At 37.7% G+C, this 66,931-nt stretch overlaps 1 pseudogene; it reads left to right on the top strand.

Annotated features, from left to right (window-relative positions):
- The first annotated feature begins 19,274 nt into the window (after window positions 1-19,274).
- On the top strand, window positions 19,275-35,002 carry LOC123245967 (annotated as a pseudogene).
- The last annotated feature ends 31,929 nt before the right edge of the window (window positions 35,003-66,931 follow it).

The following is a 66,931-nucleotide window of genomic DNA, read 5'->3' as shown; positions in this document are numbered from 1 at the left end:
GATCTAAATTAACTGCCTCTTTCTCCATATCCTGTTTTTGCTTATCTACTTTCTCTTTTTCATATTTTTCTTTTTCTTTCCTCTCACTGTCTACAAAATATACACTGCTGTTCTCTATTTTCACACTGCTTGCTGGTTCTAAGAGATACAGGCAGATCTCTTTTAATATTTCTTGAAATTTGGTTTCTGGGCCCCTTTTTTGGTGATTGCATTTGGTGGTCCAGTGATTCTTCATTTTCTTCTCTTCAATAGGTTTTCCAGGTATATTCATCTGACAGTCTTACACTTATTTTGTCTTCTTGGCTCCATTTCTCACTGTTCTCCTTTCTTTTAGTCTTTTTCCAGACTTGACAGTTGATATTTTCTCCAAAATAACACAAATTGCCATTCTCAACAGTAACCTCTTCCTTCTGAAAGACATATAAAAGGAAGGGGAAAAGGAAAAATCAATTATTAAGCACTTGATATGTGCCAAGTAGTTCATAAATATTAGCTTATTTTATCCTTTCAACAGTTCTGTGAATAAATTACTATTATCTATTTTAATAGAAAGTTTAATAAACTGAGGCTTACAAAGGTAAAATCACTTGTCCAGGACCAGACAGTGAATATTATGCTGGCTGTGAATTCAGATCTCCCTGACTCCAAACTCAGCCTTCTATCTGCACTGTCACTTGGCTGTCCATGGAAGTGGCTGTAAAACAGTGGTTACCTAGAAAATAAGCTAACTTTTGTTGTCCAAAACCTCTGGAGTTCTCAGTTAAGATGTGTATTCCCCTCTCCTGTTACTGTCTTAGGTTCCCTGTGGAGTTTGCAGTAACAGTTGTGTTCCTGGATTCAGGAAGACCCCTTTGGAGGGAGAGGCTACTTGCTGCTTTGAATGCTTCCCATGCCCAGAGGAGGAGATATCTAGTCAGATGAGTGAGTTTCTGCAGGGAACTCCCTTCTCATGGCCATTGACATAGAAAAGAACTTAACAGTTTATTCTTTTTTTTTTTAATTTTTTTGAAAAAAATTCCCATGTTTATGTATTTCATTTTCTTTCCTCCCCTTTCCCTCCTGGATCCAATAAGCATTCCCAATGGGTTATACAAATGTTATCACTTATACCTATTTCCATATTATTTAGAGCAATATTTAAAAACCATAACCCCAAGTCATATATCCATATATACAGATGATAAGCCATTTGCTTTTCTTCTGTGTTTTTACTCCTGCAGTTCTCTCTCTTGATGTGGATAGCATTATTTCTCTTAAGTCCCATGGGATTGTCTTGTATTATCAAGGTCCATTACATTGTATTGTTCAACAAGGTTTCACTTTCTGTGTATAATGTTCTCTTGGTTCTGCTCATTTCACTCTGCATCAGTTCTTGGAGATCTTTCCAGGTCATATAGAAATCCTCCAGTTCATCATTCTTTACAGCACAGTAGTATCCCATCATTGTCATATACCATAATTCATTCAGTCATTCCCAAATTGAGGGACACCCCCTCATTTTCCAATTTTTTTCCACCACAAAGAGCCATGAATATTTTTATGCAAGTATTTTCCTTATTATCTCTTTGGGGTACAAACCTAGTAGAGATATTACTGGATCAAAGGGTATGCATTCTTTTAAAGTCCTTTGGGCATAGTTCCAAATTGTTTTCCAGAATGCTTCAATCAATTCACAACTCCACCAGCAATGCACTAATATCCCAATTTTGCCACAACCCTTCCAACATTTATTATTTTCCTTTACTGTCATATTGGCAAATCTGCTAAGTATGAGGTGGTACCTCAGCCTAACAGTTTATTCTTGTACAGTCATCTCCAACTCTTAGGAACATCACTTTCTGAGTAACAGATCATATGAGACCAAGGAGAATCAGATGAATATCCTGAAATAACTATCCAAGAAATGGTGCCTTTGATCTCACAACACAATGAAAAGTGTAGACTACAGAAAAAATGCTATCATTTCATTGATGAATTCAAATCCTTTAGTCTTAGATTGTAAAAATGATTATATGATCCTAGGAAAAAGCATTCTAGTTAGGCTGAATATCAAAGGTGGAAATAGAAATGAAGGAGTCTAGATATTGGATAGGGTACAGTAATGCTATGTTTAAATTATTTAAGTGAGTGAAAGTGCAATTTCTGGTGTCAGATATATATGCAAAGGCCATTAGAACAAATTGTTTTTGGTTCAAATACAAGGAACCTATTGAACTTGTTTCAAATGGAATGTTATGTTCTCTTCATTATAATACCATTCAGGACTGTGATGTGAGAATCCCAGATTACCCAGAACAGTAGATTTGTGCTGGAGGACACCAAATTGTATGGAATTCAGTGGTTAGCTTAGGGCAGTAATGGACAACCTTTTAGAACCTTTTAGACACCTTGTACCATGTCCCCCACTGGGTGCCATGCCATGCCCCCCCCCAGAGACTGAGTGCTCTTCTTCCCACTGCTGCCTTACCCCAGAAAAAAAGTGGGCAAAAGAGAGGGTAACAGCCTGAGAGCTCCATTCAGGGTAGGGAGTAAATGGTTCCATTGGTCTGCTGGGCAGAGAGGCAGTGAGACCCAGAAGAGGGGGAAAGGGGCAGCTCCATCCAAGTCCCACTGCCTTTCTAGTAACTAACTGTGGTGGGTGCTGGCATGAAGCACCCATGCCCACAGAGAGGTTCCTGTATGTCATCTTTGGCATGCATGCTGCAGGTTCACCAATACAGGCTTAAATTTACAATCTCTCATATCTATTAGATACAAAAGGGGAGAGCACAGTTACATCTTCCCTGCAATCTTTCTTATCTAAAAGAAGTGATGTCACCTGGCAGCTTTAGTGGATTAGAGTTATCCAAATCAAGTGTTCATTCCTTTTCCTGTCCCTCATTGTGTGTGTCTTTCTCTGCCTCTGTATCTACCATTTTGTCTTTCCCTCTCTATTTTTCTCTTTCTGCTTGTCTCACTTTCCATTTATTGCCTTCATTTTCTTTCCCCTTTGTCTCTCTGTCTCTGTCTGATTTTCTCCCCTATTTATGTCTCTCTCCTCTCTCTCTTTCTCTCTCTCTCTCTTTCTCTCTCTTTCTCCCTCCCCCTTTATTTCTTTATGTCACTGTCTTTTTCTCTCTCCCACCCATCTTCTTCCTATTATTATTAAAAATAATAAGGGCTGGTATAATAATATATATTAGTAGTTTAATTAAAGCCATGCTGATAGATAAAGTCATTAGACCACGTGCTTGAAAGAATTCAAAACTGCTGCCCAACCATTAGTGTTACCTCCCGTCTCTTCCTGAGTCTGCTAGCCAACAGAGCTTCCTTTTGGATACTCCTCCCATTTAAACAGTCCTCTGTCTGGTGACGCAGGCATCCCCACACCCAAAGAACCAAACCGGAAACCTGTTGGACCACGGGAAATGTAGTTTTAAGGTCCCCATGTGTGCATAGAAAATATATATATACTTTTAGATGGCATCTCCCAAATTCCAATTTTACATTCCTTTAGCTTCTGCCATGCATGAGCCACTCAAAAATTGAACTCTTACCTTTCCATGTTGTCTTAAGTGAGCTTCTTTAATATGACTTCTCAACCCACAACTTACCAAATCTCTATATCGGAAGAAGAGATAAAATAAATCATTTTTCAGCACCACACTTCCAATAATTCACATTTTACAAGTAAAAGATGAAAAGGGAGACCTCACCTCTAATGAAGGGGAAATTAAGGCAATCATTAAAAACTATTTTGCCCAATTATATGGCAATAAATATAGCAATCTAGGTGATATGGATGAATATTTACAAAAATATAAATTGCCTAGATTAACAGGAAAAGAAGTAGAATACCTAAATAATCCCATATCAGAAAAAGAAATTGAACAAGCCATCAAAGAACTCCCCAAGAAAAAATCCCCAGGGCCTGAAGGATTCACAAGTGAATTCTATCAAATATTCAAAGAACAACTAATCCCAATACTATACAAATTATTTGATATAAGCAAAGAAGGAGTCTTACCAAATTCCTTTTATGACACAAATATGGTACTGATTCCAAAGCCAGGTAGATCAAAAACAGAGAAAGAAAACTACAGACCAATCTCCCTATTGAACATAGATGCAAAAATCTTAAATAGAATACTAGCAAAGAGACTCCAGCAAGTGATCAAGAGGATTATCCACCATGATCAGGTGGGATTTATACCAGGAATGCAAGGATGGTTCAACATTAGGAAAACCATCCACATAATTGACCATATCAACAGTCTAACAAACAAAAATCACATGATCATCTCAATAGATGCTGAAAAAGCCTTTGACAAAATACAGCACCCATTCCTATTGAAAACACTGGAAAGTATAGGAATAGAAGAACCTTTCCTAAAAATAATAAACAGTATATACCTAAAATCATCCATAAGCATCATATGCAATGGGGATAAATTAGAAGCCTTCCCAATAAGATCAGGAGTGAAACAAGGATGCCCATTATCACCTCTATTATTTAATATTGTACTAGAAACACTAGCATTAGCAATTAGAGAAGAAAAAGAAATTGAAGGTATCAAAATAGGCAATGAGAAAACTAAGCTATCACTCTGCAGATGATATGATGGTCTACTTAAAAAATCCTAGAGAATCAACTAAGAAGCTTGTAGAAATAATCAACAACTTTAGCAAAGTGGCAGGATACAAAATAAATGCACATAAATCATCAGCATTTCTATATATTTCCAACACATTAGAGCAGCAAGAGGTAGAAAGAGAAACACCATTTTAAATCACCGTAGACAATATAAAATACTTAGGAATCTATCTACCAAAACAAACACAGGAATTATACAAAAACAACTACAAAACACTTTCCAAACAATTAAAACTAGATCTAAACAATTAGAAAAACATTGATTGCTCATGGGTAGGATGAGCTAACATAATAAAAATGACCATTCTACCCAAATTAACTTACCTATTTAGAGCCATACCTATCAAACTACCAAAAATTTTTTTTACTGAATTAGAAAAAACTATAACAAGTTCATTTGGAATAACAAAAGATCAAGGATATCAAGGGAAATGAAATAAAAATGTGAAGGAAGGTGGCCTAGCAGTATCAGATATTAAACTATACTATAAAGCAGGGGTCAGTAACCTTTTTGGCTGTGAGAGCCATAACACCATGTTTTTTAAAATGTAATTTTGTAAGAGCCATACAGTGCTCAGAGTGCTCACTCCTGTAACAGTGCGAGCTCCTGTAACAGCGACTGAAAAAAAACTGACTTTATGCCTCCTGCAGAAAGAGCCATACGTTGCTGACCCCTGCTATAAAGCATCAAAACGGTATGGTACTGGCTAAGAGACAGAAGGGAGGATCAGTGGAATAGACTTGGCGTAAGTCACGTCAGCAAGACAGTGTATGATAAACCCAAATACCCCAACTTTTGGGACAAAAAACCACTATTTGACAAAAAATGCTGGGAAATTTGGAAAACAATATGGGAGACATTAGGTTTAGATCAACATCTCACACCCTACACCAAGATAACTTCAGAATGGGTGAATGACTTGATTATAAAGAGGAAAACTATAAATAAGTTAAGCAAACACAGAATAGTATACTTGTAAGATCTCTGGGAAAGGAAAGATTTTAAAACCAAGCAAGAGTTAGAGAAAATTACAAAATGTAAATTAAATGGTTTTGATTATATTAAATTAAAAAGCTTTTGTACAAACAAAAACAATGCAGCCAAAATCAGAAGGGAAGCAACAAATTGGGAAAAAATTTTTATAACAAAAAACTCTGACGGGGTCTAAATACTCAAATATATAAGGAGTTAAATCAATTGTATAAAAAATCAGGCCATTCCCCAATTTGTAAGTGGGCAAGGGATATGAATAGGCAATTTTCAGATAAAGAAATCAAAACTATCAACAAGCACATGAGAAAGTGTTGTAAATCTCTAATAATTAGAGAAATTCAAATCAAAACAACTCTGAGGTATCACCTAGCTGATTGGCTAAAATGAAAGAAGGGGAGAGTAATGAATGCTGGAGGGGATGTGGCTAAACTGGGACATTAATGCATTGCTGGTGGAGTTGTGAACTGATCCAACCATTCTGGATGGCAGTCTGGAACTATGCTCAAAGGGCTATAAAAGAATGCCTGCCCGTTCATCCAGCCATACCATTGTTGGGTTTGTACCCCAAAGAGATCATAGTTAAACAGATTTGTACAAAAATATTTATAGCTATGCTTTTTGTGGTGGAAAAAACCTGGAAAAGGAGCGTATGCCCTTCAATTGGGGAATGGCTGAACAAATTGTGGTATATGCTGGTGATGGAATACTATTTCACTCAAAGGAATAATAAACTGGAGGAATCCCATGTGAACTGGAAAGACCTCCAGGAATTGATGCAGAGGGAAAGAAGCAGAGCCAAGAAGAACATTGTACACAGAGACCAATACACTGTGGTAAAATAGAATGTAGTGGACTTCTATACTAGCAGCAATGCAATGACCCAGGACAATTCTGAGGGATTTATGGAAAAGAACACTACCCACATTCAGAGGAAGATCTGCAGGAATGGAAACACAGAAGAAAAGCAACTGCTTGAACACATGGGTTGAGGTGGACATAATCGGGGATGTAGACTCAAAACTACCACACCAATGCAACTATCAACAATTTGGAAATAGATCTTGATCAAAGACACATGTGAAAACCAGTGGAAATGCACATTGACTATGGGGGGGAGGAGTCAGGGGTGAAGGGGAAAGTAAGAGCATGAATCATGTAACCATGCTAACTTTTCTAAAAAATAAATATTATTAAATATTTTTTAAAAACAACATATAGGGGTAAACAGCCTTAGCAACCTAGTATTTGATAAACCCAAAGACCACAGCTTTTGGAATAAGAACTTATTATTTAATAAAAACTCTTGGAAAAATTGTAAGACAAAAAAATTTTAAAAAATAAAGTATTTATTAGGATTATACTTTACTAATCATTTACTATATAGAGAAAGATTTTGCATACATTCCATAGGAACTTACTCACAGGAAGCCTAGTCCCTCTGCTATATTTCAAAGACATCTTTTGGAGCTAGGAAGGTCCTTGAGATGCACCTGTTTGTGCATAACACTGGGCTGTTTGCATTTAGCCCTGAAATATTACAGAACTTTCTAATATGGATATATAATCTTGACAGGAAGTTTAGCTTAATTGTGCTCACATTTTAGGTAAAGGAAATAAAGACTGTTTTTGAACCAGAATGTGATATTTATTTAGAAAGGCAACCTACACAGTTTATTCATGAATATGCATCTGTTCCAGTTTTCACCTCTGATGTCATAGAGGTAATTTTGGGACTTGGAAGTTTCAAGTGGTTGAAGGCAACAGAAAAAAAGGAGGAAACAACAAAAAGTAGGAAAGTGAATATTTAGGGAAGGGATAACCAGGTAATAGCAAGTATAAATCTAGAGTGCCAGAGAAATTTTTTGTCCTTTTGGGGGTAAAATTAAAGAAAATCTCATGATTCTGAATTAGAAGTATAAAATATAGTTAATCCACTATTCCAAGAGCATGTGAAAATAATTCACTCTATGACTGAGAATGAGAATTTGGCTTTAAGCTGTCTGGTAAAACATTCATATTAAAGGGCTCTGGAATCCTCAACTGAATAATCATGGAGTTACCTACTATTCAACAAATCATTAATCACTCAATAGTGTTGTGAGGAAGATTAGGTAGTTATTGATTAAGAATTAAGGTTGACCTAGCAGGAAGGAGCTGGAGCTGGGAATTCTAGGATAGAATGAAGGAGGAGGAAGAGTGTGTGCCCTGGGAGAGGACTCCATTAGTGGTGGGCAAAACCTGTTGCCAGCCTGGGAGATCTCAGAGCAAAGGACACCCTGCATCCTGATTTTCCCCTGGGATCCTGTGTGGTGGTAGCATCTAGCAGAGAGAGAAGATCAACAGTGCTATGCCAAGGGAAGAGGAAAAGTTTGAGATCTGGTGGACAGAATTTCAAGCAAACCCTCCCTACTTGGTACCTGAGACCACCTTGGCTCTTGGCATCTGGATATCATCAGTGGATTGCAGTGAGAATCCCAAAGCCACAAAGCCCTAGCTGTGCTGCTCAAGTCTGGCAGGTCCAGACTGAGACAGTCACTCAAAGACTCCATTACAGCAACTTGGGCCCTGTCAGTTTAGATTACTAAGTTAGTGTAGAAATAAGTCTTTCCTTTCCCTGTGGGTTTTGTCATTAGGTATTAAGGTTTTAGAGTAGACATCCCTCTCCCATCTTTTAGTTGTTTATTATTAAAACCAGTTATATCTTGTTACCTTGCCTGTGGGACTCAAAGCTTCTGGCCCAGGGAGACAGTTGGTCAATGGTCCCTTTGTCAGTTAGGAGCAGCTTGGCTGTTCTGATCTTCATGTCCAAGTCTAGTCTCTCATAATCCCCAGTGTGTGTACCCACAATTCACTTAGTTTTATTACAATATCCCTGGTGTCCCCGTTACCCTTACTTATCTTTCCTACAATAGCCATTTAGTATATGATTCTTTTGTTGACAAATGGTAAGAATACAAAGACAAAAAAGAAATTATTTCCTGCATTCAGGGGAATTTCCATTCCAATAGAGGAGTCAACAAAACATACACAGTACAGGCACCTACAAAATATGGGAAATATTCATAAACAAATAAATGTAGGAATGCTTATATTGACAACTAGGAAGAATGTGGAAAGATTAATTCATGAAATCTATAGAGTTGTTGTAGTATAATACAAGAGACACAGAAGCAAACTTTGCATTTGGTAGTGAGTCTGCAAATACTAGGGTTATTACATTAAGAGAATAAATTTTAAGCAACAGGTATCATCAGTTAAGGAAAGGGAATATAGAGAATCCATGTGATCCAAGCCTAATTATGAATGAAGGGCATGATCAGAGTGGGCCTACTATTGGGTAGTCTATTATTTGCCAGTGACATTGTTACTCAGGAAAAATGGAAAAGGGTTTTTTTTTCCTTTTGGGAGAGAACCTATTGTTGCATCTATCATGCCTATTTCCTAAATGTGGGCATAGACATAATTCTTTAAATCTAAACATTGAGCCTTTATTTCTCTCCTGCAGATGCAGAGCATTGTATAAAGTGTCCAGAGCTTGAATATCCAAATAAGAAGAGAGATCGCTGCCTACCCAAGATTGTGACCTTCCTGAATGTGAAAGATCCTTTGGGGTTGACTTTGGTTCTATTAGCTGTTTCCTCTTCTTTACTGACAGCTCTGGTTCTGTGGGTCTTTGTGAAATTCCATAACACTCCCATAGTCAAAGCCAATAACAGGACTCTCAGCTATATTCTCCTCATCTCTCTTATCTTCTGTTTCCTCTGTTCCTTGCTCTTCATTGGCCATCCTACAACTGCCACCTGTCTCCTCCNAGCTTCTTAGCTGGAAAAGAAAATATGAGAAATCTTTAACCAAATTCTCAAAAGCAACTGATGTACATTTTGGGTATTTGCTTATGTGCATATCTAAGAATAAATATGCCATCAGTCACCAGAAGCACTTACTATTTCAAACTAATTGAAATGTTTTGATGGTCAAAAAAATTATTTGATATTGGTTCTTAGAATGATAGTGGAATTTAACCTCATTGATAGCTTTTAACACATTTCTACTAAAATCTGCTTGTAGCATGGAGTTATCTCTGTCACAGGAGCTAGAAAAAATAATAATTTTCCTAATAATACCATAATAGTTGCATAGCAAAAGCAACATTTGAAAAATAGATACAGACTTTGTGTTGTAAAAACACAAAGCTAAAAGAAACACAACATTGGTTTATCAAGGATTTTTAAACTAATAATGAAACAAATCATTATTAACTAAAAGAAAGAAAAAAGAAAAATAGTTCAAAATTCTAATTAAGTATTCTATTATAAAATAAAAGAATTAAAAAATTCTCATGCACATAACCAATAACCTCTGCAATAGGTGAATGCTAAAAGCACTTAAAGAAAAAATCCATTTTGAACACATAAAAATTAAATTAAAAAATTCTGAAAATAAAAAATTAATTCAAAATCTTTTTCTCCCTCCACAGAAAGAGATAATATAATTTAAATATAATATCATTTAAGTCACAAAGATTAACTTCTTCTTAGATTCTTTTAACTGCATATTTTAATAGTCATAATCATTCTCAAATGGATTGGACATTTAATTCATTATAGTCACTTTTTAAAGATTTATTTCAGATCACAATGAATTCTTGTGCATGGTTAGAGTACACTCTACATACAAGAATTAATCCCAAATTAACAACAACTTCTAGATGATCTTTTTGAGGTAACAAGATCATATGTCATTATTCTCCACTGATAACTAAATTAACGAAACCAAATAAACCTCCCTAATCTCACTAAAGAGATTTATACATAACTAATCCCATATTTTCCAATTATCCTTATAATCTCATATATTCTCAAGTACCTCATAACTAGTAACATGGAGTTGATAAAATCAATATTATTCCATTTGATTGACTAAAACCCTACATACTTGCATTTGTAATTCCTAATTTTTTCAGCATTAGCCTGTCTATTGACTGTGTCCCTTCTCATGATTATTGAAGAACTGTTCTCAAAGGAGAAAAGAGGGACATAATTAAAATAAGGGAGAAATACTCTCCTGATTGGCTGCAGTAATTAATGCCAGGTACAAGGTGGCAATGATGCACAGCCTTGCATAAAAACAGCCATGTGTAAAACTGAAGTTTCATTCTAGGGATGCCAGATGTGAAAGTCCTGAATCAGCTCAAGCCACAATCACCATCTCAGCTCTCCTTTGAGATAGAAGTATGGCTGTACTGCACAAAAGGCATCCCAGAGGGCTGCTAGCATCATAGGCTAATTTGTTGCTTCAGCATTTCTTTCCCATCAATTTTAACCTCCAATGGCAAATTTCTCTATTCATGGTTAGGGTTAAATGTAGCTGCCTCATGTTGTTACAACCATACTTATTTACACATTACTAGGCTCCACTATTCTTCCCTAAAATCTCCTGACATCAGAATGAGAAAATAATTACATTCTTCAATTCCATATGATTAGTGAATATGTGATCATGTACACAAAAGAGGAAAAACATTCTGAACAAATTATTGTAAATCTCCACAATAGAAGATATTATACGATTTCTCTTAATGGAATAAAACATCACTGATTTGTAACTTTCATACTCTAGTTAGGTATGAAGATGAGCTTGAACTATCATCCTCTTCTGACTTTTTTAAGTTCTCAGGTAGAAGTAATGGATAATCTTAAGAAGGGACCTCTCTCAGAACTGATAGATGAAGGGGCATCTGGGTGGCTCAGTAGATTGAAAACCAGGCTCAGAGATGGGATATCCTGGGTTCAAATTTGATCTCAGATACTTCCTAGCTGTGTGACCCTGGGCAAGTCACATGGCCCCCATTGCCTAGCCCTTACCACTCTTCTGCCATGGAAATGATACTTAGAACCAATTCTAAGACAGAAGGTAAGGGTTTAAAAAAAAGAAGCGACAGATGAGATGCAAGATGATTAAGGACTACTCATGCTCTTAGGGGCCATAGTGTCAGCAGATGTCAGCAGTGGTGGGTGGGCATGACTAATGCTGGCAATGTAGGCATAGAGGCAAAAAAGAAGTTATTCTTTTTTTTGCTTTTTTTTATTTGTTAGAAAAAAATTTTTCATGGTTACATGATTCATGTTCTTGCTCTCAACCCCCCCCCACCCTTGTAGCCAACACACATTTCCACTGGTTTCTTCATGTGTCATCAATCAAGACCTATTTCCATATTATTGATAATTGCACTAGGGTTGTCCTTAAGAGTCTACATCCCAAATCATGTCTGCATCAACCCATGTGTTCAAGCAATTGTTTTTCTTCTGTGTTTCCACTCCTGTCGTTCTTCCTCTGAATGTGGGTAGCGTTCTTTTCCATAAATCCCTCAGAGTTGTCTTGAGTCATTGCATGGCTGCTAGTACAGAAGTCCCTTACATTCAATTTTACCACAGTTTATCCGTCTCTGTGTATAATGTTCTCCTGCTTCTGCTCCTTTCACTCTGCATCAATTCCTGGAGTTCATTCCAGTTCACATGGAATTCCTCCAGTTTATTATTCCTTTGAACACAATAGTATAAGGAAAATTAGGTGAACACAGAATAGTATACTTGTCAGGTCTCTGGAAAAGGAAAGATTTTAAAACCAAAAAAGAGTTAGAAAAAAAATTACAAAATGTAAAATAAATAATTTTGATTACATTAAATTAAAAAGGTTTTGTACAAACAAAAACAATGCAACTAAAATGAAAAGGGAAACAACAAACTGGGGGAAAATTTATAACAAAAAATTCTGACAAAGGTCTTATTACTCAAATATACAAGGAGGTAAATTAATTGTACAAAAAAATCAAGCCTTTTTCCAATCGATAAATGGGCAAGGGACATGAATAGGCAATTTTCAGATAAAGAAATCAAAACTATCAATAAGCACATGAGAAAGTGTTCTAAATCTCTAATAATTAGAGGAATGAAAATCAAAACAACTCTGAGGTATCACCTCACACCCAGAAGACTGACTAAAATAACAACAGGGGAGAGTAATGAATGTTGGAGGGGATGTGGCAAAATTGGGACATTAATGCACTGCTGGTGGAGTTGTGAATTGATCCAAACATTCTGAATGGCAATTTGGAACTATGCCCAAAGAGCGCTAAAAAACTGTCTGCCCTTTGATCCAGTCATATCATTGCTGGGTTTGTACCCCAAAGAGATCATAGGAAAAAAGACATATACAAAAATATTTATAGCCATGCTCTATGTGGTGGCAAAAAACTGAAAAACAAGGGTATGCCCTTCAATTGGGGAATGTCTGAACACATTGAATTACCAAGCTTACCTATGGAAAGGTACTGTGCTTGACTATTATAAGACTTAACTTCACAGGGGAAGTTATTCTTGGATGTCATTTGCTGCACATCTCAACAATGGCCAAAATCCCTGACCTTCATATAACCACGTATAATCAGGATTCCATTCTTGCTTCCAAATCTGCAACAGGAGAACATTTTTCCTTATCTGGACAGGAATCAGACCTCTCTTCCAGGTCCTATTGTCTCCCCTTCTCTGTTTTCCAATACCTTTAATATCCATTATAATCTTCTATTATGATGTAAGTTCCTCATGTGCAGTTTATATTGTATCCCTAGTCCTTAACACTGTTATAAATAAAAATGAATCTTAGAGGCTTATAACTAGATTTATGAATATTTATTAGTGAAGAGAGACTATGAGCCTATATAACTTAAGGTAAAAACCTGATTCTCTATTGCAGCCAACACTCCATGCTACAACTTGCCAGAGATGGAAAGATAAGATGAAAGAGAGACAGGCCAGAGGGAGACACACCAAAGACCAATAGGGAAGCAAAGAGATCTATTAAGCTTCCTCCACTGGCTTTCTGAACCTAAGCTCCTCCCCCTAATCCTTTCCCTAGCCAACTGCTTTCAAATGTCATCCCCTGTGTCTTCCATGATACAATCATGCTGTCATTCTAGAATCAGGCCATCAAGACACATGACTCTGTGATGCCTCTGACCCTCTACTGGAGTAAGTTGTTCAATATTGATATTTAATTCACATAACTCAGAAGTTAGCCATCACAAGAACTTATTAAATACCTTTTTCTATTCATTTGTGTCTATCTATCTGTCTATCTAACTATCTGTCTGTCTGTCTTTTCCTATTTTTCTCTCTACTTGTGTATCCACTTAGCTAGCCATCTGTTATACCTCATTCTCCTTTAGCCAGTAAAATTATGTCCATCCTTGTACATCACCCCAGGTACAGCTACATTGATGAAGTAGAAAAATCACAGGCTGGAACTACTGAGTCAAGTATATGCTATCAGAGTCAATATAAATAATGCAATTAAATCTATTCTGTCATGGATTGCCATGAAGATAAAATGGAGTTTTAGTTTCTCTACTGCTCAGGTTACACTGCCCTTGGCCATTGAAAACTGCTTCACTTATGGGTTTCCTGAGAAGCAATGTGCCAAAAGACTTAAGCATTTTTTCTATTTTTATGCTCCCCCTACAAATCTGGTCTCCTGATTGGAGATGGCCATAGTCACCCACTATATTTAAGATAACTTTCAGTCATGTTTCACTTTACTCAGTAACCAAAATTTCCATTGTCCTTTCCAGTACCCGTCTCTATCACCATATCTTTATCTTTCCAAACCAAAATATACATGGTTGGTCATCACTCCTTTATATGTCTTGTCTCTCCATTTAGAATGTAAGCTTCTTCAGAGCAAAGAATGTCTTTACTTTGATATTTGTGTCATAAGCTTTTAACAGAGGGAGTTATAAAATTCATTTTCATTCATTTATCCATCCATCCATCCAATAAATTCATTCATACTACTATTCTTCTCCTGCCTTTTCCAGACCACATAGGATACCTATGATCAGTGGCCATATTGAAATTAGTTCATCTTCTAATCCATGAATTCAGATTATCCCAGGGCTGTGATGGAAAAACTTTTTTAAAAAAGGGCCAAAGGAAAGGAAATGCTAATCAGTCTGTTTCTAAGGCAACTCCTTCAAAGTTTCATTGTATTGTATCTTACTCATTGTATTCATCAGATTAGGAATAATGTCGCTCAGCCAAATAAAACATTTCAGGGGGCCTGCATCTGGCCCACGGGCCATAGTTTGCCCATCACCATCCCAGAGTATATATCCCTTTTCCTTCTCTGCTGAATTCAACTTCAAATACTAGAATTCTCAGTTATATCTCTGATATCTCATATTTAATAATCTCTGAGGTACCTTGTAACTCTGATGATCCCTGAATGTAAAACTCTTGCAATGTGGATTCATAGACAGATACAAGTCTACTTACATTCTGAGTGGGTGAGTTATGCTTGTTCCCTTCTATAGGGGACGATAAAATGTGGTAGCAGAAGTACAATTGTCCATTCCACAGTATGTGGTTTTGATATACTCAGCAGAAGAACTTAAATATGAGTTTTGGGGGGAGTTTTCTGGGAGCCAGAGACAGTACACAGTGACCAGCAGATGGCACAGAAAAAATTTAGAAACTCAGAAATGCATACTTTACCTACAACTTACAACAAGGTACCATAAGTATGACATAAAAGAAAAAGAAATATTTCAGACTTCTTTGATGTGAAGGGAGGGTCAAAAATTTTACATGGATTTTCCAGGTCATTAGGGTCCTTAACCCAAAAAATATGGAAGCCATAATTGCATTAGCTTTATATTCAAAGACAGAAATTCATAGACTCCATATTGTATAAATGCACTCATTTGATTTTCCTGGCCTTCATTTTATTATCTGTCAAATGGAAGTATTAAATCAGATGACCTCAAGAGTCTCTGGAAGCTCTAAATTCTTTACTCTCATGATCAAAAAAGTACAAATATATATCTCCAAAGTCTATCACACCAACCTTACACAGTTATGGAATATGAATCTGCATGTTTGTATAATGTTAATCATTGGAAAGAGGAATTCAATCATAAACCCAATGAAGTAAGAGACTTCTGAGGTCCCTTTCAGTTCTCACACTGTGATGCTATTTGATCTTGTCCAAGGAGTGAGGGGAAAAGTAAGAGAGGAGCTTTATGAATACTATGCACAATATAATAGGTCTTCAGAATAGAATACACTAGGTCCTGAGTATGAGAACTGGCTTAAGACGTTCCTTGATCAGGGAAATGTAGAGACATCAAAGCCATCAGTCTTACAGGCTATCAGGGATACTGTCACCACTAAAATTTGGGTTTTTTAAAAATAATTATCTCCTATCAGGGAATTTTTCATGAGGTTTAGTCATCACAGGCCATTTTTTGGACCCAAGGTGCAAAAAGTACTTTCCTAGAAAGACACTTCTATACTGTAGGCTCTACAGGGAATAAGGGAAAGAGCTTCCAAAATAAAATTTTGTACTTATGTTTTTCCTTTGGATGCAGAGACTCAGCTGCAGATGCCCCAGGCACTTTGGTCTCCAGAGTTCTTAATAGACCTAGGTTTCCCTGTGGAGGCTGGAGTAGGGACATCAATATCTAACAATAAGGGTGTCATGAGACAGAGTTCAGTCTAATAGTGGCTGAAACTATAAAATGTCCATTCCTATTGCATCACTGTCCTTCTTTTGGACCTGGGTCAGGTTAACATTCCCTTGTGTTTCCTCAAGTGTGACAGGCAGAAAACGACCTGAACATCTACAAGACATTTATGATACTGGACAGTTCCTCGTTAGTTCAAGACTAAGGCAGATAACTTTTGTCTGAGGAGTTCCTAGGTTTCTCCAAGTTTGGAACTCTGGGTAATTTTTAGTCAGATGTTGCCCTTTAATTCAAAAAACATTTCTCACCTGCTTTATATCTTTCTCATGACTCTGCTCCTGCAGTTTCCAAGCTCTTGCCAGAGGACAGAGAGTCTCCCCTGCTTCCATCAGATTAATCCCATTATATCCCAAGATGGAGATCTATTGATTGGCATATTTTTATCCTTATTCTCAGTTGAAGTAAACAGGGTAACAGGAGCAGAACAATTTGAAAATCCTCCTAACCTAGCTTGTAAGCCTTATCAGTAAGTGCCTCTATCTGTCTGAGATAAGTTTCATCATGATGATTAAAAATGGGTCCTTATGGGGGCAACTGGGTAGCTCAGTGGATTGAGAGCCAGGCCTAGAGATGGGAGGTCCTAGGTTCAAATCTGGCCTCAGACACTTCCCAGCTGTGTGACCCTGGGCAAGTCACTTAACCCCCATTGCCTACCCTTACCACTCTTCTGCCTTGGAGCCAATACACAGTATTGACTCCAAGATAGAAGGTAATGGTATATATATAATAAAATGTGTCCTTATAAATGGATTAGAAGGGCAGATCCATGCAACATGGGACAAGGGAGCTCTGCTCTCTTCTTGTCTCTATTTTTTTTTACATTCTTGTCAGCTTCCCCTTTGTCAGATTGACTTTCAAAATTTAACAAAAAAAATCTCTCCCTCTACTTCCTCTTGCAAAAGGCTCATTCTTAGTCAGCTCAGTCTGGATCAAGCTGAATCTTCTATCTTCTGCCTTCCTTATCCTGACCTCATGTTTATACTTACTTAAGCATTGAGCTGATAAAAGTCCTAAGAAAACCAATCCTTTGAAATTATATTAATACCCTGAACCATCAAAAGATCTTGAAATATATGACTATTCAGGAATAGAATTATTTCTGTTCTGTGTACTGATATTTTTCAAGGAGAATATCTGGCCCATCCAAAGAAATTAAAGCTCCAATTTTTCTTCTCTTCAATTGCCCATTTGATAACAATGAGTGCAACTATTTGTAGAGTCATATGACTTCCTTTTTTGGTGAAATTATTATATTCCTTCCAAGTCTCACACAAGTGGAAAATATACCATGAAGTGTTTTCCTTCTTGTAGATGTGTGATTTTTTCCTTTATTTTTGTTGACACTAGTTACATGCCCATGATAGGCAGAGCACTCCAAGCCAGGGAATCGCAGTAAAGTTTACTAGACCTGCCTCAGAGCTGAAACTGAAGGTTCAATAGATTTGAATTTATTTGGAAAAAGAAGTATATCCAGCACACAGTTTTAACAAGTACTGACTGAAATTTAGAAATGTCTTTATGGAATTCCTATTCTTTATTGATGTGTAGAGTATTCTGATTTTCTCGAGTTGGTATGTGAAAGGCTTGTTTTTGTTTCTCTAGGTCAATTTTATATAACTAGAATCATTCAAGAAAAGTAGAGCTGGATTTCCCTTCAAGAATTTTGCCAAGGTGAATTGGCATTGGTACTGTTGACCAGGCTTTAGTTTTGTGCTTTTTCTTGTATCAATTTCCTTTGCAGAAAGAAATCCTGGTTTGCATATCAGGAACTCTGTGTGTAACGATGCAAACTCATATATGGGCCTCTTTGTCTCCACTGCTGAAATGGGATCCAAACTAAACCTAACAATTTCTAGACAGTTTCACTTTCTTATAGCTGAGGAGAAGCAAGTTAGTAGTTGATTATATTCTGGTTGTGGGAGATAGATTATGAGATGCATTGGGTATTTCTTGGCAGATGAGCATTCTGCCTTTTTTTCTTATCCTGCTTATAGCCAAATGATTTTGTATATTAATCTTACCTTCCAGCACTTTTTAAATCACTCGGGATTCCCTGATTTCCTTTTATGCCTTTCTTTCTATTTATAAATAAGAAGTATTTATGTCTATATTTTTGTCTAAAGCAGAGAATCATTTAATCATTTAATGCATTGGTTACTTTTTTAATGCTCTACTTTATTTCTTATTCTCAAGTCCTTCTTTATTTTTCATCATTTGGGCAGAATTTGTGATTTAGCTTAAAGGTAAAAGAAGGTTCTACTCTCCCTTAACGAATCATTAAACAAAAATCCTTTTTCAAGTGTCAAATGTCTTTTAAAAATCTATGCAGTTTTTGAAATTTGTCATGAGGATAATTGTCCTTTGTGAGGATAGGGCTCTTCTCTCCTCTCTGATTTTCATTCAATCAAAAATGAATTAAGGTTACCAAATTCTTAGAAAATTAGTAAGTGACTCCTCAAGACAAAACTGAACAATCTCTAAATGCTCTCATCTTAAAGGTAGCCTTGCTCTGCGATTCTGTCATGCTCACCTGCCTCCATTAAAACCACCCCAAGTTGTCTGAGGTCTTAACTGCTAGATAAATCTTACTATGTTGTATATGTTCTTAAAAATATTGCCAAGAATAATAGTGATGTTTGTTCTTTGCTATTAGCTTTCTGATTTGATACCTGCTACTGAGTCACAGTCATTGAAATAACTTGGGTTTTCTAGTTTTCTTTACCCATCTAAAGGAAAGGAACAAAGTGAATAAGGAAATAAATCTTTGTAGATTTGTAGACATCAGACAGAACCTAATTGAGATATTTGGGGCCCAAATGTGCATTCCCTCCTATTCTCACATCCATGTAAGGCTGTTTTTAACATTTCCTCCCCTTGGAGCTACCTCTTCCCCAAATATCCACATATCAAAATCCTCTTCACCTTTCATGGGTCATAATGTCATCCTTGAAGCCTTACCTAATTTCTTCAAGAGGATGGACTTGTTCCTACTCAGCCTTAGTGCTCTCTTCTGAAAAGTATTACTTTTGAAGGTGTTTTAAGGCACTTATTCCCACAGGTGGCTACATAAAAATTACCAGCAGGTCCTGGCTGTAGTGTTTGCTGTAGAGGAGATCAACAAGGATACCAATCTGTTGCCCAATATTTCCCTGGGATTCCACATCTACAATACCTACCACAGTGATGAGAGAACCTTGGAGAGCTCCCTGCAGTGGCTCTCTGGGCAGGGCCAGCTCATCCCAAACTATAGCTGCAGGGAGCAAGAAAAGTCTGTGGCTATTATTGGGGGAGCCACATCTGCTCTCTCTGTCCAGATGGGGACCCTGTTTGATCTCTATAGGTTTCCACAGGTGAGTGATATTGAACCTGACACATTTTATATTTTTATCAGTCATAATAATAATAATAATAATGATAATGGTGGATCATATAACAATAAACACCATTTATAAAGTGTTTTAAGGTTTTAAATCTGCTTTACATACACATTTCTTTTGTTCCTTACAACAAACCCATAATACAAATTTTAGCATTACCCTCATTTTCTACAGGAGGATACTAAGACTAAAAAAAGTTGAGTTCTTATCCATGATAATATACCTAATAAGTTCTTGTGACAGGATTTGACCTCAGGTCTTCTTGACACAATTCAACCAACTATGCACTGCACCATGTAGCAACCTCTATTATTAGGGAAGGTGAATCTCTCCTGAAGTATAACTCAGATTGCAGGGCAAGAATACAATTGTAGTAATTTAGACTCCAGCCCATGAAAGGATCTGAGAGGTAACCCTGATATACTTACCCATTACAAGATGAGGTCACTGAAGTTTGGAAAAGTTAAAATGTTCAGTCAGCATTACACAATAAATTGGTACAAGAGTAGGTAATAGGTCTTAAATAAATTAATTTCCCAATTGAAAGATTGATCAGTCTCAGTCTATTAAAAATCACTCTTTGTCTTAGATTTCAAAAATATTTAGCCCATTAATGTTGTTCCCTGATTTATTGAGAAAAGTTACATATAAAAGGAAGGTTGAACATGACTCCTGGGGTAGAAAGTGCAGATTTTGATGTTGAATGACAAGAGTACCTATGATGCTATGCTAATAGCACTATAAATACCCTTAACAATGTGCAGGTGCTGGAGTAATTTTTTGAAATAGCTCACAAATAGGCCAGTAACTGTATTATGGGTCATAGAAAACACAGGGATAAATGTGCCATATGGAAATTTCTTTCAGAAAGAAACTCATTTTTTATAAAGTCTTCTATAAGCACGGGTCTTTCAAGTGGGATAATCTACATTCCAGGGTTGCTACATATTGAATTTTATCATTGTTGGTCAGGCATATAACTGAATACTCTGTTGCTGCAGAGGGATGCTGTTATGGAACAGAGATAAAGGAAAATGTCTATCTTTGATTTAAAAAAAATGTAAACCAATTTTATTATGCAATTATTTGGGTCAAAAGAGGAAAGACAGTATTTATGTCAATATTTATTATTTTAAAGTTTTCCATAGCTTCATTGGAGCCTCAATAACTCCATAGGTATCTGTTCAGAAATAGGGGGCGCCTTGGAGGAGTAGCTAGGGGAAGCTTTTTGATTTCACTAACCTTGGTTTTATAGAGAGTCCTGTTTATATGTAATGGGACATACAGGAAAACAATACTCCAACATCAAAAGGTATAGGGGTTAACTATGAGTTAGGATTTGGAAACCATAATGAGATCTCTACATCAATGGGATCCATGTAACAGGGTTGATTTTGCACCATTTTTGCAGATGATAGAGAAAGAAATGGTCCTAGATAGGGAACAAGAAGATATTTTGGGGTTCTTTTTCCTTGATCTTGATGATCTAAACCAGTGATTCCCAAAGTGGACTCTACCACCCCCTGGTGGTGCTGAAGCAATCCAGGGAGGCAGTGATGGCCACACTTTTTTGTATTACATTCTATTGTGAGTTCAATAAATAGTTTCATAATTTCCAGGAGGTGCTAAGTAATATTTTTTTCTGGAAAGGAGGAGGTAGGCCAAAAAAGTTTGGGAACCACTGATCTAGGCAATGGCAGGAGAGGAGGAATATGCCACAAATGGTTAGAATATGTCATAGTATATGTGGGTACAAATGTGATCATTTATATCAGACAACAGTGATTGTGATTAGCAAGACCTGGAATCAATATTATTATGAGCTCAGTTAACATTCCTTTTATTGATGGGACTACTGGTTGAAGGTAAGGGCAAAGAGTGCATAGCCTTTGGGCTAAACTTCTGATATCTCTTTCTAAACAAACATAACATTTGAGGTGTGCCTGACTACAGTCTCTGAGGCCTCTTCGTTTGAGAAGAATTTTGTTAGGTATGGAGAGTCATGAAAATCTGACACATTAAGTCATGCTTTCAACTTGCATTGTTGTTCATGTGTTTGCAAGTAGTGTTGGAGCCTGAGACCATTTACATACTGTTTTAACATATATTTTAGCTGTCTTCGTTTTAAATTATATTTTTAATTTATTTCCTTAAATATTTTTGTAAATATTTATCCTTTAAAAGTTTAGACTCTATTTTCTCTTCCCCTCTTTTCACTCCTCTCCCACCCAATGAGAAAGCAAGTAATATTATAGTTATAATTTACATAATTACATAATGCAAAATATATTTCCATATTAGCCCTGTTATAAAAAACACACAAAAAAGAAAAAAGTTAAAAAATATTCTTTAATCTGTGCCCATAATGCAGCAATTCTCTCTCTCTGAAGGTAGATGACATTTTTCATTATTACTTTTATATCAAGGGCTTAGGTATATTTTTGAGTCATTATTTTTACCATTGTCTTAACCATAGTAGCTAAATCTTTCACATTTGAATATCATTACAATATTGCTGTTACTGTGTACAATGTTCTCCTGATAACGTTCACTTCGTTTTGTATCAGTTCATTTAAAATTTCCCAGGTTTTTTCTTAAATTATCCTGCTCATTGTTTCTTATTGAACAATAGTATTACATTACAACCATGTACCACAATTTTTCATCTATTCCCTGAGCATCCCCTTCAATTTCCAGTTCTTTGCCAACACAAAAATGAGATGTGATAAATCCTTTTGTACATATAGATCCTTATCCTTGGAGAGATTTTGGATACAGATCTAACAGAAGTAATGCTAGCTAAAATGTTAGCACAGTTTTGTAACTCTGGCCATATATCTAAATAGTTCTCCAGAATGTTTGAACCAGCTTAAAGCTATTTTTGTGTGCCATTTTTTGATATCCCTTCTAGTAATTGTCTTTTTCCATCCTGTTAGCCAATCTGGTAGTTGATACTTCAGTTGTTTGAATTTGCATTTCTCTAATCAATAGCAATTTAGAGGGGTCAGCTTGGTGGCTCAGTGGATTAGGAGGCAGGCCTAGAGGAAAGAGGTTCTAGGTTCAAATCTGGCCTCAGATATTTCCTAGCTGTGTGACCCTGGGCAAGTCACTCAACCTCTATTATTTAGCCCTTTCTGCCCTTCTGCCTTGAAACTAATATATAGTTTTCATTTTAAGATGGAAGGTAAGGATTGTTTTTAAATAGCCATTGAGAGTATTCTTCCCCTCAGATAATACATAACTTTGATTTTTTTCTTCTGAATACTGCCTGTTCTTTTACCATGATGATTTATCAAATGGAGAATGGCTCTTATATTTATAAATTTTATTCTGTTCTCCATATATTTAGAAATGAAACTTTTATGATTGAAACTTGATGGCATCACTCCCCCCCCTCCCCATTTTCACTGCCTTTCTTTATCGGCCCTATCTTTTATTAGCCTCTGTCCCTTAACCACTTCCTACTACCCTGTTAAGCAAGATAGATTCCTTTATGCAATTTAATTTCTCTGTGCGTATATTCTTCCATGTTTGAACCAATTTAGACAACGGTGAGATTCGGACATTACTGCCTCTCCTCACAATTTAATTCTCCATTGTAAAACCTATGTATTTTGCCACTATTTTATTTGAAATAATTTTCTTAATTCTTCTTCTTCCTAATCCCTTCTTCCAAAATATTTCTCTGGCCCCCATCTACATTTTTCATCATCCCATAATAATCAGTTCATTCCCAACATCTTCTATCTATGTAGAAGTCTTTGAATTGTCCTAATAATGACAAAGATCTTAGAAGTTTTATTCATCATCTTCCCATATAAATATGTAAACAGTTTAACTTTTTTTGAGTCCCTGATGATTTTTTCTCAGGTTTACCATTTAATGCTTTCTTTGAGTCTTGTATTAGAAAGTCATTTTTTTATTTAGTAGTATTATTTTCATAGTAAATGCTTGAAAGTCCTCAATTTTATTTAACATCTGTTTTTTCTCTTAAAGGATTTTACTCAGTTCTACTGCATAGTTTATATTGCTGATTGTAATCCTAGCTTTTTAGTATTCTGGAATATTATATTCCAAGCTTTCTACTATCTTTTTTGTGGTAGCTGATTAATATTGCTTGATTCTGGCCATAGTACCATGATATATTCATGGTTTCTCTCCAGTTACTTTAAATGTTTCCTTTTTGACATGTGAGCTCTGGAATTTGGGTTTAATATTGCTGGGAATTTTTATTTTGGGATTTCTTTCTCCTATAGATTGGTGGATTATTTCTATTTTGTCCTCTGGTTCTAAGAGATTAAGGCAGTTTTCCTTTATGCTTTCTTGAAATATAATGCCTAAGTTCTTTGGTTGGTCAAGGCTTTCAGGTAGTTCAATAATTACTACTTTTTTTTCCTGGTTCCACTTTTCTAGATCAGTTGCTTTACTAATGAAATGTTTCACAATTTCTTCTATCTTTTCATCCTTTTGATTTGATTTTTATTGTTTCTTGATGTCTATTAAAGTCATTAGCTTACAATTACCCAATTCTCATATTTAATGAAGTATTTTGTTTAGTAATATTTTGCACCCATTTTTCTGTTTGGCAATTCTGTTTTAACATGTATTTTCTTTTCAGTAATTCTGTGCCTATTTTTACCAAGCTATTATTTTTCATTTAATAATTTTCTTTCTTTGCTTCCTTTCTTCACCTACTTTTTCCTCTACAATCTTTGTTTGATTTCAGAAATATTTTTAGCTCTTCCAAGAATTCTTATTGGACTTCAATTTCAGTTTTTTCTCCTTTAAGTCTTTGCTTATAGCTATTTTCATTTCATTTTCTTCTTCTCCATCAGTATCTTGAACTTCACAGTCACCATAATAATTATTGACAAATTTTAGAACTATATGAGATGCCTCATATATAAGTCCCTAAAAGCACAGCATATTTGGTGATATGTAACTGTTAGAAATGAATTTCTGTTTCAATACTTGTGTAATCAGTCCTATCCTTAACAATTAGCATCTTAATATTTAGTGCACATTCAAATATCTCCTTTTTAAATAAGAATCTATGAATGTTCATTGATAATATCAAAATTACTACACTTGTGTATACCTCATGCCTTTTAAGTATATATAATTTGCTATTTCCAGGTGTTTTTAAAAGATATTCATTCCATAATGATCACAGAAAATGGAAGATTATCATTTTTCTTCAGCTGTTTCATTAGTGTCAGAGCCTTAGTTAATTCATTTGACATTTTCTTAGTAATTATATTTGAGAATGTTATTTCATAAAAAATGAATATCATTTCCTTCTTTTACTCCTTTTGTAGATAAGATAACAGAGGCAAATAGGGTTAACTGACTTACCCAGAGTCTCATAGTTAGTAGGTGTCTGAGGCTAGATTTGAATTCAGGAAGTTGAAACAGCACTGCCTTTTTTGTCCATTTTCTTTTACCCACTTTCATCCTACTACATCAACTATTGTTGAGCAAGATAGATTCCTTTATGCAATTTATTTTCTTTGAGTGTATATTCATCTACTGTGCCACTGAACTGCACCAGAAAATTAAAGAAGTGTAAATGCCCTGATTTTCAAAAAAGAGAAAAGTATGCAATTAAAAATCTCTATCATAGTGCTGTTGACTTGATTTCATGGAATAATTCTAGAATGAAATATTAACCATATCATGAATGTCCAGAAAGACATTAATGATTACAAATAGCCAACATGGCTTCATCTAGAATACATGGGCCAGAAATAGAATGATTATGTTGTAGATAAGGAAAATAGTGTGTGTATGAACGTGTGTGCACACACATATATGTATGTATATATGTATGTTTAATCTGAAATTCTATTATGGGCCAACAATAAAAAAAGAAGTAAGACTATATTCTGGGTCCTTTGGAAAGCATAGAGAAGACACAAAGACTGGAAGAAAGGTAACAATGGAATCCTAAAACTGTACTAACTAAATCATTGGCTTTTTGAATGAACAGAAAAAGAAGTGAATTTAGGAACTTTCAGAGATGAAAATGCCCCATACAACAAACTGTAAATTGAAATTTACATGATTTTTCCTATCAACAAAAATGTTCAATTATGAATTTGCAAATGCAATTCTTCAGTGCTCTTCATGTGAATGTGGGTCAAACTGATCCATATTTCTTTCTCATTCAGATCAACTATGGTCCTTTTGATTCTATGCTTAGTGATAAGGCCCAGTTTCCTTTCCTCTATCAGATGGCCCCCAAAGATTCTTCTCTTCACCAAGGTGTTGTTCTATTAATGGTATATTTTAAATGGAACTGGATAGGTCTGATTACAACAAATGATATGAGAGGTGAACAATTCCTCTGGAAAATGAGAGAGGAAATGGCAAAGAACAGTGTTTGTGTGTCCTTCACAGAGAAGATCCCAGTCAGTGAAAGAAGACATATGGAATCACAGGAGACCTTCATGCCTAGGATCTTAATATCATCAACAAAGGTGATTGTCATCCATGGTGACACAGACTCATTAATGATTCTGAGATACTCACAAATTCCCATTATAATATGGAAAGTATGGATTGCCACATCTCACTGGGACATTACCATGAGACATTTTTATCATTATGGTTATACTTTTCATGGTGCTCTCACTTTTTCATACTTGACAAATGAAATTCCTGGGTTCAAAAATTTTCTTAAGACAATTAAACCTTCAAAATACCCAGATGACATTTTACTTAGGGCATTCTGGCTATCAATTTTTCATTGCTCAAATCAACCTGAAAACCAAGAACAAAAGATGTGTACACCAAATGCTTCTTTGGAGACTTTGCCTCTGTGTTTTTTTGATATGAACATGTCTGGCTTGAGTTACACCATCTACAACACTGTCTATGCTGTCGCTTGGGCTCTCCATAATATATTTATGAGAAAATCAGAGAAAAAATCAAAGAGAGATGAAGAATGCATTGTACCACCTTACACAAAAGGATACATAATATCCCATTCTTGGAAGGTAATATCAAATGAGTGACCCTATTTTGTATATGATATAGTGAGGATGTAGTGTGAGTATGCCTGGGACAGTATGGTTAATGAAGTTCCAATTCTCATATTATGTAATTATATGTCCTTGAATATTATATTGCTAATTGTCAATATTTGTCAGTCTCCATGTGGAACTCAAAATAATTTTTTCTTTCATCAAGTCTTAAAGTTGGTAAAGACTACAGGCACCAATTGGTAATCACTTATATATTTGGACAAGCACTTATTTTGCAACAATACTGTTAGTGTACTTCTAGTCATAGGATAATCTATCACCTCCAAAGGTATCATTCCACTTTGTAGCAGTTAAAATTATTTTAAAACTATTCAACCCCTAGGTGTGGTTGTTAAGGCTGAAAACCAAACTAATGACTACTTCTCATAATCTATAACTTCTGGTGAAAACAACAATCCCTTCCACATTGTAGGGGTGGGACATGACACCCCTACAATCTAGAAAATGCATTTAAAATTTTTGGCCTTTCCTGCATATCAGAGAATATGTCTGAATTTTGTCTTTTATTAATAGGATGATTACAATAAATTACATGAATTTATGAGTAATTAAAATTTTAAAGATATCTCTACATTTCTAGTTTGTACTGGCTTTATATTCACAAATTTTAACTTTTTACTTATTTTAATTAAAAAAGGAAACTTTGTGTATCTTCAGTATTAAAAGATAAAATATGTTGATATTATACAATACTATGCATATATTTAATGCCTAAAATTTTCTGGGTCATCTGCTGTTCTTTGCTTGTCATTTATGGTTTCCATAAAACTCACCAAAAATTCCCATTTAGTTTGTTATGCTGAGGTATCAAAACTATGATGGGGAAAGTAATGATGTGGTAGGGAGACCTGCAATTTTCTCATTAATTCTCATTCTGAGTTCTAATGCAATGGGGGGTATATTATATTTCTTCATAAATTACTACAGATGCACTATTTCTCTTTAATCAGTTAATTAACTCTGAATCATCACATCAATTTATAAATAAATAAGAAAGACTTCTTTTCTTATAAGTTTTTTTTTAATGATCTCTTTTCATCTGTCCCTGGCCTCATAGATTATACAAACATAAATTCTATTGACCATATAATTTGTTATAAGTTTAAGAAAAAATATTCAAAGCCTTTGCAACAATGATGTGCATGTCTCAGGCCTGTCTCTAGGCACTGGAGCTCATCTTAACTAAATCTGAACAAAGTAGGACAAGGATCATATTTTTCTATTAGAAAGATGCCAATATGACCACAAAGTTGAGTAAAATAATGGGTCCCTTCTTTAGATTTTGAACAACATAAATGAAGTTTTGTTTTGAAAAATTATATATGTAATCAGTCAGTGAATACATATTTATTAAGTGCCTACTTAATGTGCTAGGCAATCCACTAAGCACTGGGATATGAAGAGAGACTTTGGAGAGCTAATGATCAAAAAGGCAGACAATAAGAAAACAAATATGTATAAATAAGCTGTATAAAGGACAAATAGGAAATAACTAAAAGAGTGAAGCACTAGAATTAAGATGAATTGGGAAAGGCATCTTTAAAAAGGCTTGCATTTTAATTAGGACTTGAAGGAAGACAAGGAACACAGAAAATGGTTTTGAGGAGGGAAAGAATTTCAGGAAGAGAGTTCAGCCAGAGGAAATTTCTTTTAGAGGCAAGAGGTGGAGTTTTATTCACAAAACAATAAAGGAGTCCTGTGTCACTATATTAAATTATAGATGGAAACAGGTAGAGTAATGTATTAGGAACTGAAAAGAGACACTAGAGTTCATTGAGTATAGGAATCACACAAAAATATTTTGGTAGCTGAATGGAGGATGAACTGGAACAAGAAAAGATATGGCAGACAGACACATTTGTAGCTTACTTATATTTTAATAGTTCCGGTGTGAGGTAAATAGACTGTGTCATTAAAAAAGGAAAGGAAAAGAGAATACTTAAGAAATGCTGCAAAGGTGCCCGTGGCAACAGATGATCCAAAAGAAGTGAAATATACTGAGAAGTCAGGGCTGAAACAGAGGCTGTGAATGTGTGCTTGAGGGGTATGTGTCCCAGTAGACAGCCAGGTTTTATCACACCTCCAAATAAGACTACAAAAGAGGTTCAGTATCTCTCATATAACTCATAGGTTATATGTCAAAGGCTGCTCTTTGCTCTTCCCCTTGACACCACCTGGTGATGAAAATTTCTCTTCCCTTTCAGCTGCACTCCTTCCTGAAGAACACCCAATTTCAGAACAGTGCTGGGGACCAGGTGTTTGTAGATGAGAAAAGAAGCTCTGAAGCCCAATATGCCATTATGAACTATGTGTTGTTTCCAAATGAGACTGAAGCTCTGGTGAAAGTGGGCCAGTTTGTCCCCAAGACTCCACCTGGTCAAGATTTCACAATTTGTGAGGATGCCATAGTGTGGGGCAACTCCTGGGATTCAAAGGTCAGAGACATTTGAAATGGTAACTTTATACTTCTAATCACATGAATGATTCTTGCCGTATTTTGTTTGTTCTGCATTGCATACATTTCTGAATAGAAGACATCTAATGATCAATTTAGAAATAGGGATGATAGATCTAAGTAATGAAGGGATCTCAAAGGCCAGCTAATTCACTACCCTTCATTTTCATACAAGGAAACCTATGCTCAGGGAAGTTGAGCGATATTTTCAAGGACACAAAGGCAATGAGAATCCTAGCTGGTATTTATTGTTATTGTTGTTGTTCAGTCATTCAGTCATGACTTACTCTAAATGATAACCTCTATGAAATCCATGACATTTTCTTGGCAAACACACTAATAGTTTGCCTCTTCCTCCTCCACTATATCCTAATTTTACAGAGAAGAAACTGAGAAAATAGGGGTTAGTTGACTTGCCCAGTGTCTCATCGGTAGAAGTAAACTTGGATTTTCCTGATTCCAGGTCTAGTGCCCAACACATTGTATTACCTAGCTTTCCCATTGGTCTTGTGTGTGTGCATGCATGTGTGTGTATGTGTGTATACACACATGTATATCTGTATGCATAATTTTCTTCAGTCAGTAGAAACTAGCCTTCTCTCCATATGAGTCCAAATTTTCCATCTTTCCAATTAAAAAGGAATGAAGAACCAAACCCCAGTAAATTTCCAAATTGTACATGTCCCAAAATATTACATCTCATTTTGCATCCTGGCCTCTTCATCTTTTTCAGGAAATAAGTTGAATGTCTTATTCTTAATCCTCTTGATCTGTGGTTGACTATTACACTGATTAGAGTTCCTAATTCTTTTAAAGTTTTTGGTTTTTACCATATCGTTGTTTTTGTAGAATTAGTTAATCTAATTCTGTTCCCTTCACTTGTCATCACTTTATACAAGTTTCTATTGCTTCTTTGAAACAATCCCTTTCATCATTTCTTATAATACAATAATATTTCATGATATATATACACCTACATATGTATACGCATATACATTATGTAAGTTTAATTAATATATAAATATTCTTATTTATAGATGTCTGTGCATATGTGTATTATAACTTGGTCAGTCATTCTTCAAATTATGTATTATCAGATTCCCATTCTTTGCCAAATGAAAAAGTATTAAATATTTTTATGTACATTCTGTAAGTGGTAAAAATTATGGTTTGACTGAATATTAAAAGTTTTGGTCACCAGGAATTGATTCAATTCCAAATGAAAGACTCAAGTCAGAATGATTTTATGGTAGTTTATTTACAAATAGGAAGAGAGAGTGAAAGTAAGAAAATCAGAAAGAGGATAGGACAATATATCTAACCTAACACTCTAAGTATTTTCTTCCAGCCCCTGACTCATCCCAGACAGGGCTAATTAGTCCTCAAACAGAGGGTCCTCAGCCTTGAGCCGAGGGCAGAGGGCCTAGAGATGAATAAAGCAAGGGCTTCAGTCACAAAGCCTCTCTCAAAAGGAGAATTCCTTCAGAAAAATCCAGGAAGGAGTCAGTCTTTTTCACTCATCACATGGGAGTTGAAAGGGAGAGATTTAAGAACAGTCTTACCAAGTCCAAGGTCTCAGGTTGAGTAAGCAGATTCTTCATCATTCTCCAACTCGAACTCTAAACTCTGAAGAATGAAGAAAAAGAAGAAATCCCCACAGGAGGTTGTAGCTACCTTTTAAAGGTGCTTCTTTTGCATCACTTTCTGTGCATTCCTTCTATTTTATGTGTGCCAATTATAGGCTAAATCTTTACTTAGGACTGCCCAAGGGGCAGTCAGTCAATTCTGATTCATGACCCACTTTTGCACAAGTAGGTTACAGACTTCCCTCACTCAAGTTTAAATGGGATGTTTACACTTTTGGTAATTAAATTTAAAAATGGGCAGGGTAGGATTAATCCCATCTTCACAATTCTTAGTTATAGTTTACTTAGCTTGGGCTTTAGCCCTTCTTTAGCCCACTTTCTCTCTAGTTCCTCATTCTCCTTCATGCTATATTCTTCTCTTTTATAAGCAGTCAATATAAGTTTGAAGTTGAAGTGTTAGCCTTTGCTCACTCTTTATTCCTTGCTTGTGCAGATATCTTTTTAGTATAGCTTGATTAGGAGATAATTTCCTCTAACCTTCCATTCTCTTCCCTACCTAGTGCATTCTTCTTATCTTTCCATTCTTGTTTTAAAATCACCAAGACATAATATTACCACTCTGAAATATTATCTAATTAGTCTCCCAGTATGACCCCTAATGATAAGGTTTAATGGTGATACATGATTCTCTCCCCACATTAGAATATAAGCTGCATATATTTCATTAGTATATTATCATTGCTCATTTTTGTGTACATTTTTAGGGATGTATGGTATATTCAAGGAGTACAAGCAGTTCTGGTGTGAGGCCTTCTTGAGTCCTTTTTGAGGCTGCTCATTTACCATTTGTATCCACCTCATCTGTGGCTTCTAGAATCTGTGGCATGAAATGGCCACATCCTATCTTAGCAGGTGGGCTAAACTAATTTGAGGGTAACTATTGGGCCTCAAAACCATCACTGCATTAGAAAAGTTTTTCCCTAAGCATGTAAAAACTTTCCTTGGTACAATGGGCTGATGAGAATAATTTGTTTCACAATGATACATGTAAAACCCAGTTCCAGGAAGGGGAAGGGAGGAAGGAAGAGAAAGAACATGAATCATGGAACCATGGGAAAATATTCTAAATTACTTAATGAAATTAATTTTTTAAAGAATAATTTGTTTCAGTGGCCTTGAAGGCAACCAAAGGAGGTACTGTGGAGCATTTAGAACTTGTTCAGATATCTAAGATGCCTACATCATCCACTGAATCCTGGAACATCATGGTATATCTTGATTTTTGTCCTTCCACTGGACTGTTACATCTCTGGAAGAGAAAGTGAAACTTATGACTTTCTGCAACTCTGCCTCACTAAAATCAAACTCAAACACAGGACAAGATATCAACCTAGTGTATCATTGGTCCTATTTGAAAAAATAAGCACAACCAACAATAAATTTTGGGGGGGATTCTCTTGACTCCATGCTTGAATTTCAAACTTTTTATAAACCTTAAATCTTTTCATGAGTAAGACTTAATCAATTAAAATGTATCTTTCTTTAGATTTACAATTAGTTTTGCTAGGTAAATTATTCTGGGGTATAAGACTATCTTGTGGCATCTGGTATGTGATATTCCAAGCTCCCTCTTACATTCCAGTGGTGACTGCTAAATGGTAAGTTTTCTTAACTATGATTAATCAGGTTTTTATTTCTTTTCTGGTTGCTTGTAATATTTTCTGTTTGGTCTAGATGCTCTAGCCCTTGGTTAGAATTTTCCTTAAAGTTTTCATTTTGAGGGTAGTTCAGAAGCACCCAGCAGATTCTTTCTATTTCCACATAGCTCTCTGGTTTTAAGAGATACAGGCAAATGTCTTTTAAGATTTCTTGGCATTTTGTGTCTAGGCTTCATTTTTGGTGGTAACATTTAAGTGATCCAAGGATTCTTCATTTTCTTCTCAATAGATTTTCCAGGTATCTGGCACTTCTTACAATTTTGTCATCTTAGCTCCACCTTTCATTGATTCCATTTTTCTTAGTCTCTTTCCAGGCATGACAGTTGAGAGTTTTTCCCAAACAACAGTAAAACTATCCCTCTAAACAGGAATTTCTTCCCTCTGAGAGACATATAAAAGGAAAGAGAAAGGGGAGAAGCATTTATTAAGCACTTAATATGTGCAAGATGTTTCATAAATATTTTTTAATGATTTTCTCCCCTTCCTTCCCTCCTCCTTCCTGGAGCTGAAAAGCAATTCCACTAGGTTACACATGTATCATTGTTCAAAACATATTTCCATGTTATTCATATTTGCAGTAGAGTGATCTTTTAACATCAAAGCCCTAATCATGTCCCTTTCAAACTATGTGATTGATTATATGTTTTTTTTCTGCATTTCTGGTTCCATAGTTCTTTCTTGGGATGTGGATAACATTCTTTCTCATAAGTTCTTCTGGATTGTCCTGGATCAATGCATTGCTGCTAGTAGAAAAAGTCATTTGCATTCAATTGTACCCCAATGTATCTGTCTCGGTGTACAATGTTCTCCTGGTTCTGCTCCTTTCACTATGCATCACTTCCTGGAGGTATTTCCAGTTAAAGTAGAAATCCTCCAGTTCATTATTCCTTTCAGTACAATAATATTCCATCAGATGGTTTATAAATATTAACTCATTTCATCCTCTCAACAATCCTGTGTGGGAATTACTATTATCAACCCCATTTGAAAGTTTAATAAACTGAAGCAAAAGTTAAATGACTTGCCCAGAGCCGAACATTAAATGTTATTCTAGATTTTAATTCAGATCTGCCCAACTCCATGCTCAGCATTCTATCTCCACTGTCATTTGACTGTCCATTGAAGTGACTGTGAGGCAGAGTTTATATAAAAAATAAACTTCTTTTTTTCTTCTCCAAACCTCAGTAGTTCTCAGCTAAAGATGTACATTCCACTCTCCTTGTATTGTCTTAGGTTCCCTGTGGAGTTTGCAGTGACAGTTGTGTACCTGGATTTAGGAAGACTCCTTTGGAGAGAGAGGCTGCCTGTTGCTTTGACTGCTTTCCATGCCCAGAAGGAGAGATATCCATTCAGATGAGTGAGTCTCTGCAGGGACATCCCTTCTCATGTCCATTGGGAAAGGGAATATAAATAATCAATATGATCTAATTGCACCAATTAATAAAGGACATGGACAGAGAGGGCCTAGATTTGGGTGCCCTTTTATTTGCCAGTGACATTGTCTCTCAGCAAAAAAGAAAGAGGGTTTTATTTTTTATCCTGTTGGGGCAGAAGATATTGTTACAGCCAACATATCTATCTCCTATATGTGAGCATCGGGATAATTCTTTGATTCTAAAAATTGAATCATTTGTCTCCTGCAGATGCAGAGCATTGTATGAAGTGTCCAGAGGTTGAATATCCAAATAAGCAGAGAGATGGCTGCCTCCCCAAGATTGTGACCTTCCTGAGTTTAAGAGATCCTTTGGGGATGACTTTGGCTTTCATATCTGTCTCCTTTTCTTTACTGACAGCTCTGGTTCTGGGGCTCTTTGTGAAGTTTCAAGACACTCCCATAGTCAAAGCCAATAACAGGACTCTCAGCTATACTCTCCTCATCTCCCTTATCTTCTGTTTCCTCTGTTCCCTGCTCTTCATAGGTCAGCCTACCACTGCCACCTGTCTCCTCCAACAAACAATATTTGCAATTGTGTTCACAGTAGCTGTTTCCTCCATTTTGGCCAAAACTCTAATAGTGGTTCTGGCTTTCAGGGGAATAAGGCCAGGGAGCAGGATCCGCATGTTCATACATCCTAGATTGTCTATCTATGTTGTTCTCATCTGTTCAGGAATTCAAGTGATTTTCTGTGGCATCTGGCTGGGCACCTATCCCCCCTTTCCAGAGGTAGACACACACTCTGAATATGGCCACATTATCATTAGATGTAATGAGGGCTCAGCCTTTGCCTTTTACAGTGTTCTGGGCTACATGGCCCTTCTGGCTCTGGGGAGCTTTACTGTAGCTTTTCTGGCCAGAAACCTTCCTGACACCTTCAATGAAGCCAAGTTCATCACTTTCAGCATGCTGGTGTTTTGCAGTGTCTGGGCCTCTTTTCTGCCTGCATACCAGAGCACCAAAGGGAAGGCCATGGTGATTGTGGAGATCTTCTCCATCCTGGCCTCTAGTGCTGGGATACTGGGCTGCATCTTTATTCCCAAATGTTATATCATCCTCCTAAAGCCAGACAGAAATATCCAGGAACAATTAAAAAATAAACAGGTTTCCACAGACAAGGTTTTCCCTTGAGCCCAGTCTCATACTTCCAGTTCTAAGAATAATAGGCTGAAAGAATAACCTACATTAATCTGGCATAGACTTTTTTTTAGTTTTGGTGATGTATGAAAAGCAATTAATGTATATGTGACAGTCTCTTTGGTTATTTTGTCAAATTCCACACTGATAGGCTGGATTCCCATGATACAACTGACTACTGCTCTTTTGATGAGGTTGCTACTAATTTTGATGGACTCTTCTAACCTTGCAGTAGGTAAAATCTTGGAGTTCCAGATTTATACAGTAGTTGAAGTTATTAGTGTCATCTTGTAGACATTGAGAGAGTGAGAGAACAAGAGTTATAAAGCAACTCTCCTATGTCGTATATCTATTGGCAATTCCCATGAAGGATTCATTCACCACTGAACTTGTGGGATAAACACACCCACGTTTATAACAGGGTCTCACCTCAAGAATGGGAGACTCAAACTTCATTTAATCCAGAAGTAAGAAAAGAATTTTATTTGAAGAAGTAGTTTATGATGATATAATAGCCTAATTCCTGGTGGAATAGTCTGGGGGAAATCAGGTAGCTTTGGGGCTGATGGAAAAGTCCAGGGGCTAGTAGAGTAGCCTCTTTGAAGTTGCTAGTTTGGATTAGCAGCTCTGCTGTAGAGTGGTAGCTTCTACTGAGGAGTGGCAGTTTCCATACCCTAGGGATCAATGTTGGCATATTTAGTAGTGTCTGGGGACTAGTCATCTCCCATTCCAGAAAAATCTTCACCTTTCCCCAAAACGTTGGAAAATGGCATTGGCCAAATTCAGGTGGAGGTATGGTTTGGGGTTTGATGTCATAGGGGAATAAGGAGCATGAGCAAGTTTGGGGGATTCTTCTTGAATATTAGAGTTGTGAGAAAGGAATAAAAGATAAAGAAAAATGTGATGTGTGGCAGAGTGAAAATAGAGGATTTTTCCTGGAGTGCAAGGGAAAGAATGTTCAGGAGTTTGACTCTCGGAATTCTGAGAGAGGTTTGTGAGGGGGTTGAACTGCCAGCCCTTGGGAAAGAACTTTGGGGAGCAGTGAGAGAGCTCACACCTCCTAGACTTTGGTCTCCTCAGATCCTGCTTGAGAGTGCCCTGTATACTCTTTTTGGTTCCTGTCCAGTCTGTCATATTCCTGTCAGCATTTTCCTGATTTGAGTGACATCTATTTGAAATACTTGGAAGAGAGAAACCCAGCTTGACTGACCTGAACTGTTATAGTATCTCCAGAGGCTTAGCCTGCATCTTGGTGATCAGGCCATTTGGTAAACAAATCCTTGATCCAGCTAACTAGCTCTGCCACCTTTACCAAGAACTGATTTGGAGAGGCTGATTAGGGCAGCTAGAACAGAGACATTTGGGGGAACTAGAGCAGACAGGAAGGGTTTTAAGATAGCTTTCAAGTAAAAGAAGAAAGACTTGTGAAAGTCTTGTAGAGGTGGGATAAGCTTAGTTCATTAGCCTAGAGATTTCCCAAGCCCTACATCCTCACCGAGTCTTTGTTGTTAGTTGATTAAACCTGTTATTATCAAGACCACAGGAGTGAGATTGCATTTGGAGAACTACAGACCTGAGGGTAGGCATCTTGCCCTCTGGATCTGGGAGGAAACAGTAACAACAGGCTTGTGCTTCACCAACCTGATTAAACAGCTAAACCCACTTTCTTTCAGAGTCCCCAGTGTGCAGGTTTCATGTTCCCCCATTGTCCACCTTGTAATCATTTGTCTGTGTGAATGAGGTCTCACTCTCCTTCTGTAACAAGAATATGGTGGGAGCAGGGGATGTGGTACACTGGAGGACCACTATAGATAATTAATTATAACATACAGTTCTTGGAGGATTTCTATATTTCCAAGAACTGATGCAGAGTGAAATGAGCAGAACCAAGAGAACATTGTACACTGAAAGTAAAACATTGTGGAACTATCCAAAGTAATGAACTTTACTACTAATAATAATCCAGGACATTCCTGAAGGAATTATGAGAAAAAATGCTATCCAAGTTGAAAGAACTATGAGAAGAGAAATTCAAAAGAAAAACTTATGACTTAGCACTTATCACATATAATCACTTGTCTATATGAGTATATAATTTGGGGTTTCAGCTTTAAAAGATTGCTCTGTGGTAAAAAATGAATAATATAGCAATAGATATCAAATGATAACATTTGTATGCCCCAGTGGAATTGCTTATCAGCTCTGGGAGAGGAGATGGAAGAGGGGAGGGAAAGAAAATGAATAATGTAAACATGGAAAAAATATTTTTAAAAAATAAAATGAAAGTTTTAAATAAAAAATAACATGCAGTTCTAAGAATAAAATGAGTAATCAATAAAACAGGTTAGGCACAAAGCTGATGCCAGTATAGAATATTACAGATTCAGTACATAGAATGGATAGTTGATCAATCTGTAATTCATGTTTGACTAGTGCTGAAACTACAGGTTTTGCAGTTGATATTTAGCCAGTATTAACTAGTGAGAAGTGCAACATTTCAGAGTATGAGGGTCATGTTCCTATTACTAACCCTCACTGCCTACTGTCTGCCCACATCAGGCTCAATCATGATTTAAATCATCGAACTTCTGATACATTGGTGTGTTACTGGTAGCTTCATAGGGCATGATTTATTCTATTCAACTAGACCCAAACTGTCTTCTTTATGTATTATCTGCTTTCATTCAGTGACCTAAGGGAATTGTGGGAATTGAATGAATTTTACTAATTCCATCTCATGACTCAATTCTAGATCTAGCTCAGTTCCCTTTCTTTTCAGTTATGAATCTGGTCCAATTTCTGTCTTGTAAGAAAACTGTATTCTATCATGGGACTTGTGAGAAAACTTTATTACATTGTTTGAACCTAGATGTTTGTGACCTAGAAAGCCAGATCATCTCTATATTTTGGTTGAAGACTATATCTAAAGATCTAGGTTATGTTAACCAGAAAGCCAGTTTGATCTGAAAAATGATACTAGGACATCGCTCACAGTTATTCATCTCAAGGGACCTATATGCCTTATCTAAAAACTGGCCCTGCCTAGTCAATCAGTTACTATTTTCATGTTTCTTTGGTTAAATAGAGACACTTGTGAGGAGTGAAACATCTCTTTTTCTGATTTAAGGGAATCACATCTGTGCACTCTTCTCTTCCATACCTAGAATGTCCCCAATCTCTCCTCCAATTAGAAATCAGACTGTTGAAATTTGACAAACCATGATTTCTATCCTGTTAATTATTTTCTTTTAATAATTAAAAATATGTCTTCCTCTATATTGGGGGTCCTTTGCCATGATAAGGAGGCCTGACCCAAATTTCCTATTCAATTAGAATTCATTGTTTAAGAAATCAGTATGTTTATGTAAAAGGGCAATTAAATGGGTGACTGGGATTTTATTGAACCCAATCTAGAGCGGTGAAGGTCTTCTTAGGCTCAAGGAGTAAGATGACTATTCTCTCTGTCCAAAGCCAGTAGACACATAATCTGACTCTTCTATTAACAGAGCAGTTTTATTATGAAGTTGTTGGATTGAAAAGAATAAATAATGTGGGCTTGAGATTCCCTAAGATTATCAAATTCTACCTCTTCCCCACCACTAACACTGCAAAGTGTCACTTCGGCCCTCAACAGAGCTGAGGCTATACTCACTCCCTCTTTGTCTCAAATTCCCTAATATAATCTGACTAACTAAACTAAGCCCACATTGATTAAAGTCTTTGTGAAAGCCCCAGATCATTACGAGTCAGAATTGGTGCCAGGCATGACTAAGTCACCCCTGTGTGTCCAAGGCCCACCAAAGCAACTAAGCAGTTCAGGTCACTGTTGCTGATGATTTCTTCTTGAGACCTCAAAGGATGTTGATTCAAAGTCTGGGATGAAAGATGAATATCAGGAACTTACAGGTTTCTTTCAGGAGCAGGTGAAAGATCAGCAATGGGAGAGAGATTGGTTTTGGAGCTGGTTACTTCTCCAAGGTCCAAACCCTTCTCCCCAATTACCTCCTTCAGAATTCTAACCCAGGATTCTGAGATCTTCCCCTGCACTTCTTGGTTTCCTTCATTCCATCACCTCTGCATCTCCACTCTGGTTCATTTCCTTCTTCCCAAATTCGCAAATACCTCTCTATTACTTAGAAGTTTGAATCTTTGTTTTCTTAGTTATTTCAGTTGTCACCCTTAAAGATATTTAGCAACCCAAACCAAGATAAGTCAGGAATCGGACCCCTAGAATGACAATTTTTCAGAAAAACTCCCAAAAGTTTTATGAGTCTCCTGGTTGGGATTTTTCACATAAGACTGCCCTTCTCAGAGATGGGAACATCTTATTTATTTCAGATTTTTCCAAGATAAGGTTAGGTTACTCTTATAGTACTAAGGGAAAATATTCCTTTTAAGGAAACAATAGGTTAAGATAATCCCTTTAAAGTAATGATCATTTCTGATAGTAGCAAAATGATTAAGAGATACTTCATGTAAGGGAATGATGTTCAGTCATTTATCAATTATGTCTGACTGGCAAAGATACTACAGAGGTTTAATTTTTTTTCTCCAGATCATTTTATAGAGGAGAGACTGAGGCAAACAAGATTTGATAAGTGTCTTGCCCAGGGCCAGACAACTAGTAAGTGTCTGATTCTAGATTTGAACTCAGAAAAATGAATCTTCATGGCTTCAGGCCTGTCACTCAATTCACTGCATCACCTAGCTGTCACAAGGGAATGACAAGTGCTAGTAATAGCAAAATACCAAGGATTCCTCTTTGGATAAAATTTTATTTTGACCCAAGACTAGGGGAAGAGTGTGCTTTTATACTGACACCTCCTTAGGGAAATTCTGCCATCTGGAAATCCCTATTCAGGAATGCAAGGGGTAACTAAAAGATAGAATTCTGAATATACTAAAATATACAAAAATTCACAAGGATACCATTATTTCTGGAAAATAAAAAGCATTAAGATTAAGCTTTCAGTAGGAGTTAAGGAGGCTAGCAGTTTTGTGTTTGTCTTATCACTTTAATTGTGCTTTTTGTTTATTTGCAAAATGAAGGAAAATATTTGTCATGTCGTATTCAACATTGTTATAAATTTTCCACCTTGTAAGGGTTCTAAGGGAAGTTGCAGCCAGTTACAAAAACTGCCAAAAAGCTGTAGCCAAAGAATTTAGAATTGTGGGGAAGATTAATAATATTTCATACTTAAAGCTATTCTCCCAGTTTTTTATAATGTGATGTTAAACTTTCTGTCCCCCAAAAGAGAAAATAACTATAATTTTAGGCTTTTAACAGATCAGTTTGAGAAGGGCAAGATATGTTTTATCTGTAATTTTTTTCAACCCTGGATATATTAGGATTACAGAGACTAAACTAGATGATCAAATAAAGGAAAATATTTTCCTGTCATGAAGGAATGTGTTACATTAAAAATGAATTAGAGATTTTAAATTATGGTAACTGCAAAGACATCTGAGCAGATTGGAAATTGATCATTAAAGAGTTTGGAAACATAATTTTATGACTGGAGGAGAGATCTTCTGAGATTTTTGAGTAATTCCAGGAACTTATCCCAATTCCTTTGTTCAATTTGATAAGGTTCTTAGTGGAAGATTAACATATCTTAGTTACTTTTAAGGTACCACTGTATAAATTTTCTTTTGAGGAAAATCAAGAATTAAAATCTGTGGAAGTTTTGGATAATAAAAGGCACTTAGATAAGTTTTTCCTTGGTAATTTTTAAGTATATTGTTTCACTGTATGAAAGAAGGCAGCCAGTTTGAAAATAATAATAGAAGAAAGAAAAAGAAAAAAAATAAGTATATAGTTTGCATTTTTAAACTTATCTGATTAGTTCTTGTGACAGAAAAGGAAAATATTTGAAGGGATGTGGGAAAACTGAGGTACTCATGCACTGTTGGGAGGGATTGTGAACTAATTCAACCATTCTGGAGAGAAATTTCAATCTATACACAAAGAGTACAGAACTATTTAAATCCTTTGATCTAGTAATATCATTTCTACGTCTGTATCCCAAAGAGATTTTTTTTAAAAGGGGACCCATTCTAATACACTGCTGGTGGAGTTGTGAATTTGTCCAACCATGCTGGAGGGCAATTTGGAATTATGCCCAAAGGGCTTTAAATGAATGTTTGCCCTTTGATCCAGCCATACTGCTGCTGGGTTTGTACCCCAAAAAGACAATTAGGAAAAAGACTTGTATAAAAATATTTATAGCCACTCTCTTTGTAGTGGCAAAAAATTGGAAAATGAGGGGATGTTATTGATTGGGGGTATCTGTTGGTGATGGAATACTATTGTGCTGAAAGGAATGATGAACTGGAGGATTCCATGTGAAGTGGAAAGACCTCCAGAAATTGATGCAGAGTGAAAGGAGCAGAACCAGGAGACCATTATACACAGAGACAAATACATTGTAGCACAATCGAATGTAACTGATTTTTCTACTAACAACAATGCAATGACCCAAGACAATCTAGAGGAACTTATGAGAAATAACTGCGGGAGCAAAAACACAGAAGAAAGACATATGATCGATCATGTGGTTCAATGGGGCTAGGATTAGGGTTTTGATGTTAAAGGATCACTCTACTGCAAATATGAACAATAAGGAAATAGAGTTTGAACAATAATATATGTATAATCCAGTGGAACTGCTTGTCAGCTCCAGGAAGGAGGAGTGAGAAGGGGAGAAAGGAATCGTGCATCACATAACCATGAAAAGATACTCTAAATTTTAAAAAGAAGGGGAGCCATTTATATAAAAATATTTATAATGGCTCTTTTTTTGTAGAGAAAAGAATAGTAAAATGAAGGGATGGCATTAATCAGTGAATGACTGAACAGGTAGTAATATATATTTGTAATGGAATACTGTTGTGCTATAAGAAATGATGAGCAGGATGACTTCAGGAAAATTTGTAAAGACTTACATGGACCAATATAAAGTAAGGAGAACTAGGAGAACATTGGACACAGTAAAAGCAATATTGTTTGATGAACTGTTAATGACTTGACTTTTCAGAAATACCATGATACAAGACCATTCCAAAGGACTCGTGAGGAAAATTGTCATTTGCCTCTGGAAAAAAGAACTAACGGAGTTTAAAAAAAATTCTTGCCTTCCATTTTAGGATCTTATTTCTAGACAGAAGAGCAATAAGGGCTAGGAAGTGGTGGTTAAGGGACTTGCCCAGAGAAGCATAGCTAGGAAATGTCTGAGGCCAGATTTGAACCTAGGATATCTCATTTCTAATCCTCTCTATCTTCTGAGCCTCCCAGCTGCCCCCAATGGAGTCTTAATTCAGGTTAAATTATACTCTATTTTACTTTCTTAATTTTTTTTATTTTAAGAGTTTGTTTAAGTTTTCTTCAACAAAAAGACTAATATTGTAAAAAAGTTTTACTTGATTGCACAAGTAAAAATCTATAATAGAATAATTATCAAGGATCAGGGGAGGGAGGAAGAAAATTTAGGAAACAAAATTTTTAAAAGAATGTTAGGATTTTGTTTTTATATGTAATTGGAGGAATTAAAATATTAATAAATACATTTTTAAAATGCAAAAAAACTGGAACTTAATAGCTTCTCTTTTTAACTCTATCTTGACCATGAAAAGAAAAAAAAAGCTTGATGAAATCAAGGAGCAACTTAAAGTGGGTAAAATGTATTTAAGGAATGGAAAGGATTGAGATGCAGCCAAGATGATTGTATAGTAGCAGAATCTTGGAGCCATTCCCTTCCAGCTGATCATTACAAAGTGTCTCAAAAGCATAGAAATAAAAACTGGAGGAGTAAAGGGGCTCTCCCATTGAACACAGTGTGAAAGGTAGGCAGTGAGTGGAAATTCCCACATTATAGGATGGGGTGAAACTGCACAAATCAAAGGAATGGAAAGGATTATTGAAACTGATGAAGAGTCTGTAAGAAGGGATCATCAGCCCCCACCCATGCACTCACACACCATTACCTAAACCAGAGTGTGCTGTTCATATTGGGGATAGATATTTATAATGATAGAAAATAAGGGAGATGACTAGGTAATAAGAATGTCTTTTCGGAAGACTATAGTAAATTTGTCAAAGCTTTATATAACAGAATTAATTGTTTAGATAAATTATGAGCTGCACTTAAAATACATTGTTGTGGGGTCATTTGGTTTGAGTTATCAGTTGCCTGATTTATATTCCTATAACTGTTATCAGTCCTAAAGTTGCAATTCCTGAAATCATTATTGTAGTTATTATTTCTATAGTTTTTCTGTAGTTATTCCAGTGGGTATTATTTCTGATCACTTAGAACAAATTCCTACAGTTCATCATTATGTGTCCCTTCTTCTCATAGAAGTGGCAGGTAAGGGATTGATAGTTAAATTCTTGGAGAGGAGCAAGTGCCATTGGTTGAGTATGATGCCCCTTTTATTGTTTATTCATTCTATCACTTAAAGATTTTAGTTACTTCTGAATGGTTTCCAGTAAATCATCAGTCTGTGTCTTTTTCTCTTTATGGCCTTTAGAAACATAAACAGTAGTTCTGCTCAATTGTTCAAGATCCATCTCAGGGCAATTTGGGCAATGCCTTTTAAAGTAATCCTGGACCACACTGCAACAGTATTTGATAAATTGTCACCTTATTTGCCTAATATCCTTTTCAGTAGAAAGGTCAAGATCCAGGTACCTATCTCCAAGCTCAATCTGCCTATCCATGAATTGGGAGGGTGTCTCATCATTGGCTTGTTTAAGGCATTCAAATTTAGTCCATGAACCCAGCATTTTGGGGCATTCTCACATTGCTTTGAGAATGGCCTCCCTAGCACTATATAATTGCACATATTCTTTGGGGTCATTATAGTCCCATTTAGAATCCTGAGATGGTCAGTGTGCTGAATTGTGCCCTCAGACTTTATTAACATGAGAGATAATCTTACTCTCCTCATGGTCCATTAGAAAAGCCTGAAGCAATTTTTCGACACCTTTATGAGAAGGATCATATTGAAAAATACATAAGCCATCTTTTATATTACCATGATAAGTTCATCTTCATAACTAGGAGTATTGCGTTACAACAACTTCTTTATATCTTGGGGTATGAAAGGCATATGGTGTTTTAAGTTTAACACATCCCAGTTGTGTCCTATTGTGGGCACTTCCCTTAAGGAGAAAAGGCCTTAATAGGAATTGGTCAGTCGTCATTGTTTCTTAGGAATTGTCTGTGTGGATACCTAGGCAGTATATGTAGGAACGGGTATGGTAGGAGAAGGAAATTTCCTCAGGGCTAGGGTTAGTCATGAGAGGGGAGAAGGGACGGGGGGGGGGGGGAGGGGAAGGGATGTCAGTAGAAGGAGCAAGGGAGGGAGGATTAGCCAAGAGTTGCAGAGTATGAGAGAGGAAGTTCTTCACCTGAGACATAGGAGAGGGGTCTTCTGTTTCTATTTCAGGAGAAATAGGTTTTTCCTCTCTTGGTAGTTCAGGAACAGACTTGCAAAAATCAGACATATTTTGGATGGAATCTTCCTTTTCCATTGGACCATGCAAGGAGTGCTTGAAATTGTCCAATTGAATTTGCACGTTGGCCTGCATTTTAGCCTGCATTTTTCACAAGGAAGTCTGTTGAGTCTTAACATTTTGGATTTCGAAAAAAAATTCCCTAGTAACATAAGTAGAAGGAGGCATTCTGAAACCTTAAAGGTTCCCAATTGGGTGAAAGCCAGAAGGCTTTCTTGCAGAGTAGCATTCATGCTGCTTGGCAATGTAATTAGAAGGATAGATTAAAGGAAATGGGAAAAGAAAATAATTTTCAATGTATTTTTACCTATTTATTGTATATTTTGATATTTTTAATTTTTTTAATTAGGGGTGGGGATAGAGATAGGGGGTAGGTGAATTTTATCTTATTTTATTTTGTTTTATATGATGTTATATGATCTTATTTGCAAAAAAAAAAATTTTTTTGCAATTTTTTATTGTTGCTGCCCTCCAGTGGTAGAAAGGCAACACTACAAAAATGGTGTCAGCTCAGCAGAAAAAAAAAAAAGCTGAGTGCTCAATACTGGCCTCTAGTGGTGAAGAGGCAGCATGACAACAGGAGGAGGAATCCTGGTGTGATTAAAGGGGTGGGGTTAACGTAGTCCAGTATGCCAGAAACCGAAATGGAGATTCTGGCTGCAAAGGTAAGGTGGGTTTTGGGCTTGCATTTTTCTTCCTATGAAGCAAATTTGTTCCAGAGGGAGAGATTAGAGCTAGGCAGTTAAAGCTTTAAAAATTTGGCTTGGAAGCTAGAAGGAAGGTGGGGCTGGATAGTGTAGGTTTGCTACTCAGGGGTCTAAAAGCTGCCTCAGCTGGAAGCTGGGAGTTGAGGCGGCTACTGTGCTTTTGAAACCCAAGTTGGAGCAGGGAGGGATATGGTCAAATGTAACTGGGATCTTACCCGTACAGCAGGACCAAGCAGACAATTCCAAACAGCTCACAGACCTACCAGCACACCACAGTGTAGGGAGGCCAGGGCAGCAGCAAGGGGCACAACAGTGTGAACCGCAGTAACTTGCCAACAACAGAAAAGGCAAGGATGCCCCAGGCAGTGGCAGGGGCAGCAAGCAGGCAGAAAGCAGCAGCCTGAGGCAGCTGGGAAGCAACTTGAGTGGTGGGAGTTGGAAAGTTTGTGGCTGCAGGACAGGAGAATGCAGCTCTCCTGGTGGTGCATGGCCCCACAAACAGGGAAACTTAGTATCTTTACTGAGGGGCTGAGTGAAGAAAGTTTTGAGAATTTTGTCCCTTCGTGGTCACCAAATATGTAAGGTTAAAAATTAATATCCAAATACTCCAAATATTATATCTTATTTTTATATATTGTTTTCCTTTCCCACATTCCTCTGTTCTATCATTGCCATTGCCCTTATCTGTCATTGTAACAACGAATGCTGCTTCCTCGATTCATAAATTGGTATGTGGTCTTTCTCCTTGGAACACATATTCCTCCATTTTAGACAAACTAGGGGAATTACTAAAGCTAGCACAGGTATGATCACAGCATCTGGCCTTTGCTTTGTCACTGTATCTGGTGTTATTGTCCCTGTTGTTATTGTTATTGTTATTGTACCTAGAGTTATAATAGGTGTTCCTCCTATTGTTGTTATTATTCCTATTGCCAAATTTATTTGTGACTTATATCTATAGTCCCTAACAATGTGCCCAACTTTCCCACAAAGAAAACACCATTTGACAGAGATGTTGTTATTATTATTGTAGGAGGATTGCCTAGGCCTACTTAGGCTCCTCTGATTGTGGAACATCAAAGCCATGTTCTTTATTTCTTCTATCTCTTTGGCCTTTTGTGCCTCCTTCAGCTGCCTTTTTAGCTCTGCAATTTCCTTGTCCTCCAAGGCCTTAGATTTCTTAAACTCAGTATCCCTAGACTCATGCACATAGGCTGCAGTCTTCCTCAGTTCCTCAATGGGCGTGGTTTCCCACTGTGGGCAATGCAACTTGAAGTAGGATTGGATATGATTTACACTACCCTTCAAGAACTGACACCTGACATGTTAGATGTTACCTTCAGCAGTCATGTCTCTGAATCCTAGAATAGTTTCTCCTTCCTCTAAGAGCCTGTCTAGGAATAGGCTTGGGTGTTCTGCCCTTTGCCTAAGTTTCTCAAAGAACCCCCATGCATTAGAGCTCCTTGCATGGAGTCTTATCGCCTTGGCCAAATCTTCTCTGCACCTCTTAAGATATGCCATGTTGGCTTGGAGAAAAGTTCTAAATCTTGGTGATGCTTGGGCCACGAGGCTAGGTTGGGGTTGCCCCTAGTCTTGGTGATGAACTTTGCCTTTTCACTAGGGGTGTAAAGTTTGTATAAAAACAGTTCTACATCCTCAAATGTTGGATTGTACAACCTAACGGCCTGTTTGTATTCTTTGATCGACTCGTGGGGGTTGGTGTAGAACTGGGGGAACCTCCTTTTTAAGATTTCTAAATCACCCCCTGTGAAAGGTTTGTATCCCTTAACATGAATTATACCCGAGTCTGGTTGCACCATGGTTCTGTCTGTTATGGGGAAGATAGTGACAGGAGCTGCTTCAGCCTCTGCAGTTTGTTGTTTGTTGGTGTTCTTATCTGTGGTCTTTTGCTTATTGTCTCCCCCCTTCTTTGGTGAAACTATATTCTCTATAATCTCTAGCTGCATGATGGTTTTAGCATCTAGATCTCTTCCTTCTCTAATCTGCTTATTGATTTCTATAAATTTCTTCATTTGCTCAATTAGTTGTTCTAAAGCTGGGTTTGTTATCTCTGCCTTCCCAAAAGTAAAAGTTAGAACCTTCCTTAATATCATAAGGGCCCCATAAAATGTTACAGTCGTGGCCATCCCAAATGGCACATATGCCAGAGCTTCACCCAATGATATTATTAGCCATTTATAAGAATCATAAATCTCAATCATCTCCATACAAAACTGGGGAATAGTCACTAACCAAAATGTTGAACAAGCTCTCCATAACCCAAATAGCAGCACTCCAGAGCACCCTCATGTGACAATGGCTCTGTTAATAAAACTGGCCATAGTAACAACTTCCCACTCAGGAAAGAAATCCTAGGCTGGCTGGTCAAACTGTTATATTTGTTAAACAGTTATATTTGTGGGAAGCTGTAAAATGCCAGTGGTCTGTAGAGTAATCAGGTCTTGCTAATCTTTGATTTATGGAGACAACACACACACAGGCTCTCAAGCAGGATTGTCAGCAGGGAGGGGTAGGATCTTGCTGAGTGCTCCTTTGTTCTCCCCCACAAGCAATTAGGAAATCAGTTACAAAATGGAGGTCAATCTGTTATCTTCTGGGCTCAGTCAGAAAACTACGAAGGACAAAACTCCTAAAGATGTTAACTTTCTCTAAACTATTTCCCCACAGGTTTGAGTAAAGAGAAAATAGTAAAAGCTTGATGTCTTGAAGCTTTCAGGCACAGAGGAAAGGACTTGCTTTTGGGGCTACATGGCAGGAGGAAGTCAGTTTGAGGAGTTTTGAGTATTTCCCTGAATATAGCCAGACACAGCTCCCAAATGATGAAAGGTTTAATGTTATGTGGGGAAGGGAAGGAAGGGAGATTTAACAAGGATAGATAAGGTCTGGGAAGTCCTAAACTGTTATATCCAAGCAGCCCCTCCCCACAGAGGGGAAAGGTATCTTGTTTTGCTAATTAGCCCTCTAACCTAATAGATAATCTTCTCCTATGGTCTAAATAACTAATTAGAGGTAACTGTGATGTTGATTGAAGGTCTAGTCAAGCTAAAGCAGGTTGGCAGCAGAGAACTAAAATGGCTTGGTTCAGATTCAAGCCTAAAGCCCTCCAGAGCAACTAAGATCTGGGTACAACAGAGTGACCTGCTCACTTCAACCCCCAAGAATCAACTGCCCTTAACTGCCTTAAACTGCCCCCCTCTCTCAGAGTTCTCGGGGTGGGGGGGGCTGGAATTCTGAGCTGTGGCTTGACCCCCTCTCTTGCAACTGGAATTCTACTCTGCCATTTCAATATCTCAGGAAGTAATATCAGAGATGATTCTGTCTCCTCTCCCCCTGGCCTGGAATTGGGTCTCCCAAACCCATCTGGGAAAACTGTTCAGGAGTGTTTTCTTCCCACCCTCTTCTCCTCTATTGGGGATCTTTTTCTCTTTAACCAGCACAAACCCATAGCTCACAGATCCTCGGTGTCCCCAGGACAGACAGTTTGTCTTTAGTCTTCCTTCCTATTGCCCTAAGCCTCCAGCAGAGCCAGTGAGGAAGGGAGGGAAAGGGATGAAGCATTTATAATGACCTGCTCTTGTCCCAGGGCTCTACCAAGGGTTTTCTCTGTAATATTATGGCACTTCTTCCTCACCTTCATCTTTCTAATTCAGTGATATAATTATCCCCTTTTTACAGATGAGAAAATAAATTTGGTTAAGGGGCTTATTCTGAGGCATTCATAATAGCTATTTGTGGCACAATATAAACTAAGGCCTTCCTGCCTTTAATCCCAAGCCCCTGCCCCTCCCCTTCTAGCTGCCTCTCATTTCCAGATTATGGAAAGCTGTGGACTGAGTCCAGCCTTCTCTAAAGAAAATGTCCAGAACCAAACATTCTGATTCCAACTGATCCCCGAAACTTTTCACCCTTCCTCTCCCCACCATAAATGCTGTGGAGACTCCTCCAGGGGTCCCTGTAAGCCTCCTGCAGGCCCTGCTTGCCTTCCTCTGTGCTTGGGAAGATGAATGGAGTGGCTGAGAGACAGCATTGGTTCCAAAGAGATTTGTTGAGTTCCCCATGAGAGGAGGCAGAGACTCCCTGAGAAAAGAGCCCAGGAAGCTCAGAGAAGCATCAGGGAGGGAGGAGCAGGCAGGGTGATGAGACAAAAGCCGATCCCTCGAGGTCCCTGTGTCTGGGGCTTCAGACTGATCCAAAACACTGACCCTAGGACCCAATGTGGGCATTTAGGAGTTTCTGCCAGACCAGAACAGGATGCGGTAGAAGGGTTGTTGTTCATTCCAGGTCCTCCAGCAGGGTAACAGGCACATTCTACCCTGGGCTCCTGCATTATAGACAATGAGGGGTGAAGGTAGACATCTGTGGGATCCCCAAGGAAAGACTGTCTGAGTGGAGTCACTGGACACCCCCACCTTTCCCTGAAGAGAACTTAATGATGAGCTTCTCTCTATCCTCCTCCCTAACTGATTCCCCATACCCAGGGCTTCCAGCACCCCCAGAAGACATGATCTCTTTAGAGCAGAGAGAAGCCCCATGGATGCTGGATCAAAAAAGACTGAAGAGCTGCTGCCCAGTAAGGGAGAAAAGAGGTGTGAGAGAGCCAGGGTGATGAGAGGCTTCTGTATGCTAGGGTGAAACCTGGGCTGGATTTGGGGACAGGAAGAGCTGACTTGTAATTTTTTTCAGGGGTTTTAGCAGGGGCTCCCTCAGCAAGTCATTGAACACCTGAGCCTGTTTCCCCATCTGTAAGATGGGGCCATTAGACTCCATTTTCTATCAACTCCCTTCATGGGATCAGTTTGTGACCCTCTAAGACAGTGATTCCCAAAGTGGGCACCACCACCCCCTGGTGGGTGCTGCATCGATCCAGGAGTATGGTGATGGCCACAGGTGCATTTGGGGATGGTAATAGTATGTAACAGGGGGCGCTAAGTAATATTTTTTCTGGAAAGGGAGTGGTAGGCCAAAAAAGTTTGGGAACCACTGCTCTAAGAAGTCAGTATTTGGGACTGAAGGGCCTAGAAGTCTCCTGCAGGTGCCAGAAGGGCCGAGCTTATCCCCTCTGAGCTTTTTTGTATCCAGAAACATGTATGAGTGTTTGCTCTGTGCCAGGTCCTGGGCTAAGTCATAGAGAACATATAGGGCTGCAGTGGGCATCTCATGCTCTCATGGAGCTCACCCTCTGCTGGAGCAGACAGCAGCATGCTGACAGCTCTGTAGAAGCCCTCTAGATCCACTAGAGAGGTCTAATGGGAAGAGTGGCCTGGGGCTTCAGGAGAGCCAAACCGAGGATTCTGGGGGAAAGTATAGCAAAAAAAGTATAGAGAAAAAAAGGAGAGACACTGGCACAACTCACTGCAAATGGCCATCTCTAGCAGTTTAGCCCTGAACCCAAGATGTTGGACTACTAGTAGCTGGGGGGAGGGGTAAAGAGATCAAATGAGACCATTTGGAACATTGGGGAGAAATGGTTTATTGGTTCCCAGAGGGAAAGAGTAATTAGCTCATTAGTGGGGGAAAGGCTAAAGATGAACAATGAGGGTCAAGCAGGGAGGAATAGATGGGCTCTGATGAGATATGGGATGGGTTTATTTTCCCATAGAAAGAGATTTTCTTTAACTAGAAGAAGAATAAAAGAATAACCTTTTCCTCTGATCCTGAGGCCAAAAAGGAAAAGAAGGCTGTTGAGTTGGGTGAGATGTGGGGGATAAGACAGCTCTGCAGAGAGGTCCAGCTTTTGTTCAGTGAAATATGAGGCTAAGTTCTAAGGTCAAAAGTTGAGGCATGGAATGGAAAAAAGCCATACGACAGAGCTGGAGATGAGGGAAATATTTGGAAGGCTGCTGTGCTGGGTGGCAAATGGAATCCATGAGGGAGATGTCACAGGATTGCCTTGCTATGGTCAGGACCCAGCTCAGGTCAGGGAGCCTCAATGTACATTAGAGCCAGGCAGCTGGTTTCCTGATTTTCATTCTCTTCATTAACCTGTAGCCCATGAGCAGGAATGAAGCCTGCTGTGTTACTTGCTAGTGATCCAAGGCTATGTTTTCCCTAAATCATGAGCCCAGGCCCTTTCCTGGTCTCTGGGGCTCAGTCTTTGTTCTTGGACAATCATGTGACCACAGCACCTCACTTTAGGGAGATGAGAGCCTAGACAGAAGGCTCTGGGATTGTCAGGACTGGGTCTGTTCTAGTTCCAACAGAGTTACTGTTGACTGCTGAGAAATAACTGCAAGAGAGAGAAAAACATGACTGAGGACAGAGCATGCATTTGCCTTCCGGGAGAGAGACCAGAATGCAAGGATCCTGGTAGAGCTTGGGCCTGAAATAAGCCCTAGGACCAGTCAATAAACATGTATTAAATAATAAATATGTTCTAGGAACCATGCTAAGTCCTGAGCATATAAAGGAAGGGAAATACCAGTCTGGGCTGTCCTGCAGCTCACAATCTAGAACCCAGACATGGAGGTGGTTTAGGAAGAAGCAACAGATCCCGAATCTCACTCGGGGATGATCAAGGGAGAAAGGAGTGTTGGGGAATAGAAATGCATTTAATTCAACAGGGAAATCAGGAACTAGAGGAGTGAAGAGGATGACAGTTTAAGGAGAAAAGCAAAGGAGGAAATAATCCAAATTCTAATGATAAAAATAAAAATCACCATTTGCATATGACCCCTAGTATGTGTCATGCACTTTATAAATATTATCTCATTAGATCCTCATAGGAAACCTAGGAGTCATATGATATTGTTATATCCATGTTATATATGAGGAGCCTGAGACCAACAGAGCTCCTTTGACTCACCCAGGCTTAAAATTCCTAGCAAGTTTCTGAGGTACAATGAGAATGTACCAACACTTGTATTGGGATTTTTAATAAGAATGTCATGAAAACACTAGTATCTATATAAGGTGGGAAATAGGAAGAGAATTATATGAACTTTCTTGCCCATTTCCTTACAAAAGGATCATGAACTCAATTTACTTATGAGATATTTTTAAACATGGGAAATGCCATGTTTTTGTTTAAATTGTATTTAGTAGAAAGATTTTATTTTAGTGAAAAGAGGCATTTAAAGAAAAATAATGGCTGCTCTCAAGGAGTAGAAAACAGAACAAAATCTTCTAAGCCTCGGATGCAAAAGAAGAGTGCTGAATTTCTTCACCTGATCTCAGATACTGGAACAAAAAAATGAGGTTGAAAGCAAGCACAAAGGAAATTACATAATGCTTACAGAGAAGCTAGATAATGAGATAATAGCGTAATATTTAGTCTACATGAACCCAATGGTGTCATGGCTATGAAGAGAGGATTGAATGTATGGACAATGAAAATGAAAGTAAAAAGTTTGAAAGTGAATTGTTTAGTACTGTGTTCAGAGCATGACCAGGCACAAGATTTGGTCTCAGCTGCCAGGATTTTGGGTCAAGTCACTCATCCAGCCTTTCTGAGGTCATAGTCTGATTTAGGAATGTAATAAAGCTAGCCTGTCCAAAATCCCAGGTTTGTTATGAAGAGCCAAGGAGATCACATGGAAGGCTCTTTGTTATTTGAATTGTTATTTACCTTTTAGGTAAAGTCATTTTCAAAGGATAGATTGTTCCCATTTAAGTTGGAGGACTTTTCTTCTTACCTGAGAAAATAGGATATGAAGCGGTTCATGTTCTGACAGTTAAGGAAAGGAGATAGAGTTATATATGTGTATATGTCACTGTATATATATGTTTTACTATTTGTTTNAAAAAGTTTGAAAGTGAATTGTTTAGTACTGTGTTCAGAGCATGACCAGGCACAAGATTTGGTCTCAGCTGCCAGGATTTTGGGTCAAGTCACTCATCCAGCCTTTCTGAGGTCATAGTCTGATTTAGGAATGTAATAAAGCTAGCCTGTCCAAAATCCCAGGTTTGTTATGAAGAGCCAAGGAGATCACATGGAAGGCTCTTTGTTATTTGAATTGTTATTTACCTTTTAGGTAAAGTCATTTTCAAAGGATAGATTGTTCCCATTTAAGTTGGAGGACTTTTCTTCTTACCTGAGAAAATAGGATATGAAGCGGTTCATGTTCTGACAGTTAAGGAAAGGAGATAGAGTTATATATGTATATATGTCACTATATATATATATATATATATATATATATATATATATATATATATATATATATATATATGTTTTACTGTTTGTTTCTTTTAGAAGGAAAGATCAGACCTGAAATGAAAGAAAATCCAACAGAGGTGAGCCTCTCTGTGGAAAAAATGGACCTACAAAGATTCATGAGTGATAGTACTGATAACATTGCTTTCAGAGAATTCTGTATTGCACCTCAGAATTCATCTCATATTGAACATCAAAGAATGAACACACAGGAAAAATCTAGGGAAAGTAATCAGTGCCAAAAGACTTCTACGCACAGGGCCAGTCTTGCTGGACATCAGAGAATGCACACTGGGAAGAAACCTTACAAATATAAGGAATGTGGAAAGACATTCTGTCAGAGCTCCCATCTTGCAGTACATCAGTGAATCCACACTGGGGAGAAACTTTATGAATGCAACCAATGTAGAAAGTCATTAACAGATAAATCCAGTCTTGCTAAACATCAGAGAATTCACACTGGGGAGAAACCTTATGAATGCAAGCAGTGTGGAAAGAGGTTCTGTCAGAACTTCCATCTTGTACATCAGAGAATCCACACTGGGGAGAAACCTTATGAATGCAAGCATTGTGGAAAGACATTCAGTAAGATTTCCAGTCTTGCTGTACATCAGAGAATCCACACTGGGGAGAAGCCTTATGATTGTAGGCAATGTGGAAAGACATTCAAAGAAAGGTTGAAACTTGCTATCCATCAGAGAATCCACACTGGTGAGAAACCTTATGAATGCAAGCACGATTGAAATACATTCATTCATAGCTCCAGTTTTGCTGTTCACCAGAGAATCCACAATGAGGAGGAAACTTAAGAATACAAACTAAGTTGACAGATGTTCACATGCAGCTCCAGTCTTGCTATTGGGTGAGGGAAATTTACCCTCACCCCTTTCTGGGGAAGTATACCTGGTATGAGCCTGAACTTAACACAGAGGTGAGGATTGCATGATGAAAATCATTGAGTGAAGATAGAATGGCAATAGGAAAAAGGCAGCAAGAGATCAAGAGAAGGGGGCAGGGTGATGTCTCCTGCACTGCCTCCTGGGGGGCCCAAGCAAAATAGAAAGCCAAAGCTGACTCCTGAAATGAGATTTGTGAGTTAGTGGGTGGAGAAAAGGTTTGATAAACTGAGGCAAGAGGAGATAAACAAGCTCTTTTCTTTCAGTTTTGTTGGTGGCTGCACTTCTCTGTCAGCCTGACTAGGGCATCCTAATGGTGGCCACAAAACAGCAAGCTAAATGGAGCACGGAGGAAAGTATCTCTCCTATTTTTCCATCTTTCCCCCCCTTACTGTCTTAGATTAAATAAAATTAATTTAGGGCCAGTCTCATAATTTTCCCTCTTATACTATATATCATAGAAACCACAGACATTCACACTGACCTATCACCTTGCTTAAAATCAGACAATTCAGTCTACTATGTGAGGTCCAAATGAGCATATTATTTAGTCCTAAAGTGTGATCCCATAAGAAAATTAAGGGAACATAGAATAGTTTACCTTTCAGATCAATTTGTTGATAAGGGAAGAATTTATGACCAAATAAGAAATAGATAACATTATGAGGTGTAAAATAGATAATTTTCATTATATTAAATTCAAAACTCTACAAATAAAACTAATTCAACCAAGAATAAAAGTGGAAGCAAGAAGTTATCATTTAATTTATGACAATATAACAAATTTAATACTTCATTTTTTAAAAATTCTAATCCTATTCTTGAATGCCTTAATTTATCATTTCATGACATCTGGATCTAAAGAGATGTTAATTTAAGAAAGAAATAATATCTTTGCTCTATAGAAATCATTTGCAAGAAAAGTCTCTTGGAGGGATTCTGGAAAGATGGTGGCTTAGACAGAGCCAATCTTAAAACCTCCACATCCTTCCATACTAAGATAGAAAACAATGCACTTCAAGGAGAAAGAGGACCAAATCTAACAATGGGGCAGAGCATGGGGAATCCTACTGCTAGACACCTCAAGAGGTATGCCAAGAAAAAGGCTTGAATTCTTAAACTATTGGATCTGAAGGTATAGAAGGGGAATCCCTCCCCCAAGTTGTGCTGAGTCTCTAGCAGTCCCTGAAATCTCTGGGCAGGTGGGCACACCGGCTTGGAAAGAGGGTCTTGCTGGTGCCAAACTCAGGGAGTTGAACACAGGCACCAGGGAGGTGATTGGAGGAGAAAACCAGAGAAACACAGCAAAAATGCTTGGAAGATGGTGGCTTAAATGGAGCCAAACCTCAGACTGCCTGGCTTCATCACACCAAGATAGAGAACAAAGGGCTCCAAGAGTAAAGAAAACCAGATGAAACACAAGGACAGAGCAGGGGAACCCTACTACTAAACAGCTCAGTGAAAACACTCCATCTTGTCCCCCACACACACTTTTTTTTTCCTCTTGAGGTTTTAGCTTTAGGGCACATTAAGCAATACAAACTAATCCAATCAATACAGGTTTAATTCCATCAATTGGACAGAGAAGAAGTCTTCAGAGGGTTGGGAAACTTCAACACCCATGCCCATACACTTTAGAGAAAGTAATACAAACCTCCATTGCCAGTTGAGGGAAGATCTTTCATCAAGGCTGATTAAATCCATCTGCTTAAACTAGCAGAACAAAAAAGGAAAAATATGAGTAAACAACAAAAAGAGAAAAGAAATGACAATTGACAGCTTCTTTCCAGGAAGTGAAAAGAGAGCAAATGAAACAGAAATAGAAGAAGAGGAAGAAGTTCCAGTGAATTGGACATAGGCTTTGGAACATCTCAAAATTCAATTAACTCAAGAATTCTTCCCAAATTAATTTACTTATTTAGTGTCATACCTATCAAACTACCAAAAAACTTTTTACTGTATTAGAAAAAAAACTATAACAAAATTCATTTGGAAGAACAAAAGATCAAGAATATCAAGGGAAATAATGGAAAAAACGTGAAGGAAGGTGGCCTAGCAGTACCAGATATTAAACTATACTATAACGCAGTGGTCATCAAAACAATATGGTTCTGGCTAAGAGACAGAAGAGAGGATAAGTGGAATATACTTGGGGTAAGTGACCTCAGCAAGACAGTCTATGGTAAACTCAAAGAGCCCAACTTTTGAGACAAAAATCTACGATTTGACAAAAACTGCTGGGAAAATTGGAAAAAATATGGGAGATATTAGGTTTAGATAAACCTACACCCTACACCAAGATAAACTCAGAATGCATGAATGACTTGAAAATAAAGAAGGAAACTATAAGAAAGTTAGGTGAACACAGAATAGTATACTTGTCAGATCTCTTTAAAACCAAGCAAGAGTTAGAAAAAATTACAAAATGTAAAATAAATAATTTTGATTACATTAAATTAAAAAGAGTTTGTACAAACAAAAATAATGCAACTAAAATCAGAAGGGAAACAACAAACTGGGAAAAAATCTTTATAACAAAAAATTCTGACAGAGGTCTAATTACTCAAATATACAAGGAGCTAAATCAGTTGTATAAAAAATCAAGCCATTCCCCAATTAATAAATGGGCAAGGGACATGAATAGGCAATTTTCAGATAAAGAAATCAAAACTATCAATAAGCACATGAGAAAGTGTTCTAAATCTCTAATAATTAGAGAAATGCAAATGAAAACAACTCTGAGGTATCACCTCATCCCAGCATATTGGCTAAAATGACAGCAGGGGTGAGTAATGAATGTTGGAGGGGATGTGGCCAAATTGGGACATTAATGCACTGCTGGTGGAGTTGTGAATTGATCCAACCACTCTGGATGGCAATTTTGAACTATGCCCAAAGAATTCTAAAAGAATGCCTGTCCTTTGATCCAGCCATACCATTGCTGGGTTTGGACATGTACAAAAATATTTATAGCCACATTCTTTGTGGTGGCAAAAAAACTGGAAAATGAGGGTATGCCCTTCAACTGGGGAATGGTCGAACAAATTGTGGTATATGCTGGTGATGGAATACTATTTTGCTCAAAGGAATAATAAACTGGAGGAATTCCATGTGAACTGGAATGACCTCCAGGAATTGATGCAGAGTAAAAGGTGCAGAACCAGGAGAACATTATACACAGAGACGGATACACTGTGGTAAAATAGAATGTAATGGACTTCTGTACTAGCAGCAATGCAATGACCCAGGACAACTCTGAAGGACGTTTGAGAAAGAATGCTACCCACATTCAGAGGAAGAACTACAGGAGTGGAAACACAAAAGAAAAACAATTGCTTGAACACATGGGTTGATGCAGACACAATTTGGATGTAGACTCTTAATAACCATCCTAGAACAATTATTAATAATATGGAAATAAATCCTGATCAATGACATATGAAGAAGCCAGTAGAAATGCACATTGGCTATGGGGGCTTGGGGGGATGGAGTGAGAGAGAGCAAGAACATGAATCATGTAGCCATGGAAAAAAATTTTCTAAAATATAAAAAATTAAGAAAACATTTGTAAGAAAAGGATTTTATTTTAAGAAGTCATTTATGGTTGTATAATAACTGGTGGAATAGTCTGGAGGCTAATCAGGTAGCTTCAGGGCTGAGGGACAAGTCCAGGGGCTAGTAGAGTAGCCTGTTTTCATCTGATTGTATAGAGGAGCTGCTGTGTTGTACAGTGGCAGCTTCATGTATGAATTAGCAGCCACAACTATAGAAGAGCAGCTTCCCAGCTCTATGGATTGGAGTTGACATATTTATTAGGAGCAGGGAGCTTGTCATCTCCCATTCCAGAGAAATCTTCACCTTTCCTGAAAAGTGAGGAAGTGAGGCAAGGCTAAATTCAGATGAAGGTGCGTTTTAGGGTTTGATGTCATAGAGAATAAGAAGCATGTGCAAATTTGGGGGGTTTCTCTGGAATGCCAGAGCCCCAGTGAGCAGGCCCCTTGTTCCACATTGTCCACTTTGTCATCATTGGTCAATGTGTGAGACGTCTCCCTTTCCTTCTAGAATGAGAACGTGGGGTGGGGGATGTGGCACCCTGGAGGATCACTATAGGTAGCTAATAATGTTACAGTTCTAATAACAATATGAGGACTTAATAAAAGCCAATTAGGCACAAAACTGATGCCAGTACAGAATATTACAGATTCCACACACAGAGTTGGTAACAACTATCTGCAATTCATGTTTGATGGATGCTGAAACTACAGGTTTTGTAGTTGATGCTTAACAAGGTTTAACTAGTGAAAAATGCCAGAATTCATAGCCTGAGGGTCCCTTTCCTCACTACTCTTCAGTGCCTGCTATAAGACTACATCAGAGTGAAGGATAAAAGTCTGGAGTTGGAGAATTCCCTATGCTGAAGGGCAGTGTTTGGCAAGTAGAGGCAAGCAGAATCTAGAGGTCCTGACCCACAGTACCATTGGAGGAAAGGGCCCATCCTGGGGCTTCAGAGGTTGTGTAGAGTGGGGCTCTTAGGTATGGGAAGACCCACCCAGATGGGGCTGGATATAAGTGAGACCCAGCGGAGCTGAGATCACTCTGCCTTTTGGAAACCATCTCTTCAGGTGCAGGTCCCAGGTAAGTCTGGGCCAGGAACCCAGAAGGCCCCAGACTTATGCTGGCTCCCCTTTCCTTTGAGCCTCTCCACTTCTTACCTTATGGTGAGCATCATCTGAGGCAATCTGGAAAATGGCTCTCTCCTATAACTAGCTACTGGCTATCCACGCTCATATTCACATCTCAAATGCCACAGGGCACCATCCCCAGTTTTACCATGGAGAAACCTATTCCCTTCCCACAATGCCTATACCAATTCAGGTGTCCTATATTCCTACAGCCAACTCTTGGTTAGAGATTTGGTGATATTGCCTCCATCACAGGCCACTGTGAATTCATAATTTCTGAAATGGGGAAGGATCTGCCTCATTCTTTGGATGCTCAGTAGAAAAGATCAGGATTGGTACTCAGAAGGTGGCAGCAACCATTTTAATAAGACCCAGAGACAAGTAGTGAAAAGTGGAAAGGGCAAAACTTCTTTGCTTATTTTGTCAATGTGTATAGTATTGGGATTAGTTCTTCTTTAAATGTTTGATAGAATTCATCTGGCTCTGAGGAATTTTTCTTAGGAAGGAGTTTTATCAAATTCATTTTATGACACAAATATGGTACTGATTCCAAAGCCAGACAGACCAAAAACAAAGAAAGAAAACTATAGACCAATCTCCTTAATGAATATAGGTGCAAAAATCTTACATAGAATACTAGTAAAAAGACTCCAGCAAGTGATCACAAGGGTTATTCACTATGATCAGGTGAGGTTTATTCCAAGAATGCAAGAATAGTTAATATTAGAAAAACCATCCATATAATTGACCATATCAATAACCAAAGCAACAGAAATCACATGATTATCTCCATAGATGCAGAAAAATCCTTTGACAAAATACAATATTCATTCCTATTGAAAACACTAGAAAGTATAGGAATAGAGGGGTATTTCCTCAAAATAATAAACAGTATATATTTAAAACCATCAGCAAGTATCAGCTATAAAGAGGACAAGTCAGAAGCCTTTCCAATAAGATCAGGAGTGAAGTAAGGATGCCCATTATCACCTCTTTTATTCAATATTGTACTAGAAATACTAGCAGTAGCAATTAGAGAAGGAAAGGAAATTGAAGGAATTAAAGTAGACAATGAGAGACCAAAATATCACTCTTTGAAGATGATATGATGATACATTTGAAGATCCCCAAAAAATCAACTAAAAGACGAGTAGAAATAATTAACAACTTTAGTAAAGTTGCAAGGTACAAGATAAACCCATATAAATCATCAGCAATTCTACATATTTCAACAAAACTCAGCAGCAGGAGATAAACTCCACTTAAAAAAATCACCATAGACAATATAAAATATTTATGAATCTATCTGCACAGACAAACACAAGAATTATATGAACACAACTACAAAGCATTTTTCACGCAATTAAAACTAGATCTAAACAATTGGAAAAACATTAATCACTCCTGGGTAGGATGAGCTAAAATAATAAAAATGATAATCCTAGTAAAATTAATCTACTTATTCAGTGCCATACCTATCAAACTACCAAAAAACTTTTTTTAAAGAATTAGAAAAAATTATAACAAAGTTAATCTAGAAGAACAAAAGATCAAGAATATCAAGGGAAATAATGAAATAAGTGTTTAGCAGTACCAGATCTTAAACTGTACTACAAAGCAGTGGTCATCAAAACAATATGATACTGCCTAAGAGACAGAAGGAAGGATCAATGCAATAGAATAGGGGTAAATGACCACAATAACCTAGTGTTCAATAAGCCCAAAGACTCCAGCTTTTGGGACAAGTACTCACTATTTGACAAAAACTACTGGGAAAATTAGAAAACAGTATGGGGAAAATTAGGTTTAGATCAACATCTTACACTATATACCAAGATAAATTCAAAATGGGTAAATGACATAAATATAAAGAGTTAAATCATAAATAAATTAGGTGAACAAAGATTAGTATACCTGTCAGATCTGTGAGAAAGGAAGGAAATTAATACCAAGCAAGAGATAGAGAACAATGCAAAATGTAAGATGAATGAATTTAATTATATCAAATTAAAAAGGTTTTGTACAAAGAAAACCAAGATTAGAAGAAAAGCAACAAACTGGGAGAACGTTTTTAAAACAAAACTCTTTGAAAAAGATTTAATTTCCAAAATATATAAGGAACTAAGTCAAACTGGCAAAAAAAATTAATCCATTCCCCAATCAACAAAGGTCAAGGGACATCAACCAGCAGTTTTCACATGATGAAATCAAAACTTTCAATAAGAACATGAAAAAGTGTTCTAAATCCCTCCTGATTAGGGAAATTCAAATTAAAACAACTCTGAGGGACCACCTCACACCTAGCAGATTTGCCAAATCAAAAGCAAAGGAAAGTGATAAATGTTGGAGGGCATGTGCAAAATTGGGACACTAACACATTGCTGGTGGAGTTGTGAATTGGTCCAAGCACTCTGGAGGGCAATTTGGAACTATGCCCAAAGGGCTTTAAACAACTGTAAGCTGTTTGATTCAGTCATACCACTTCTGGGTTTGTATCCCAAAGATATAATAAGGAAAAATACTTGTACAAAAATATTTATAGTGCACTCTTTGTGGTGGAAAAAAATTGGAAAATGAGGGGATGTCCAATGATTAGGAAATGGCTGGCTAAATTGTTGTATCTGTTGGTGATGGAATACTATTGTACTGAAAGGAATAATGAACTGGAGGAATCCCACGTGACCTGGAATGACCTGTAGGAATCGATGCAGAGTGAAAGGAGCAAAACCAGGAGAACATTGTACACAGAGACTGAAGCATTGTAGCACCATCAAATGTAACTGACTTCTGTACTAGCAGCAATGCAATGATCCAGGACAATCCCGAGGCACTTATGAGAAAGAACGCTATCCACATCCAGAGGAAGAACTGAGGAACAGAACCGCAGAAGAAAAACATATGATTGATCACGTAGTGTGATGGGGATGTGATTAGAGTTTTTATATTAAAGGACCTTCTACTGCAAATATGAATAACATAGAAATGGGTTTTGAACAATGACACATGTATAACCCAGTGGAACCATTTGTCGGGTTTGGGAGGGGGGAAGAGAGAGTGTGTGGGGGGATTATGAATCATGGAACCATGGGAAAATATTCTAAATAAAAATTGGAAAAAAATAAGATTTCCTCCCCCCCCCAAAAAAAAAGAAAAGTGGAAAAGGATAGAGAGGTAGAGGTGTGTATCTTGGATGGGGGAATGTGAAAGTTAAGGAAGTCTGGATGGAGAAGGGAATGAGGAAGGGGCAAGCAGAGAGTATCCTTCACAGAACCATGGACTGGCGTTGGAATTACTAGGAAGCCTAGACCCCAAGCTGATGAGAGAGGGCTGGGGCAAGAGTTTGGGTCTTGTTTCCATACTTATTTGTTTTGGGAGAGGGGAGGGAAAGAGACCAGCTTCTCTCTGTGCCATCTTGTGATGAGTTTATGAAGATATCCAAATAATTTCCAAGTTACTGTTATAACTTCAAAGTCATCATGCCAAAGTTATGAAGCTCTTCTGGCGTTCTACTCATCTGGAACTGATGGTTCCTGACTGGATTGCACCTGTAATGTAGAGATCAGAGGATCATAGACTTTGCCCAGCACTCCCTCCATAGTTCCTCCTAATTTGGCACACATCACTAGAATGTGAATTAAAAAAAAATATGTGATACAATTTTTAAGTTGTGCTCCTTTGATGTTTGGCATGATTTGTAGGTCACTTCCAGGTTCCCCTGTTAATCTTGTTCCCTATGAAAACATTCTTATTTTAGGAGAGGGAGTGGCCAGTGGGACCAGAAAGAGAAAAAATTTTTAAGACAATCCATGCTGTAAGGATGGAATTTTGAGGAGAGGAGGTGGAACAAAAAAGGGAGAAGACAGTTGTTGGCAGTTTGAACCAGCAGGGCATTCTGGGATTTCTCCCAGGAAGAGGAGGAAAAGTGGTCTTTGGGTTTGGGGGCTGGGAGGAGAGAGGAAGCAGAAAACCCAGCTCTGACCCATCTAGAGGACTTCCTGAGGATTTTTCCCTTGGAATTGTAATCCTGGTTCCCTCATCATTAGCCATTGCAACACAGTTTATCCTTCAAGACTACACCACTGAGATTTTGGACTTCACTGGGAGAAAATCTCTCAGACTCCCTCACTCATTACCTGTCCTTGCAGAGAGACCCTTTTAGACAAACCTACAATTATAGGAGATTAGGAATAAAAAATAGAAGGGGAAGGGGGTTAAAGTTTGGGAGTTGGAAATGTACTGGTTCCTGCCTAAGTGAAAGACCCCACAGGATTAGTGAAGAGCGATCCCCCAAACCCCTCTGCCCTTCACCTCTTTCCTAAACCCCTGATTTGTTAATAATAAAAGACAACTAGCAGCCAGATAGCATTCTTGAAAGCCTGGGAGACAATAAAGGAGAGGGAAACCACAGCTTGGTCTGGCTGCATCCATCTTTGAGCCAGACTACCTGCTGTGGTATCAGCCAAAATTGGGGGAGGTTTATGTGAACCCCAATCTTATTCAAGACCAGATTGGGGTACCACCTACCTCCTCTTGTAGGGAAGCCTTGCCCTCAACTCTTGAGGGGTGGCACATTCAACTAGGTCACCCAGTATTGAAGTGAAACTCCCTTAAAGTCTCCATAGTATGTTTTTGGCTTTAGGGGAGAGGATAGGAGAGAGTTACCCCAAAGACAACTCTCTCTCTCTTTTGGTTATATGCTTGGTCAATAGGGCAGGCTGTACAGACTTTAGAGGCTATAGTAGTTATATACAGGAGGTATCCATACTCTTTTAACAGAGTCCATGATGCCCTGGGTACCTAAATGACCATTTTTATGAATAGATTGGTAAATTTGATGATAAAAACTTCTAGGGAACAGGGGTTTTCCTTCAGAGGACACCCATACTCCATTTATCTGTTTAGCTTTAAAATTTTGCTTCCATTTTTCCACTTCCTTTTCATTATAGGAAGGTGATAAATGTAACTCATCAATGGTTGTAAATGTTAAGATTAATTCAGGCCCTTCTATGGTCATTAGCTTTGCAGCAGTATCTGCCTGGTCATTTTCCCTAGAGACAGGGTCAGGGCCACCTGTATGGGCAGAGTAATGAACTACAGCTAGGGCTTCAGGTAGCTGGAGAGGAGAAATAACTTCATTAATGATTTTTTGGATTAGCTATAGATTTTCCAGATAAGGTTAAAAATCCTCTCTGAAGCTATAACAATCCCAGTGAATGGCAAATTCCAAATGCATATCTAGAATCTGTATAAATTGTTGCATTTTTATCTTTGGTCATTATACAGGCATGTTTTGGGGGTATACGTTTTTAACCTTGGGCACTAATATGTGAGGGCAATGAAGCTGACCAAACAATGGGAAATTCTGTGACTACAGCAGCTCCAGTGTAGCATATGTCATCCCTCATAAAAGAAGGACCATCAGTAAATAAGACTAGATAAGGATTTCCTAAAGGAGTGTCTATGAGATTGTCTTTAGGCTTTTCAGCCACAGACACTAGTGTTTCACAATTGTTTAATGGTTCTCCTGAGAGTGATAAATCAGGAAGCAAGGCGGCAGGTTTTAGAATTGTACAATGTTTTCAAGAAATATTTTCATTATTTAATAAGGTTATTTTATATCTTGTGATTCTTTAATCAGAAAATGCCTGTGTTCTATGCCTTAGCAACAATGCTTCTACTTCACGTGGGCACATAATTGTTAATAGGCATCCCAATACTAGATCAACAGTTTTTTGTTACAAATAAAGCTGTGGCAGCTACACCTCTAAGACATGGTGGTGCTCCTGTAGCTACTGGGTCTAGCTAGGCCAAATAATAAGCAATTGGACACTGAGAAGGTCCTAAAGTTTGAGTTAAAACACCTGAAACTGCCCCTTCCCACTCATATACATACAAAGAAAATGGCTTATTGTAATCTGGGACACCTATAGCAGGGGCAGACAGGACAGCCTGTTTTAGATCTGACAGAGCTGACAGGTGCTCTGGCTCTAATTTAAGTGGTTCAAGGATTGAATCTCTTGTTAGTGCTATAAGGGGCTTAGTAATTTCCCCATAGCAAGGGATCCATTGTCTACAAAACTCTGCTGCTCCTAAAATTGCTCTTAAGTGTTTTTTAGTGATAGGAGCACTCAACGGATGGCAGGACATGCTAATGATGATGATTCCTATTAAATTAATTTCTAAGTCAGTGATTCATGGGTGAATTCAGGTGAATGTTTACCTTATCCTATGTTATCAACAGTGATATTTCACTCTTTTAGATTAAATCCCTTGGAACTGCAACATACTTCTGCTCTCAGCTTTGGATTCAGTTAGAACTGTCTACTTGGTAGCCTACATTTCAGGAGAAAAGTCATTTGTTCTGCCTAGAGCAGGTCCATTCCAAGAACTGCTCCATCTGGATTTCTGTCTCTTGACTCAGTTTCCCCATCATCACATTTCCTTTTGAACAAAGAGTTTTTCTTACCTGGTCAGTTCTGATGCTGGCAAAGACACCTGCTACGTTTGTGGAATATTGGGACCTACTTAGCTGTTGGTTGGGCATTTTACTTGAAACAGAACTTAAGGGGTTTTTCCTATCAGATCAGTCTGTTCCTTGTACAATCTGATTGTACTGTGACAAATGTGTCTCTCCTTTTTCTTTTCATAGCAAATTTCTATAATCAAGGCTCAAAGTATCTAATCCTCCTGAAGTGGGGGAATAACTATAGAAATAGATATAATTTTCTGATAGATATGTTTCTAATGAAATAATATGCTGTGAAACCTAGCAATATAATCTGGTTTAGACAAACATAGAGACAAGGGAGATATAAAAACATAAATTTGTGTAAACCATGTGTAAGGTTTCTCATTTGATATTTCTCTTATGCCTCTGTGATTAATAGGATGAGATCGATACGTTTTGAAATGGTTTTCAGCACCTGAACTAGTTATTGGAAAAGTAAAATTTAAGTGATTCTAGTAAATTGTACTGATGTCTGCTTTGCAAAAGTGTTTTGCAGAAAGTTTATAGAATCTCTACAATTCACCTAAACCAGAGAATCAGATCTGCTAGGAGAAGTTGCTCCTTTCAGAGCCCCTCTGAGAACAGGTCCAGTCCAGAAAGTTAAAGAAGAGATGTTTTCAGAAACCAAAGGACTACATGAGATGTCAAGATCTCTATCTCTATCTCTATCTCTCCCACAACTTACAATAATACTATTAAGATTAAATGCCTAAAGTGTTGTGCGGATTATTTAGCTATTAATTTAGTATTAGTGTTGGACCTAGCAGGAAGGGCTGGAGGATTTCAAGATGGAAAGGGGAATCAGGAAGTTGCTTGCACTCTGAGAAGGACTCCATGGTGGGAGTTACAAGCAGTAACTGATTCCCTGGGAGACCTCAGAGCTTGTCGAGTTGCACCCTGATTCCATGGGATCCTGGAGTGTGGTGAAGGTTGGAAGCAGAGGACATCTATCCTGCACAACAGCACTGAGTAGGGAGTGATCTGTGATCTGGTGGACATCTTGCAGGATCCTCTCCTTACTGGGCTGCTTTGGACCATCAGTTCTGGAGGATTTGGTTCCTGGCATCCTGAAAATATCTCTGGACTCTACTGTGAGGATACCCACTCCAGTCTTGTTATTCTCTGGGTCCTACCTGGCTTAGTTCTTAGTTTAATGTAGTCAAGTCCTTCCCCTGTGCCTGTGGTTTGTCCTTAGCTTTTAAGTGTAGTAAACCCTATTCCCAATCTTAATCTTAGTTCATTCTTGATTAAATGTGTTGCCTTAATTTACAAACTCTTGCCTTTGCTTTGCTTGTTTCCATAGGCCTGGTCTTGGTGCTTCAGAGTGGCAGTTGGACCTAACAGCCAATTCAGTAACAGACACCCCCTTTGCTGTTAAACTTTAGTCTCCCTACTTGTGGGCCCCTTCCTGACATTCCTGTCTCTCACACCCACTTGGACCCGTATTTACTGCTCAAAGCACCTTTCCCTGTCAATCCTCCATTACAA

Source organism: Gracilinanus agilis, chromosome 1 (genome assembly GCF_016433145.1).
Source record: "Gracilinanus agilis isolate LMUSP501 chromosome 1, AgileGrace, whole genome shotgun sequence".
NCBI lineage: Eukaryota > Metazoa > Chordata > Mammalia > Didelphimorphia > Didelphidae > Gracilinanus > Gracilinanus agilis.
This window is presented reverse-complemented; position numbering and strand designations above follow the sequence as displayed.